The sequence below is a fragment of the Euphorbia lathyris genome, chromosome 7 (assembly GCF_963576675.1).
Source record: "Euphorbia lathyris chromosome 7, ddEupLath1.1, whole genome shotgun sequence".
NCBI lineage: Eukaryota > Viridiplantae > Streptophyta > Magnoliopsida > Malpighiales > Euphorbiaceae > Euphorbia > Euphorbia lathyris.
The window spans coordinates 29,646,674-29,718,762 of NC_088916.1; the positions used below are offsets into that span (position 1 = coordinate 29,646,674).

At 36.0% G+C, this 72,089-nt stretch overlaps 3 protein-coding genes, 1 long non-coding RNA gene and 1 other non-coding gene across 5 annotated transcripts; all 5 read right to left on the reverse strand.

The window, feature by feature from the left end:
- Nucleotides 1-8,183: 8,183 nt before the first annotated feature.
- LOC136200980 (protein SET DOMAIN GROUP 41) lies at nt 8,184-11,988 on the reverse strand. The gene is made up of 5 exons (XM_065991492.1): nt 11,163-11,988; nt 11,030-11,069; nt 10,800-10,900; nt 9,930-10,028; nt 8,184-9,578 (listed from the first exon to the last, which is right to left on the reverse strand). Exons 1-5 carry the CDS (start codon nt 11,892-11,894, stop codon nt 8,658-8,660), a joined length of 1,893 nt encoding a protein of 630 aa, XP_065847564.1. The 5' UTR covers nt 11,895-11,988; the 3' UTR covers nt 8,184-8,657.
- A 14,211-nt stretch (nt 11,989-26,199) lies between these two features.
- LOC136201249 (thioredoxin Y2, chloroplastic) lies at nt 26,200-29,087 on the reverse strand. The gene is made up of 4 exons (XM_065991876.1): nt 28,711-29,087; nt 27,380-27,468; nt 26,853-27,030; nt 26,200-26,657 (listed from the first exon to the last, which is right to left on the reverse strand). Exons 1-4 carry the CDS (start codon nt 28,894-28,896, stop codon nt 26,592-26,594), a joined length of 519 nt encoding a protein of 172 aa, XP_065847948.1. The 5' UTR covers nt 28,897-29,087; the 3' UTR covers nt 26,200-26,591.
- An 8,210-nt stretch (nt 29,088-37,297) lies between these two features.
- On the reverse strand, nt 37,298-41,429 carry LOC136200508 (protein PHLOEM UNLOADING MODULATOR). The gene is made up of 4 exons (XM_065990883.1): nt 41,023-41,429; nt 38,699-39,093; nt 38,135-38,322; nt 37,298-38,038 (listed from the first exon to the last, which is right to left on the reverse strand). The coding sequence occupies exons 1-4, from the start codon at nt 41,310-41,312 to the stop codon at nt 37,643-37,645; spliced, it is 1,269 nt and encodes a 422-aa protein (XP_065846955.1). The 5' UTR covers nt 41,313-41,429; the 3' UTR covers nt 37,298-37,642.
- A 10,014-nt stretch (nt 41,430-51,443) lies between these two features.
- LOC136201679 (small nucleolar RNA R71) lies at nt 51,444-51,550 on the reverse strand. Its single transcript, XR_010674022.1, has one exon. It is a non-coding gene; the product is annotated as a small nucleolar RNA R71 (small nucleolar RNA).
- Nucleotides 51,551-61,440: 9,890 nt separating this feature from the next.
- LOC136201487 (uncharacterized) lies at nt 61,441-63,809 on the reverse strand. Its single transcript, XR_010673856.1, has 2 exons — nt 63,394-63,809; nt 61,441-63,156 (listed from the first exon to the last, which is right to left on the reverse strand). It is a non-coding gene; the product is annotated as an uncharacterized lncRNA (long non-coding RNA).
- Between the last annotated feature and the right edge of the window lie 8,280 nt (nt 63,810-72,089).

A 72,089-nucleotide genomic window follows, 5' to 3' on the forward strand; every position in this document is an offset into this window, starting at 1 on the left:
GTTGTTCGCTCGTGAATAATTGGTAACAATATGGGATTGTTTAGGCGATTATGAAGGCATTCGAGGTGCTCGATAAGCCTTTGGATAACATTTTGATGTTTTCACAACGGAGAACGCATCGTGGTATCCGCTTGCAAATAATCGATAACAATATGGGATTGTTAGCACGTTTTAAGGGGCGTTTCGTGATGAACGAGAAGCCTGGGGAATAACGTATGGAGTTATTCTTTGCGAGGACCGTATCGGGTAGCTCGCTTTTAATCGGCAACAACATGGGGTTGTTTGTGCGATTTAATGGGCGTTTTGAGATGATTGAGAGGCCAGGTGAATAACGTATGGAGTTATTCATTGCGAGGACCGGATCGGGTAGCTCGCTTCTTGTTTAATTGGCAACAACATGGGGTTGTTTGTGCAATTTAGTGGGCGTTTCGAGATGAACGAGAAGCCTGGGGAATAACGTATGGAGTTATTCATTGTGAGGACCGGATCGGGTAGCTCGCTTCTTGTTTAATCGGCAACAACATGGGATTGTTTGTGCGATTTAGTGGGCGTTTCGAGATGATCGAGAGGCCAGGTGAATAACGTATGGAGTTATTCATTGCGAGGACCGGATCGGGTAGCTCGCTTCTTGTTTAATCGGCAACAACATGAGGTTGTTTGAAAACAAAAAACAAATTCTTTATTCATGATTTTCATTACAGGAGGCTATTGATAATACTTCTTCAATGTTTGGATGTTCCAGCTATTGTCATAGACCAAGCCGTCTAAAGAGGCGATTTTGTAAGCTCCGTTGTGGAGGACAGTGTCGATCTTGTACGGCCCCTCCTATGATTGGCCGAGCTTGCCGTGAGCTAGCGGGGACTGGGCAGCGGCAGCGTCTCTGAGCACAAGATCGCCGACTTGAAAAGTGCGGGGATGAACCCTCCTATCGTGGTAACGCGTTATATTCTGCTTATGGGCCGTGATGTGTAATAAAGCATCAAGGCGTTCTTCCTCTAGCCGTTCACTTGCTTCCGCAAGTTTCGCGTTGTTGTCGATCTCTTCGAAGGTGGTCTATCGAGGAGAACGAAGGATGACCTCAGATGGTGCCATTGCTTCTGCCCCATAGGTGAGGAAAAAAGGAGTGCGCCCTGTACCCGAATGAGGGGTTGTGCGGTATGACCACAATATTGCCGTGATGTGGTCAGGCCATGCTCGGCCTTGGTCGGATAGGCGCGTTTTAATTCCTCGCAGGATTGTTCGGTTGCTTACCTCCGTGAGGCCGTTGCTCTGAGGGTGTGCCACCGAGGTGTATCGCCCTTTGATACACCACTCTGCGCAAAATTCGCGGAATTGACTGCAGTCGAACTGCCTCCCGTTATCGGTGATGAAGGAGTGAGGGACCCCGAATCGGTATATGATTATTCATTTGAGGAAACCGATTACGTTGTCGGCGATTATCTTGGCGATTTCCTCAGCCTCGATCCATTTGGTAAAGTGATCGACTGCCACTACTACAAAGCGCTTCTGTGCTAACGCCATCGGAAACGGGCCGAGCACGTCAATGCCCCATACTGCAAATGGCCAAGGCGTGATAATGCCTTTGAATGGAGCCGCCGGGGCGTGATGAGTATTGGCGTGTAGTTGACATGCCTGACAACTGCGAACTAGACGCACCACATCGGAATCCATGGTCTGCCAATAAAGCCCCTGGAGCCGGGCTTTCTTCGCAATTGTCTGGGCGCCCTGATGCGAGCTACAGACGCCCTGATGTATCTCCTTTAGACAGTGATCCCCCTCATCTTCGGATATACAATGCAACCAAAGATGTGTGGCGGACTTCCAATAGAGTAAGCCATCGTGCATTGCGTATCGCCAGGAACGCCAAACCACGAGGGATGCATGCGTTCGATCTACGGGCAGTGTGCCATCTTGAAGATACCTGATTATCGGACTTCTCCACCCGCTAGCCGCATCGTCCACCGTGTCGATCTGTAGCGAGCACTCTACGTGAATGGCCGGGGCCACAGCAGTTTCGATGAGGGTATGCGGATCACTGGATTGCTCGCCTGCTGCGAGAGCGGCAATAGCATCCACCTCTTCGTTCTCCACTCGTGGCACTAGTATGAGGTCAATGGTTACTCATTTTTCCTTGAGATCATTGAGCAAGGAAGTGGCGAGGGCCAAATATTGGCACATTGTCGGATCTTTTGCCTTGTATGTACCGCTGACATGGCTAACGACGAGCTTTGAGTCCGAGTATATCGTCAGATGTCCGTTCACTATTGTTTTGGATAATCGAAGAGCTGCGATCAAGGCCTCATATTCTGGCTGATTATTCATGGTCGGGAAATCAAGTCGGACGGCGTACCGTATTCGGAGATTATTGGGTCCCTGAATGGCTACGCCTGTGCCTGCCCGCCCTGGACCGCATGACCCATCTACACTCATGGTCCAGACATCGCTGTTGTAAGCTTTTGTTGTCGTGGGGTTGCCAGTAGACAATCCGGTGAATTCGACGATGAAGTCGGACAGTACCTGAGCTTTGATCGTCGTGCGGGGCTCAAATCGTACGTCAAACTAGGATAGTCGAACTGACCAGTTGGTGATCCGATCGGAGACCTCTGGTTTCTGGACGACCTTCTTTAGAGGGTAATTGGTCCTGACCACAACCTTATGTGCTTGGAAGTACGGTCTAAGACGCTCGGATGCTTGAGTTATGGTGAACAGAGCCTTCTCAACCTCGGAGTATGGGATTTCGGCTCCCTTTAGAACCTTGCTCAGAAAGTAAATCGGGTAAAGCTCCGTCCCCTCTTCTTGAGTTAAAACGACTCCTACCGTTTCATCGGCGATGGTGAAGTACAAGTGAATGTCCCGTCCTGGCCTTGGCACCGACAGCAGTGGGGGTGTGGCGAGGAAGATTTTGATGGCGTTATGCAGCCTGGCAGTCCGTAGACCACTTGAAGGGATGCTCCTTCTTGATTGCTTTGTAAAAAGGCAAACACCGCTGTGCCGAGCAAGAAATGAACCGTCCCAAGGCGATGATCCTTCCATTGAGCCTTTGAACCCCCTGCAAGTCGCGCGGTGGCTCCATTGCCAAGATTGCCTCGATCTTCGCGGGGTTGGGCTCGATGCCTTTCTCTGACACCACGCACCCTAGGAATTTGCCGCTGCGAATCCCAAAGAAACATTTCTCCGGATTTAGCTTGAGGTTGTAGGTTCTGAAAATCTTGAACACTTCCGCCAAGTCTCGCGGGTGGTCGCTCTCTTCAGTGCTTAGGACAACCATGTCATCGATGTATACCTGTACTGTCTTGCCGATGAGATGGGCGAACATCTTGTCTATTAACCGCTGGTATGTGGCCCCCGCATTCTTTAACCCAAAAGGCATGACATTGTAGCAATAAGTGCCTTCATGCGTAATGAAGGAGGTCTTCTCGGCATCGGTTGGGTCCAGAGGGATTTGCTGAAAACCAGCGATGGCATCAAACTGAGACAGGATTTTACGACCAGCTGTTTGGTCGAGGAGCTGATCTATATTAGGCAGCGGGTAAGAATCCTTGGGGCATGCTTTATTAACATTTGTAAAATCTACACACATGCGGTACTTTCCGCTGGCTTTCTTTACAAGTACAACGTTATAAAGCCAGTCCGGATAGTGGACCTCGCGAATAAATTTTACAGCTAGAAGCTTGTCGACCTCTGCCCTTACTGCGGCTTGCTTGTCCTTCGCCTGCACTCGCATCTTCTGCTTCAAGGGCTCCATGGAGGGGTCGATGCTCAATCTGTGCACTGCTTGATCGGGTGAGACCCCCGTGATATCTTCGGTGCACCAAGCGAACACATCCGAATGCTTTGACAGGACGATTTTGATCTCGTCGGCCAAAGGGGACGTGAGCCTGGTCCCAATTTTTACTGTCTTGGTGTCCCCGATAACACAGTCACTGACCGGCTCGATTGGTATGGGATTGTAACCCCTCATATCCATCAGACCATCCTCCAGGTAAAGTGCTGTCCGAGGCTGAGTCGCCTCCCACTGCAATCTTTTGGCCAGGATGCGATCTCCTTGGACGATGATCCTTCCGTGTTGAAGCGGCAAAGTTAAGCATAATCCGGAGATATCGACCGTGGCCTTCAAGCTAGCCAGCAGAGGTCTTCCGATGATGGCATTGTAGGCCAGGGGGATATCAACTACCACCCATTCTGCGGTATCCTCGATCTCCTTGACACCTTCGGCGAAGATAGTCGACAATGAGATGACTCCCTTTACTGGGACTTCAATTTTCGACAGGCCAACCAGGGGGAAAGTCCCAGCTCGGAGGGCAGTGTGAGTATTCTTCATTGCGCGGAGCGCCGTCCAGGTGAGCAAGTTCACCGAACTTCCTGTGTCTACCAGCACTCGGTGCATTTTAAAGCCGACGATGTTGATGGTGACAACTAGAGCCTCTGAATGGCTGGTCCAGAGCGGTGGTTGCACCGTCAGGGTCTGACCGACTGCCTTCCTTTTTTGGGAGCTCTCCGAAGGCGTGCAGAGCGCTGGTGCTCCCTCCCTTATGACGTGGATTTCCCCGTGGTACTTTGGTCGCTTTGGCTCATCTGCTCGGCCGGCGTCCCGCTGCTTCAGGCTCTGTTCCCTTTGCCTAATTGCCTTTGGTGGGGCGCCCTGCTCCGTGATCTGCTCAATCTCTTTCTGCAGCTGATAGCAGTTCTCCGTGGAGTGTCCGGAGGATTTGTGATATTTGCAGTATTCTTTCTCGGTACGGGTCTTGCTCTTGTCGACCGATGGAGTCTGATGTGTGAATCGGCGAGGCTGGCTCTGAGCAGCATAATGCATTTCCTTTCCGCGGGATCGGTCTCCCCTACGCTCCAGGTTTGCTCGCTCGGCCCGAGCTGGAAAAGGCATTGGGGCCTCCTTGCGTGCTCGGCCTTCCTCACGCGCTTCTGCGACCGGTCTGCCTTTCTCCTGCTTGTGCGTGTCTCCTCTAGCCTTGTCCCTGTCTGACTTTTCGTATCCTACGGGCCGGTCGCAGTCGTCGTACCTGACGAAGGTTTGTGCCATGGTCATGAGCTCCTCGAAAGATCTTGGCATCTTTCGGAAACATTTCTACTTTAGAGGCTCGCACGAGGTTCCTTTCGCCAAAGCGTCACGAGCCGCCTCGAGGTTGAGGCCTTTAACCTGTGAGGCCATTTGGTGAAACCTAGAAAGAAAGTTGCACAGCGGTTCAGTTGCTCGCTGCTTGAGCCCGTTGAGGTCCGAGCTGATCTTCCTTACTTTTACTGCTGCGGCGAAACGGGAGAGGAAAAGATCCTTTAGGAGATCGAACGAGTCGATCGACTTTGGAGCAAGTCCTCGATACCATTCTTGCGCACTAGACGAGAGTGTGGTCGAAAAAACCTTGCACATGATGTCATCGTCTTTTGAATACAGGTCGATGGTGCTCATGAAAGATGCCACATGGTCGTTCGGGTCTTCGGTCCCCGAATACTGGGATAGTCGAGGAGCTTTCCAGTCCCGTGGGAACCTCGTCTCGATGATCCTTTGTACTAGTGGTGTTTTACTAGAGGTAACGCTTCCTCCCATGACGCCCCCGAGGGCCCTCTTGTCAAGAAAACGCTGGATCTTTAGTTCCAACATGTCTTCACTACTCGTGGCCGCTGCCTCATCGCGCCGCGCACCGCTCTCTCCGGTCGTGGCAGCTCCAGCGCCCCTTCCTGCGTGGATCCCGGGTCCTGCGGGCTCTCCTGGCAGCGCCCCCTCTCTTTGTATTTCTGCTGCTTCTTTAAGATATTGCCAGATTTTGGCGTTCTCCTCCTGCAAGCTTCTCTGTTGGTCTATGATCTTCATCTGAGCCGCCGTATGAATAGCCTGAGTTGTTTGAAAACCTTGTATCGCACTGAGGAGCTGAGTGGTATTGTAAGTCTCTTCTTCTTCAGGGCTCACCTCCTCCATCAGTGGCCCCAGGTTTCTGGGGGAATTGGAATGGTCGGAATGGAACGCTCGATGTTAGTCATGGAGCTGGTTGCTCCTACTTCCGGCGCTAGCGTCGGAACAGAGTCAGTTGGGGTTTGCATTTCGCTTGAAGCTCCGAGGTCACTTGTATTCCACCTTCACCGCACCAAATAATCAGGGAATGCAGAACAGTGATCTGGGTCTTCGTCGGGAAGGCCTGGCTTCTTCGGGGGTCGTCTCTGCGCGGGGAACGGTCCCTGCGGAAACTCCGAAGATTAAGACAGTTAGTGGTTCAAGAGAGTATTCTAATCAAATGAGAGTGAGGTAGGAGATTAGTTACCCGATCCCCTTTTCTTCCTTCATTGGTATATTTATAGTGGATTGTCTTGGGCCTGTGGGCCTTCTGTTATCCTGGCCCTTTCGCTGGTCGGGCATCGTTGGGCCTCTTGGAGCTAAGTGATATTTCGAATCATAAAATAAATAACCACTAAATATAAAAAACATTCAATATAATATTAGAACAGAAATAAAAAAATATTCAAAATATCGTTTGTTATATAAAATTAATCTGATAATACACTAATAAAAGCGTAAAAAAAACTGTTAAAATTATAAATATTAATTTATTTAAGTTGAATTGCAATTTTTGAGTAATTTAAGGGGGCGGTGAATATATTGGGGGCTTACTAGAGTATTATTTTGAGTTTGAAGATATGACAATTGTATAGGATTTAGGGCCTGCAAGTGCAGGTGACTAGTGAGACAGCTTGGATGGTTGTTTTTGATATTCATAGCTTTATTTATTTTTGTATTTATTGTTAAAACGAAACGTATCTCACTTTTGAATTCTAAAAGATCACATCATTATTGTTGTTCAGTATTTAATACTTCTGAAAAGAGTTAATTCACATCCCAAGTGACAAGACAACACCTGATCTACTTTTATTTAATTATATTTCAATTTAATGTTTTTTACTAATCCAAAATAATGCCTTTTTTTTCTTCTAATAATTATATACTGTATTACAAAAGTTAACCTCTTGATTCACAAAAAAAATTAACCTCTTTTGCAACAGTTTAGAATTCCTGTAAAAAGGCTAATATATTATCAGTTTATCTGCAGGACAATTAAATAGCACATACGTTTCTAATGTATAAAATAAATAATTTTATTAGGAAAAATAACAAAGCATTATTTTGGATTACAATTTTATAAAATGTTAGATTGGATGTAGTTAGATAAGAAACAATATATTAATCTTTGATTTTCTAGTTTCCCTTCACAAAATGCACGGACACAGATTTCTTAGCATTTTGGACATGCAATTAGAATACGAGTTTTACATGTTATTAAAAAAAAACGTCTTTGTTGTTGAGAATGATGTATAGAAGTGGAAGAGTCTAGTGTCTTATCAAGTATCTAAATCAGTTTAAATTTCATTTGACCAGTTTTGTAAATTTCTCTTTCAATTTATATAAAACTAATCTTGTTTCCACACACGGAGTTAAAAAATTAGTCATGTTATTTTAAACAAATTTGAGAGAGGACGAAGACCAATCAACTTTTTTTTTTCTTTTGACAAAGTTAAGAAAACTCCTAAAATAAAGGAAAATTTATACAGAAATTCAGATTTGAAAAATTATTTACAACTATATCAAGTAATGATTTTGAATTATGTCAAACTAGTAAAATCAGTATTTTTAATATATTTAAAGAATTAGAATTTATAAATTAGGTGTTTAGAGTATATTTTCTAGGATTTAGAATTTATGAATTAGGTCTAGAATTTTTAAATTAAGATGTAAAATCATACTTTATGTGTAATATATAGAAAATAATAATATATTATGAATTAAGTTTCATCGGACAGGCCAATTTTAATGTGGTCCAATTAGACCAATTCTTCACGAACAGGTTCCAAAAGCAACTGAAATGGTCGTTGATCCCATCCCAAAATCTGATTCGCGAGACCATGAAATGTTCACTGATCCATCCCAAGATCTCGTAGAAGATCTGAGACCATGACTAGACCGGCTCAAAACAGTAGATTGCAAATTTTCACTGCATTTCCATGGGAATACTTAAACAGATGAAGTACACAATTTCAATTTCAATTTCAAGGGGAAAATAAATACCAATGCTTTAATTTAAAAGTATGAAATTCGTGTTCTCCAAGTTTCTGTTCTCAGTGTTGAATTTGATCATCAAAATTTCAAGAACAAACTTATAACTAGGCTGTGATCGAGCCAATCATCAGAAAATTGACGAGCCCAAACTCGAGCTCAACATCCTACTTCATTTCAAATTTCTTTTAACACAAAAGTACATAGTTTTGAAACCTACAAAACTAAAGTTTATACAAAACTAAAGTTTATACAAAACTATGGTGTTTTACATTTTCCCTTCTATAAAAATACTATTATTAAAAAAATCGAACTAAGCTTGCTCACGAACGTATTCATGAACATTATAATCGAGCTTGTTTATGAACCTATAACCGAAACTGCTCGCGAGCTTTCAATCCGAGTTTCACCGTGCTCAAGCTTGGCCCGTTCATAAATCGAGCCGAACACAGGTTGAACTTTTATGGAGCGGCTCGGGTCATTTACAACCATACTTATAACAATGATGTCAATCTAAAAAAACGGAGTGCAGAACAGACAATACAATGAAGAAACTTCTACCATTTGTCTTGAAAATATGAGATTTCAGATCTGTATAGTCCAATTAATATTCATGTTTGTTATAGCACATACCTGCTAAAAGTTTACCATAGAGTAAGCAATGAACACCGAGTTGAAAAATATTCATCCTCGCATGATTGGTGAACTTCTGTTCAGTCCAACAATCCGAATTCGCCTCAAACTGTGATGCATTGGTTAATATCCCCAGTGAAACAAAATCTGTAGGATTGCTGAACATTTTTAAGTAATGGCAACCCTGACTCAGTGAACTCCAAATTTCAGTTGAAAAACTACTCATACAATCAAGAAATTCACTTGATATGCTCTTAATATCTTCATACTGGCCTTGGCTGACAGATTGATTGGCCTCATATCTATCAATCATTGAGCATTTTGAGCATTTATGTTCACCAAGGGAAAGAAGTTGTGAATCAGGCAACTCCCGATTCCCAAATGAATTCCACGCTGAGCTTCTAGCAAGAGTTAATAAAGATTCCCCTGCACTTGTACAGAAATTTCCAACTGAGACAATCAGCGAAGCTTCAAAGCATAGCAGGTGGCAAGTGGAAGCAGCAAGCAAAAAGGAGTACGCTGCAGCCTTCCTCATCATGTTAAAACTTTTCAACTGATTCTTATCCATTTCAGAATTTACTTCCTGTAAATCACTTGCTCGGACACTGTATGCAGAAGCCAGAGTCATATATACATTCAGGGAAAGATGGTTGAGAGGATGCAACCTAACACTCAACTGTGGTTTTATTTCCTTGTTCTCTGATGTCTCATCAAGGAGACCAACAATAAGCAGACTCTCAAGCTTCTCACAGCAAGATTCCGCATCATCAACAGATAGATACTCAGTTATAACTTCATCTACCAAATCTGTCAACTTTCTCATTGCTTTATCCCTACAAAAGCTGTGATCAGAACTTAAGCTTGAAGAGGCCAGATTTGAAGTTGTAATTTCCTATAAGTTCAGGGTAAATATATCTTCAGAAGAGTCATCTATATAAGATAGAAAGCCACAACACTTTAACATTAATTTTCTACTGTCAATCACACAAGTTTAGAAATGTTAAATGGGAAAAAAAAAAGAAACGTGTTCACTGTTTGGCAGACAGTTCAAAGAGTTGATTAATCTGACTCTTACCTAAGTGTAAATTCCTTAGGCTATCGAATAGGCTATCGAATAAAAGTAAAATTGACCTATGAGCAGAAACTAGGGTACTTCCAGCTCTATAAGATTTGTTTCTATTTCTAACAACATTATGATGTTGGCAAGTAAGGCGTTAAATTGTACAAGGAATATGACTGTTACCTGCAATATATGATCTACATAAGAAGGAGGCGAGGCACTACAGCGTGAACAGCAACACACAAAACGGTACTTCGACCACAACTCAGACTGCCTTATTGCCTGCAAAAAAAACATTGGTCCATAGAGATATAAATAATACAAGCAGCTTCTTTTGATTCAAGAAAAATATCCCAAAACAAAAGAATACAGCAAAAGTGGAAACGAAAGTTCAATCCTAACACATTGACTTCTGTGCTTTCATAAATCCAACATTTAAATGTACCACAATAATATGCCATACCTAGGAATACATCCACAGAGAATAGTGAAAAACCTAATTTTTGTTCTATTCCCAAAAGTAACTCCTAATCCCACCACAAAATTCAGACATCCGCCAATGGAAAATAACCAAACTCGGAATCTAATAGGATGAGCGATATAACAGTAAAAATGTACAGTAAAACATCTATATAGGAATACACTTGGGACCGGGCTATTTGTATAACAATCGGGAGGTTGTTACTAAATAGAGTTTGGTCATAGAGGTTATTACCAAGTTGGGATCGAGTTTCTTTATAACAAAATAAAGGTTATTCCTATATAGAGACTTTATAGTAACATATTTCAGCGAGGTGACAATTTTTCTTTCTAAGACTGTCATTTCCCTGCCAACATCAATTGCATTATACACAACACATGCATACAATTCAAGAGCAATAACAATCAATGATCAACAATCCTTCAATATTAAAATTAATTGTTAAAAGCACATGTTATACAAAGTCTATGGTAATTAGATGAGTTAATCTAGAAAAAATTGATAAGCAATCATTCCAAGGATTGCTACTAAAATGGAGAGGGGGCAAAAGACAAACTAAATTACCTCCTCACCTTAGGTTGCAGCAAATCAGTGTATGCCACAGTTACCTCCTCATTCTTCCCAATCCTCTTAATACTCCTAACAATTAACCTTGGACCATATTCAGCATAATCTGGGCCATCAGAAAAACAGCAAACATTAAAAAAAAAAAAAATCAAAACGATATTATTTTAAACCATTAAGTAGTTTGATAAACCGTAATGAAAATTAAAAGATAATACTCTTAACGATAAGTGCAAACCTTTTCTGGATTCAAAATTGATATATACATTCTTCTCTCCCTGCAATCACTAATAACCGCTCAGCGTCAATTTCTCAAATAAAGATACATAAAATGAATATTATTTTTCAGCTACAAAGCAATATGAATTTACGTTGATGCCGGAAGGAACAATTCGTGGCTTGGTGTCCACCGGAAATGACGGTGTACCAGGAGGAGAAATAGAGAACCGGTAACAAGCATTGGCAGAACAACTGTGATTAATCCAGGAGAAAGTTGTATCATAAACAGCAACCCCTAGAGCGCGTCCTTCATTATCCTGCACCTCCACGGCATTGGTTAGTATCAAGCAGAGCGCCGCCTCCTCTTCTTCGAACAACACAATATGATTTTCGTTCCCCGGAATCAACACATCTTTCCCGTCTCTCAATCTCCTGGCAGAAGACATCGCCCTAGCTCCATCTCGAACATGGAAGAGTAACTCGTCATCGGCAATTAATTTATCGCGATTGGTCAACAATCCGGAAATCCTCCCGTGTCTGTAAGAATGGGAGGGAAGAGAATGGAGGAGGCGGAGAGCGGCGCGGAGGTCGGAGGTCAGAGGAGTATGAGAAGAGAGGTGGCGGAAGAGGTGGAATTCAGCGGAGTAAAAGTGAAGAGGAGAGTCAGAAGAGGAGCAGAGAGCAGAACAGTAGAAAAGAGAAGGGGAGGAGGAGGAAGAGGAAGAGGGAGGAATGGTGGGATGGAAAGGAGTATGAGGAAGAGGAGAGAAACAAGAAGAACAGTGAGAGTGCAGAAAGGAGTGATGAAGAGAGAAAGAGAGAGGAAAGAGCGGAGGGGTTACGTCCTGCCCTATTCTTATGTCTTCACCGCTTCTCATCTCCATTCTCAACTCTTCACCTCAACACTAAATTTCTTCAATGATCAAATATCTTAATCGATTATAAATAGAATTAAGGTTCAAAATGGCAGCTCAAGTTGACAGGTATGGTAATTGAGATTTTAATATCTAAAAGTTTGGGAAATTGGGACTAATTTATCCAGTTTTGCCCACTTAAATACCTAAATTTCAATTTCCACTAAACTGACTCATAAAATTTTATATAGAGTTGACACGTAAGCTGAAACATCTAGGTAGAGCTATCAATATGGAAAATCGATTATACGATTTGTGTAACTCGCAAATTAAACCAATAAGGGTTGAGATTTAATGGGTTAGGGTTATAATGGATCGATACAATTAACCTGTAACATAAACGGATCGGATAGTGGACTAACTCATCAGCTTATCAATAACCCGTTTAACTTAACTCTAATAATACAATTCTATTGTACTTAGACTTAGAGAAGTTTAATGAATCAATTTTTCTTATATTTGGATTACAATTCAACCAAATCCATTAAAAGAATAATTTACAGGTTGGTTGTTAAAACCAATCCAACCTATTAAATATTAAACTTAAATAGATTGGATTGGATTGATTATTAATTTAAATAATTTCAAATATAAATTTATAGCTATAAAACATTCTACTAAATTTACTTTTTTTAAGTAAAAAAAATTCATTAATAAAGTGAGAATACAATATAGAAAAAATAAAATGAGAAGGATTTAAGGATCATTCTATAAGTCCCGACATAGAGTAGACAGCTTGAGCAAGCTCATGGGCTATACTATTCACAAAACGGTTAACGAAATTGACACTAACGTCATTTAAAGAACTTAAACAAAGATTTGCACTCTTCTAATATAAAACCATAACCAGACCTAAAAGGTCCCCCCTAAGATGATTAACTACTGTAGCAGCATCCGATTCAATCTCACATTTTTCCAAACCTTTATTTTATAACCAACTCAGCGCTTCCCTTTTATCCACTGCTTCTCCATCTCTGACTTGATAGTTGCTTAGGAGAAGCTTAGAAAACACACCACAGAACTAGCCTTCATTATTGCAGCCCCAACCCCTAACAAATCAGAACCCGGAATCAGAGAAGCATCAATATTTAACTTGTGAACCTGGGAAGGAGGTCTACATCATCTATATGCTAATGAATTTAGTGTCGAACCATTTCTGTCGTGATGCAAGGTTTGTGCATCCCGCCACTCCTTCAAACCTAGACAAGTCATTTGGAAAACCACTATTGGAGACATCTTAACATTGTTCCAAATGTAATTATTTCTACATGTCCAAATACCCCAGATGACCATGACCCACACACAAATAGAGTCAACAGACAGTATATTAAAAATAAAGCTCACCCACTCCTTGAATAAGTGACCTCTCCAGTTTAGAATTCTTTCCATTCCTGCAATCTGCCAAACTCGAATGGAAATATTGCATCCACATAAAACATGCATAAAACTCTCATCAATCAAACAACATAATGAGCATATGAGACTTAAATCTACATGTCTCTTAATTAAATTATCAGCAAATGGGATAACATTATGACAAGCTCTCCAAATAAGATTTCTCACCTTCAAGGGAACTTTGAGCTGCCAAATTTTCTTCCACAAACTACTCACAATATCAACTGGAATATTGCAAAGCCTCTTATAAGCAATTTAGACAAAATAATTTCCATCATGTTTGAAACACCAGAACCAATCATCATGCGACGGATTTTGAGAAATAGGAATGCTAAATATATAATTTTGATCATCTGAATTGAAAAAATCACGTACAATATCTATATCTCATTGTCTCTCACCCAAAACAAAGAGAGAACTTACATGAGCAGCAACAATAGGATCTTGCAACACAGAAGTTGGGACTCCAAGAGGAGCTCCTAACAGCCAAGGATCATATCTGATACGCAAGTTATTACCATTACCAATTCTTATGCGACAACCTTGAAGAAGGATGTCTTTTACCTCAATAATAGTGCTCCAAACAAAACTTGCATTATGACCTCTAGTGACTTCCAAGAAAGACCCATACTTAAAGTACATAGCTTTAAATATGCAAGAATGTAGAGAATTTGATGCGGTGATAAACTGCCAACCCTGTTTCCCGAGCATAGTCAAGTTAAACTCTCTGAGTTTTTTGAACCCCAAACTGCCAGCAAATTTAGGCATGCTTAAACAATCCTAACGCAACCAACGAATACCCCGACCCCTATTACACCACCAAAAAGCATTGAACATACATTCAAGATCTTGACACAAACTCAATGGTAGTAAGAAAACATTCATCGCATAAATTATTGGAATCGACTGGACAATAGTTTTCAACAATATTTACTTACCTGCACGAGATAGGATTTTGGAATGCCAAGACTGAAGACGATTCCAAGTTCCGTCCTTAATAAAATTTAAGATCTCTCGTTTATTCCGACCAACCATTGATGGCAACTCTAAATAACTTCCTTGATTTTAAGTTTCCCCAATCCCCAACCCGTGACAAATCTGATGTCGAGTATCAGTCCCTACCTTCTGGCTGGAAAACACCGCTGATTTCTATAGATTTACCACTTGACTGGACACTAATTCATATTCTTGAAGTACTTGTTGAACCACCTCACTTTCGCCTACCTTAGCTTGAAAAAAGAGGTAGTAATCATCGGTTCATATTTTTAGAACACATGTCACACCCAACCCTAAATGACCTCAATCGGCATGCTATAGTTTCAATTTCAAGTGATTCGGACGGTCGAATCTCCATAAATCAAAGAAACGGTGGAGAAACGATTCAGGAACGACGAAGAAGACGAAGAGGCGAGGAAGATAAGAAAAAGAAAAAAAATAAAACTTTGATGATGATCATCATCTCGCAGATATTTGGAATATATATCCATATCTGAAAAAAATCCAGTTTGATCCTCCATCTTTATATAATTTTTTAATAATTACCCTAAACTTTTAATTTATACCTAAACCCATCGAATTAACTCCAAATTTTTCCTATAACACCAAATAAAAATCACATACCCAATAATTATAATATATACTAATATCAATATATCAATTCTAGAAATGTAGACACGGACGTGGCAACACATCATCCTAGATTTATGGACATTAAGCTTCTGACCAGAGGCCGAACAGAAACAGTCAAGGATATCCATAATAATACTCAACTGCTCCTCATTACCTTCTAGAAAGATCAGAACATCATCTGCAAAGAATAAGTGAGTAACCTGGGGGCAGAAGCTATTGATAGCCACTGGGTGGAAACTCCCATTATCAACAGCATCCTGGATCAGATGCGACAACCTCTCCATTGCAATAACGAAAAGGAATGGGCTCATAGGGTCCCCTTGACGGATACCCCGGCCTGGAGAGAATTCCTCCAACATATCCCCATTAATCATAACTTGAAAAACAGGAGAAGAGATGCAAACCTTAATTAACCTTCTCCAATTATCAGGGATCCTCGCTCTCTCCAGACTCTCCATCAGGAAACTCTAGTTAATGCGATCATAGGCTTTCTCCAAGTCTAACTTAAGAGCCACGATGCCTTTCTTCCCCTTCCTGATCTTCATAGTGTGGACCAACTCTTGGGCAATCACCACATTATCCATCATTTGTCTACCAGGCACAAAACTACCCTGATTCTGACAGATGATCCCAGGAAGAATACATCGGATTCTATTAGCCACAATCTTTGTAACAGTCTTATAAAGAACATTACAAAGACTGATAGGCCTCATATGCAAAAAGGAAGAAGGCTTCTCAATTTTAGGAATCAGAACCAGAAGGGTTCTATTCACCAGCTCTATATCCTGAGAACCATTAAAGACGCCTAAGATAAAGTTATAGATACCTTCCTTCACAACCTCCTAGTGCTTATGGTAAAAACCAGCAGACAGACCATCAATCCCAGGGGCTTTAGAAGCCCCAATACTAAAAATGGCTTGGTCAATATCCTTTAGGGAAACAGGGTGGAAGGCATCCCGAATGCTATCCTCTCCAACCATAGGAAAGGAAGCAACAGAGTGAGCCCTCTCCAGATGGACAGGCTCCTCTTTAAACAGATCCTTATAGAACTCCAGGGCCAATCTCCGAATATCCTCGTCCTCATACACCCAATCACCATTAGAGTTCTTAATCGCATCAATTCTATTCCTCTGCCTTCTTATAATGGTAGAGAGATGAAAATACCTGGTATTCCGATCCCCATCTCTGATCCAGGACTTTCTAGACTTTTGAAACCAAAGAAGCTCCTCCTGCCTGAGCACAGCTTCCAGCTCCTTCTGAAGAGTTCTGAGAAGGCCATTCAAAGCGTGATCAAACCTAACCTCCAACCTCCGCTGAATGCCCTCCATTCTATTCAATAATTTCTTCTTCCTCCTAATAATATGCCCAAAGACATTTTTATTCCACCCCAGCACATTATTCCTGAATCCTTCCGCAGCTTGAAGGACATTCGAGTGAGGAGTCCAATTATCATGAACGAATTCCTTAAACTTAGGATGAGATTCCCAAGCCAACTGATAACGGAACGGTCTCTCACCCCTAGGACGATTGCCCCTCATTAGCCTAAACAAAATCGGACAAGTGATCCGAATGACGGAACGGGAGATTAAGAACAGACACCTCAAGGAAAGTAGTCTGAGCTAAAACATTAGCATAAACCTTATCCAAACGAACAAAAGTACTGTTGCGCTTCCAAGTGAACTTATGACCAGAGGCCCCAAGGTCAGAAAGCCCACATAAATCCATACTACTCTTGTTTTGAAGGCACCGATTCACATAATGATGCGAACCCCCTCTCTGGTCACTCATAAACGCAATATCGTTAAAGTCACCAGCCACAGACCAAGGCTCAGAAATGTTGACACTCATAGAGTGGAGAACCTCCCAAAGCCGTTTCCGATTGGCCAAAACAGGATCAGCATACACCAGGGTAATAAGAAAAGGTTTATTGTCACGTCCGGGTCTAAATTTTTAGAATTTATATCTTGATAGTAATATATATTATAATTATTAAGTGTATGATTTTTATTTAGTAATATAGGGAAAGTTTGGAGTTAAATTGATAGTTTTATGTGTAAATTAAAAGTTTAGAATAATTTTTAAAAGATTATATAAGATGAAGGACCAAAATGGATATTTTCCATATTTGAGATATATATCTCAAATGTCATCAGCATCCACCGATTCATGTTCTGCTTCTTTTTCTTTTTCTTTTTTCTTTTTATATTTATCATCAGTTTCTCTGAACCGTTCTTCACCGTTTCTTCGATTTACGGAGATTCGACCGTCCGAATCACTTGAAATTGGAACCATAGCATCCTTATGTATAGATCTAAGTCCGAACCGAAGAGTTTTTGAGTTTCGACAATATTTGGAGCGAAACGTCTTAGACAGAATTTAGCGGTGAATCGATCAAGTGTATTTTGTTCAATTAGTAGCCAAGGTAAGTAACTATCAACTATATTTTGAGTTTTATGTATATAGATATATATAATCAATAAATTTCCAGAAATGGATATTTCAGGGTTTATACGGGTATTTTATAAAATTGGGGTTTTCCACGATTTTGCTTTTTATTGTGAAATTACGGTTCAAATGAAGCTATTGACTATGCTTCTATGTGAATTTCAGATTTTACTTGATTATGTTGATTTAAGGCTTAATTTGGTTGATTTACATATATACTGTACATATATGTTTTTGGTTTCAATATATATTTGATGATTTCTTACGAATTGTTTTTGGATTGAGAAATCTGTTGCGGTTATTGTTGTTATTATTTTGGGTTGAAGTCCAAATATGATTTTTATGATACAAAAGGGCTAATTGAAGCCAAATGATTTTTGGTTATCAAATAGTTTGGAATTTGATTGTGAAAGGATATTTGAGCACGTTATGATTTTATGATTTTATATCCATCGAGAGTTATCCGGATCGGTGGTTTTATATTTGAAGACCATGTTCAGTGAGGGACATGGCATGTGTACACAGTCTGAAAGACCTATTAGGTATGGCAAAGAAGTGTCGGATAAGACCATATGGGATAGGCAATGTTAAGAGATGTCTCGACTATATATGTGGTTATCGATTGATACTTAAGGGGAGAAACTCGAGGATGGATACAATGTTTTAAGTTCATTTGGATAGTTTCTTACTGAGATTTTTGTCTCACGTTTTTAAATGTTTTAATGGTTTTAGGTAAGAAAATACATGATCGAGAGAAGGTTACCGACCGATTAGGCAAGGATCGGAAGTTGTTGCTTATTAGAATTATGGTTAGAACTTTGGTAATGCAATTGTAATATAATGATATTTGGATAAATTGGAGACTTCTAAGTATTGATTATGATCTTTCTATTTCACGTCCGATGCCGATTGAGGTTAGAACTTTGGTAATGCAATTGTAATATAATGATATTTGGATAAATTGGAGACTTCTAAGTATTGATTATGATCTTTCTATTTCACGTCCGATGTCGATTGAGGTCGTTTAGGGTTGGGTGTGACAGTTTGGTATCAGAGCTCTAGGTTAAATTCTTCGGACCTAAGGTTGATAATAATTGAGGAATATCGATATTTGATGATATCTAAGAAATAATCGATAGTAATTGAGGAATATGAATATTTGGTGATAGCTAAAAACATAATTTGAAATTTTTCGAGGATTTAGTGACTAGCGAATGAGGGCTAGACATGAGATTTGATGGTTAGTAACATATTGAGTGTATGAACAATAGTAAATTATTTGATATTTGGTGATATGGGTTATGAGTAAGTCATAACTTTGAGCTAGAGATATAGAGAATTGTCTATATAGGTGCTGCTGAAAAATCAGATTCGTACCCAAATCTTGTGATGCATTTTTAGACCAGATATAGGCCGAATCTGTCATGGAGTCATACATGAAAGTTCTTTATTATTATCTTACGTTTCCAATGGTTTTTGAATCGCCTTAATCGGACTCCGTATGAAAAAGTGATGCTGAAAACGGCATATGTTGGTCATTTTCGCGTTAAACCAGAATTTGGTTTTTGCTTTGATTTTTCTCCTTATTTGAGAGACATTGCTACTGGTTTACATGATAAGTTGGTCTTCTTAGGATTATAGGAGATTGAGGAAATGATAAAGTGATAAATTGAAGATAATAGATATGACATTGAGAAAGATAAAATATGGAGATTTCATTTAATGGGTTTGGAAGTTGATGAGATCTGAAATTTAAATTACTGTTTTATTGGTGAACTTCAGTGAGTTGAGGTTTAGAATTATTGGGAGTTATATAAATGATGTTTAGAGAGATACCGATGTTAGTGATTAATGAGAAGTAAAGTGAGAGAATATATTTGATGTTTGAGGACATAATTAAGATATGAATTTTGAGGACAAATTTTGCTGATCTTAAGCACAGTTTGAGGTAGGAAATTAAGAGATAAATATGATATAAGAGGATATGTGAAGTGTGTGATTATGGTTTAAGTTTATATAAGGATCAAATTGAGTGTTTATAGGTTAAATAAGAAAATCGAATGATATTATAGATTTATTGACTTTTATGAGTGTAAAGATATTATTTGGAGTTTGGAGAAAAAAAAAACATTGATTATCGTAATTTAGGTACTCTATCTTTCTTGGGTATATGGTTTTTTATGGTTTGGAGAAGAGATTGAAGTTTCGAGGATTATAGTCTAAATTTACATAAAGATCAAATTGAGTAGTTATAGATCAAATAAAGAAATTGAATGACATTCTAAAATTTAGGCTTTTCACATTGCGATTTAAGTAAATCGTATTTGTTATCCATATAGTTTGATGAGAAACTTAAATTTATCTGAAGTTATTAATGGGATGTAGGATGATGGGTATAAGAATGATCTATATTGATTTTTCTTATTATAAGGATTTGATTATAGAGATTTTACGAAAATAAATAAGTCAAGGTGATATTCATAGAGGAAATATGTTATCGATATCAGGTTTATATTTGATTGATAATGATGATTTGGAGTTCATATTCATTATGATGGGAGTGAAAAATTATAGATACACATATTGTTATTATGATGAAATAAGATTATATGCTGAAGCAAATCATTATTCGAATTATTTGAAGTTTAAGAAAAATATAATATCATACATATTAGCGGTTCAAAAGTGATATTTTTGAAGTCTGTAGAACTTGGAGATAGGTAAAATATAATTGATACAATCAATTGTGATTTAGATCTATTGAAGTGAGATTTGGTGTGTGTTAGGAAGATATGAAGATAAAGTGTATCATATCATATAAAATTGAATATATGATATTTAAAGTTTTATTGTGGATTTATTGGTGAGGGAATTGACTGGGTTGAAGTTTAGAGTTACTAAGAGTATATTAAGATGTCGATATTGGTAAATGATGAAGTTAATGGAAGGAAACATTAGAATTTGTGGTCTTATGATGATTATGAGGAATCTTGATAATTTGAAATAATTTTGTGATCTTGAAGATTATTTGAGGAAGAAAATTTAGATTAGAGAATGTGAATTTCGAGGACGAAATTTCTTAAGGTGGGGAGAATTGTCACGTCCGGATCTAAATTTTTAGAATTTATATCTTGATAGTAATATATATTATAATTATTAAGTGTATGATTTTTATTTAATAATATAGAGAAAGTTTGGAGTTAAATTGATAGTTTTATGTGTAAATTAAAAGTTTAGAATAATTTTTAAAAGATTATATAAGATGAAGGACTAAAATGGATATTTTCCATATTTGAGATATATATCTCAAATGTCATCAGCATCCACCGATTCATGTTCTGCTTCTTTTTCTTTTTCTTTTTTCTTTTTATATTTATCATCAGTTTCTCTGAACCGTTCTTCACCGTTTCTTCGATTTACGGAGATTCGACCGTCCGAATCACTTGAAATTGGAACCATAGCATCCTTATGTATAGATCTAAGTCCGAACCGAAGAGTTTTTGAGTTTTGACAATATTTGGAGCGAAACGTCTTAGACAGAATTTAGCGGTGAATCGATCAGGTGTATTTTGTTCAATTAGTAGCCAAGGTAAGTAACTATCAACTATATTTTGAGTTTTATGTATATAGATATATATAATCAATAAATTTCCAGAAATGGATATTTCAGGGTTTATACGGGTATTTTATAAAATTGGGGTTTTCCACGATTTTGCTTTTTATTGTGAAATTACGGTTCAAATGAAGCTATTGACTATGCTTCTATGTGAATTTCAGATTTTACTTGATTATGTTGATTTAAGGCTTAATTTGGTTGATTTACATATATACTGTACATATATGTTTTTGGTTTCAATATATATTTGATGATTTCTTACGAATTGTTTTTGGATTGAGAAATCTGTTGCGGTTATTGTTGTTATTATTTTGGGTTGAAGTCCAAATATGATTTTTATGATACAAAAGGGCTAATTGAAGCCAAATGATTTTTGGTTATCAAATAGTTTGGAATTTGATTGTGAAAGGATATTTGAGCACGTTATGATTTTATGATTTTATATCCATCGAGAGTTATCCGGATCGGTGGTTTTATATTTGAAGACCATGTTCAGTGAGGGACATGGCATGTGTACACAGTCTGAAAGACCTATTAGGTATGGCAAAGAAGTGTCGGATAAGACCATATGGGATAGGCAATGTTAAGAGACGTCTCGACTATATATGTGGTTATCGATTGATACTTAAGGGGAGAAACTCGAGGATGGATACAATGTTTTAAGTTCATTTGGATTACGTTTTCGGTTATAATTGATTTTGATATAAGATTTTACGTTTGATTAAATACGAGTTGGTTTGATAAAACACTTATTTGATTACAATGTTTTATAAGGTTTTGAACTCAAGAATGGATACAAGATTATATATTTTTATGGTTTTGGTTTACGACTTTGACTATATTATGAACTTACTTTTTGAGTATATTTTATAAGGTTTGGATTAAATCCCTTTATAAATGTATATATGTAGCTATGTTAAGTAAAGTTGGTTTTTATAACTGATAGTTTCTTACTGAGATTTTTGTCTCACGTTTTTAAATGTTTTAATGGTTTTAGGTAAGAAAATACATGATCGAGAGAAGGTTACCGACCGATTAGGCAAGGATCGGAAGTTGTTGCTTATTGTTAGAATTATGGTTAGAACTTTGGTAATGCAATTGTAATATAATGATATTTGGATAAATTGGAGACTTCTAAGTATTGATTATGATCTTTCTATTTCACGTCCGATGCTGATTGAGGTTAGAACTTTGGTAATGCAATTGTAATATAATGATATTTGGATAAATTGTAGACTTCTAAGTATTGATTATGATCTTTCTATTTCACGTCCGATGTCGATTGAGGTCGTTTAGGGTTGGGTGTGACATTTATTACCAGAAACACTCACTTTGCAATGAATAAACTGCTTATCCATGCTAATAATATTGAAATGAACCCGATCAGGTTTCCAGAAAAGCCAAATCCCACCAGCCCGGCCAGTAGCCTCCGATCTAACACAGTTCCAGCTCCTAAACTTTTTAACCACCTCATCTGCTTTATCTCCACTAATCTTAGTTTCCATTAAAGCAAAACAAGAAGGATTAAACTGTTTAATAAGATCATTAACATGGATAGCCTTGCTAGCCGCACCTCTAACATTCCAACACAACAAATCCATAGAAAGGAGGAAAACTGACCGCACCCACAAACCTAAGATAGGTATTTATTAGGGGCTCCTGAGAGCCTTGCCGAGGTACCCGCAGGCCCTCTCTTATCAGGTAAAAACAAAGAATTATGGCCACTTTTCTGCTTGCCTTTTAGCTTTTTCATACTAGTTTTATTAACTCCCATACTTTTCCCAATCCCCGGATCCCCACCCTGATTAGGAAAACTAACCTCATTCATATTTTTCTTCCTTTGATAAGCTAAAGTCTGGGAACCCACCTGGGATTCGCCTTTGGAGACAAAAAGGGGGTTAACAGTTTCAGTCACCTTAGTTGATGGCTCTATAGGTTCTAATCCTGGCATGCTTTGATCAATCTGTTCGTCAACCTGGCCAGAATCCTGTACTTCCTCAATAGCCAGGGCCCCAAACCTGGAACCTGAATTGATCATTGCCACAGCCCTGGAATCCTCAATAACTTTGGGGTTAGGTTTCTCTTTGATACTAGGCTTATCAGTAGGATTTTGAATGATAGCCTTTATCTTGGGGTTAATATCAGGGGGACGATTCTGAGCAACTGAAGGCCGAGTCCTTCGTCTAGCAGGCCTCTTCGCGACCATCCAGGGGCCAAAATTCCCCCCATCACCTTGGATCCCTTCAGTTCTACCGGTATTACCCTCAGCTTCCATTTCCACCACCCTCTCCCTCTTCGGGCATCCCTCCCTAGTATGTCCATACATACCACAATCATAACAAATGTTATGTAACCCTTCATATTCAATAAGGAACATCTTGTTCTGAACACAGAATTTTGATAACAGGGGTTTTGCAAGATCAACATCAATACAAACCCTAGAAAATTTACCTCTAATCGCTCCAACCGTAGTTTTATCCACATGATGCACCTTCCCAACCAGACCTCCTATTTTATTGAGAAAACTTTCACTATAATACTCAATAGGCAGGCCCAGAAACCTAACCCAAGTCAAAATTCTGCTCACCGAGCAATCATGAGGGTTAAAATTAGGAACCCAAGGCCTCAAAGCCAGAACCTGGTTGGAAATAATATACGGACCTCCATTGATCACAGCATTATAATCTTCCACACGAGTAAATTTAATGACATAGTAGTCATTCTCTAAGTCAGTAATACTAACTTTACCTTTCTTAGCCCACTGTGCTTGTATCCTCTGGGCGAACTAGTTAAAGCTAATTCTCTTCCCAAGCAACGTAACTATTAAAGAGAGCTTCCATTTTTTCCTGAGCTCTCGCTTCTCTGCTGACGAAAGCCTAATCATCGGACAAAGCGGATCATCATGTTCACCATCTTCTTCATCCGAGTCAGAGAACACATCTTCATAATCCCCTTCCATCATAACCTCCTCCATACAAGGCTCCTCCTCCACCACCCCCATAACCGTATCTTTCCACGAAATTTGCCCTAGGCCATTCGTCACCACCCTCGATTTGGGAGAAACAGAGTTTCCCTGAATCTGAACCCCGCACTCATCACCAAACCTGTCCGACATCCCATTTATTTCCTTGATATGTCCCAAGGCAACCTGCACCAATGCCGCCGCCCCATTCTGAACAACCCCCACCCTGCTCGGCACCGTACTGGCAGTGCCAGGAATCGCGCCGGCACCCACCATGGATTGCCCAGCAGAACTGCCGGCATCCCCTGCGCACAGCCCAGCAAAAGCGTCGGCGCTCCCTGCGCAGCCCCTAGCAGCTCCGCCGGCATCCCCTGCGCACAGCCCAGCAAGAGCGTCGACGCTCCCTGCGCATGCCCTATTATCACTGCCGGCAACACTACCGGCACTCAAACAAACCCGCCTCGCCCCTTCCGCAGCAGATCCAGCCTGCCCAGGAGGCGCCTTCCCCCCCGCGTCGGAGATCACCCCTGCCCCAGCCGCCCGCCCGCGCACGCTCCCCTGCCCATCGATCCCCAACGAGCCTACCGCGCCGCCCAACCCTTCCCCCGATCCCCTTGCACCCTCTCGGCCCCGCTCTTCCCTACCCCCATCCTTCCCAACGCCCCAACCCTCCAACCCGCAAACCCTATCACAAGCGCCCTCCTCCTCCCGATCTGCCCAATCCGTAGCCGGCACCACCCCTACTCCTCCACCCGCCTCCCCCCTCTCCCTAGATCTATCCCTAACCCTTTTCACCATAAAACCCTTGTATTTCTGAATGAAGCCTAAAATGCGAGTCGAGGAGGCTGCAATTCCAGAATTAGAAGAGATTCGAAGAGCACCAACCAGCAAGCAAAACCCTAACCACAGTGAAGGCAGGTAAGCAGTGAGAATAGCAAGTCGTGTTTTTTACACTTAAATTAGTTAATTAAGTGAAAAATCATTTATTTTGATAAGTCAAAATATTTAACTTAATAATTTAAATTAAACATTATCAACTGATATTTTTATAAAAGTTACATCATTCAATACGTTCAGTACTTATAATATTCAACACTTAAAATTCAGTATTTATTTTTTCAGCACTCAAACATCCTAGAAGAATAAAGAAAACAACAGTTACTTCCCCTGCATCCTCCTTTTCTCACATCATGAGTGTTACAATGATTACTCGACTTTGGTAATGAATTTTTTTATTAATATATTAATTTGAAATATTCTACAATTTTTCTTTTTGCTTTTTTTTTTTTCGAACAATGCTATTTTATTTAATATAATATTTGGATTTTGATTTTTCTGAAGTTTTTTTGTTCTCATCTCTTAATTATGCATTTTAATTGTATATAACTTGTCGGGTTTGCTTATGTTTTTTATGCGTTCAATTTCACTGTCATATGTTGAAACTTCCAGAATGATTTTTCTCATTCATCTATGAAGTGGAAAAGACAAAGTAATTGCTCCAAATGATAAATGGTTGGATGTTCCCAATAGAAAACATCTCCAGGTGCTTGGATGCTCCAAATTAAAAGTGGCTTCAGATGGTTCTTGGCCGGAGAACAACAACAATGAGATGGGAAAAAGTAGATTCAATTCCTTTTCCGGATAATATCAACGGAACAAACTCATGTGATCAAAACCGATTATTATTGATATTAGTTACAATTTCATTTATAATATTATGATTTCAGATTTCTTGAATGTAGAACCTCAAAACCAGTCAAAAGCAAGAAGTAGCAAAACAATGTAATTGCATAGTTGCTGATGTTGAGAGACTGCTTTACATGGGATTGGCCAACAAAATACAAATGAAGCTACAGAAGTTCAAGGAAGGGGAAAACCTACACTCGGATAATTGAAATGAGAGAGAAATGAATCTTATTGATACTATATTATTAACAATAAAGATGTACAATCTGCTTTTCTATATTACAGCAAAAGCAATACAAGAGAGTAATATTGAATAAAACGTTGTAATAGTTGATTATCTTAGGATTTATATTGGTAGTAACTAGTTGCTAGCCATCTTGCAGATACAGTGAATTCTAAAACTTGGTTCGCATGCATCCGGTCCCAAAGAATTGCCCCATAATAATCCAATACAATAATGTAGAGCATATGTAAACTAATTAAAGGTAAAATCAAAATTTAGGCAAGTATAGAAGCCCAAAATATGAATTTTGATCATCACATGAAAATCTAAATGGCACACATTCATTTCACTTCAATTTTTGTTAAAAGTTTCAATGTTGTACATCACAACCCTACTGTATAAACCACATTAAGTTGAGTTTATAAGTTTTCATTAAAAATAAGAACGCACAGCCACTGAGAATATATCAGGGTAGCTAATCCTACGGGGTAAAACTTGTGAAACAAAAATAAAACAACATTTTGCAAAATTTCCTGGACTTTAGAATATATGCACGCCATTATAATTTGTCCTCTGTCACTTTCCTTGCTATAATTATAAATAACAGCATTACAGAATTCATCCTATAACAATACAAATGTAACGGCTTCACGTTTTCTTCATCAACAAACCTGAGGGTCACCAAACATGAGAAAGAAAAGTTTACCACAATTATTGCTCCACTTGCAGTGAACTTTGAATTCGCTCAATGAATCGATCTTTAGTCAAAGCACCCTCCTATAAAATAATCAAACCATGGATTGGTCACTAAAAGCTCAAATGACAGTAGATGGATAATGATACATAATGCAGAGAGATTTTTCCTAACTGGAACACAGTTTACAATCAAATTATTCATTCCTCAGTGTGATCTTATTAAGTTCGAAGGTATCACTCTGGAGATATATAAGAAAGTGATAGTAATTAACTTACGAAGCGATCAGACGGCTTCCCATCCTTAAATAAGATAAAGGTAGGCAATGCCTCAATTTTGTACTTGTCAGCAATGCTAGGGTACTTCTCGGTGTCAATTTTTACCACCTGGATTGTCTCCTTTAGGATACTACTCACTTCATTCAGAATTGGAGTCATAAGTTGACAAGGACCACACCTGCAAACCACACCGAAATTTTAACATATTTCAATGTGCTCAAGATTTGCCATCTTACAGATCCTTCTTCACACCATACTAGTCTCTTGAACCCAAAATAATCAGTCCTGCCTTACTTCCAGTTTCAAAATATATTTGGAAAGATTTCCTTTTAACACCTACATACAAATTTCTATTGTCATTTTATTCTTTAAAAAAGGGAGTTAATTCCACGCATTAAAACATTAAGGTTTCCAGTTATTTAAAGATAGTTAGGGACAATCTAAGGGAGAATCTCTTTCTTAGAAAATCGAAACTAATAAATGTTAGCAAAATATGTATTTTGGAAAATAAAGTAAAAGGAAATTACCAGGTTGCATAAAAGTCAACCAACACTGGTTTGTCTGCATTTTCCAACAACTCATCCAAGGATGAGAAAGTTTGCTTGGTTGCTGCGACCTGCAATCATTAAGCAAAAAGATACAGTATCATTTATACTATATGAAGATAGAATAAATATTGTTTACATGCAAAACAAAGTTATAAGGTTTTGAGACTGTTCAGTTCAATCCTATCTAGTCGGATTGAGAAATTTATCATTATTGCATTTAAGCAGATGCATTCATACACATAAATACATTGTTAGAGCATTTCTAAAGAAAATCCTAGTTCTAGAAACAATTCCTTTAAAGAAAAATGGTATTAACAAATTTTATCCATCAGAAAAATGAAAAATTATTGCCAGGGAGATACTTTAGAAGATGAATAGATAGTTATACATCTACATTGCATAAAACAACTATCTTTTTTCAGCTATAGAAAAAAAAAAGGAAATTTGCTTCACCCTTTACATCTTCCTAGGAAAAATGTCACTCAAATTTTAAGCCCATGACATGATTGTAATTAAATACAGGAAGAATATGGGCTGGAAGAACAATAAAATTGGCATTCAAATGAAACAGTGCAACAGCTAGCAAAAGATTCACAATTTGAGAGTGAATTTCAATAATTCTTTTAGTGAAGCATAAAGTTTCTAAGGTGCCCTAATTCCCTAGTTGTTGTCTTCTCACCTTCGTCCTTGCTATCTTCCATGAAATGCAATCTTACTTATTCTCATGTTTAGCATGCTATATTTCAAAATGAAACAAGAGAAACGTGAATTTACAGAGAAACATTCGGCAAATGATTATGATCCTAATATTATAAAGTTATACCTGGATGTATATTATTCCAATCTGTTAATACAACAATTTATTCTTATTTCTAATTTTATTTCTTCGAATTTCGTATGTTTCACTATGTGAATTTACAGAACAGTTCCTAGATGTTAACACTGCCAGTTCTGATGTAAATGTCAGTTATGTGCATATGTTCCTCAATCCCAATACCCAGAAATGATTGATGGCTCTAGGTTCTACTAGGTTTCCTGTGGAAGTAAATTCCCTAGTTCAGCCATTTTATGATAATGGTATTTGGCAGTAAGCTTTTAAAGAACCTAGAGATTCATCGGTACAAATTAAAATCTTGAGGATATGCTTATGGAGAAGAAGAGACGAAAGTAGCAACTTCAATTTGAAGAGCTCTGCCAACATCAGTATTACCTAACTACATCATCCATTCAAGACATAGAAGCTTCGAGAAAGCCAATCGAAGAAAACAAAAGGAAAACATAATGTGAGGAATTAAGGGTAAGAACATTACCACAAGCAAATTACGAGACCTAGAAGAAGAAGAAGAAATCCCTCTCATCCCGAATTGGAGCCGATGAAGGTTAGGTGGACATCGAAGAGAAGAGAAGGAAGTTAATTTGGCAGGCAAGTGGGAGTGGCGGTTTGGGTTTGGGTTCAAAGAAGGAAGTATTGATGCAGAAAGGGAAGAAATCGCCATATCTTTCCAGATAAATAATCTTCTGGTAGTACAAGTAGAGCAAGAGAAGAGATGGATAGAAATGGAATCGACAGAAACGGCTCAGAATCAATCGGAAAGATCAAAGAAATTGTGAAATACGACGCGAATGTGTGTGCAAGGAATTTTGTGGTGCTAGGTCGGTGTATTACGAGTCTGTGATACTAAAAGATTGGTTGATTCTGAGCCGCTTGATGCTCACAATTCTAATCTGCTTCGTAGGTCAAATATCTAAAGACAAGTTGGAGTGTATTCCCGTTATTTTGGAGACCTTTTGCACACAATAATCCGGAAAACCGAAAAACCGAAAAACCAAATCGAAACTGAACCGAAAATAAGGTTAACCGAAACCGATGGATTAGTGTACGGTTTTTAATTTTAAAAATAGTAGTTAATGGTTACGGTTACGGTTTTTATGTTCCAAAAACCGCGGTTAACCGAAACCGACCGAATTCAATTAAATATATAAAAAAATATAATATATAGTTTCATCAATTATATTAATAATATTAATCAACTCCACTTCACCAATTATATTATGCAATTCCTCAATTATCAATTTATTATTATGTTATTTTAGTTATACTAACTAAGTTACACAATTTTATATAAAAAAAACTAAGTTACAAATTATCAATGGTAAGCTTTTTATAGCTAATCATTGATCTTTTATTATTTGAAGTTTACTGTTTTGAAATAGAAAATTCTACTTGTGTCTCTACTCTTTTTATTATAACTCACTCTTGAAGTATCAAAAATATCTTTTTTTATTCCAACCCGAGAGACAACTTCCTCATATTAATTGGGGTAAATAATTTCAATAACAATAACCCAAATATATGAATACTAATATATAATTTTAGCAAAGTCTCTTCTAAGTTCCATTAAATTAATCATTGTCATACTTACTAAAAAAATCACTATCATATTCTTTGTATTAACTAATTATATTTATTTGCATTTCTTATCTTCAAATGTCTAAGTATTTAAATTAATGAAAATTTATGAGCTATTTTGAAACATTAAACTTTGATTTGATTAGTAGTGAATGTTACAAACTTTATAATACTTTAGTTAATTTTATTTGGCATTAAACTTTCATTTCAATTCTTTTATTATATTTTTTTATGTTTATTTACTAATGGTTAGAAACCGAAATAAAAGGTTAGCCGACCGAATAATTGGTTAACCGATTAGTGGTTAACCTAATTTAATGGACTAGTGTATGGTTATTATATTTAAAAAACCGATGAAATGGTTAACCGACCGAATTAACCTTAATGGACTGGTTAACCGACCACGTGCACCCCTACTACTTTCTAGTATGGATTTTTTTTTTTAATAATGCATCTGGGGTAGGGATGGCAACGGTAGGGTACCCGCGGGTAGTGGCAATCCCAAACCCTTACCCGTTTATTTTTTAATTACCCGTACCGTCCCATTACCCTAACGGATATATTTTTGCATCTCATACCATTCCCATTTAATTCGCGGGTACCCTTACCCGTTAAAAATTAATAAATAAAATATAAAATATTACAAATTTAACAAATATAAATTTAATAAATCATTTATCTAAAAATTGAACAAATTGAACCTTAATCAATAAGAATAAGTAGCTTAGTGGTATCACTCAATGGTTGAAAAATAAAATGTTAGAGTTTAAAATCTCAAATATTACATCTAAAAAATAATAATCTTTTTGATATATAAAAAAATTATGACGGGTAACGGGTACCGGGTACCCAGGGGGTATTTTCATACCCGTCCCATTACCTTAACGGGTAGTTATTTTGATCCCATACCCTTCCCATACCCTTTTATACAGGGTACGGGTAGTCCCATTAGGGTCGGGTAGTGTCGGGTACCCGCGGGTACACTTCCCGTTGCCATCCCTAATCTGGGGCTGTAATCGAGCCGAGCCGAGCCGAGCTTTGGTCTGTTCAAGCTCGACTCGCTATAAAATTAACGAGCTCGAGCCCGAGCCGAGCCTGAGTCGAGCTTTGGCTTGCTCAACGAGCTTGACCCGAGCTTCGAGCTTGTTTCGAGCCCAAAATCCTCTTTTGGACTTGGTTCATTAAGAAAATTATTTAACCATGAATTGTTTGTGGGTAAATTGTTAATTATATTTGTGAAGTTTGCTCGCAAATAACTCTTTAATTGTATACATAAACAAGCTCTCAAGCAGAGTTCGTGAATAAATAAACAAGATGCTTACAAATAGTTCGTCTATTACTCATTTATTATGTTTGTGAACGAACTCATGTAATAGCAAATGAAATAATATTAAGTTTAGATATTTGTGAACTAACACAAAACTAAAATTTGTTCATAAATGTTCTAATCGAGCCTGCTCGCGAGCTTTCGAGCCGAGCTTTGGCCTGCTCAAGCTTTGCTCATTTACAAACCGAGTCAGTAAATCGTGTTCACAAGCGGCTCGTTTACAAATCGAGCCGAGTTGAGCCGAGCTTTTATCGAGCCGATCACCGAGCCGCTCATGAGCGGCTCTGTTCATTTACAGCCCTAATATGCATCACCAGGTTCTTGTCTATAATAATAGATTGACTCTTTGAACTTTGTAAGTGTTTCACCAGCTCCCTAAACTTGCTTATTTCGTATCACCAACTTCCTAAACTTGTCCATAAAAATTGATTAGCTCCTTGAACTTTGCAAGTGTCTCACTAGCTCTTTAAACTTGCTTATTCCGTAACAACTAAATACAAAAATCATAATACTAACTCGGATTAAGGTGCAAAAATACTCCTAACGTTTTGGGTCAGAAGTATTTTTACTCCTAACATCTAAAATGGTGCAATTTTACCCCTAACATTAGCAAGAGCAAATTTATAAATTTGGTGAATTTTTTAAATTTTTTTGTCCAATTCGTACAAAAGTCACTATATTTTTTTTATTTTTTTTCACATTCCAATATATGTTTGTGATTTGTGACTGATAAAATGACGCATGCGTGATGTGTAGATGACAAGATTCATGACCAAGAAGACAGTTTGATGGATTATTTCTCAAATTAACTCAATTTATCAATGTTTGGGGATTACTCTTGCCTTCCAACACAACATTAGGGGTAAAATTGCACAATTTTAGAAATTATGGGTAAAATTACTCCTGATCCAAAACGTTAGAGGTATTTTTGCACCTTAATCCAAGTTAGTATTATGGTTTTTATATTTAGTTGTTACAGAATAAGCAAGTTTAGGGAGCTGGTGAGACACTTGCAAAGTTCAGAGAGCCAATCTACTATTATGGACAAGTTTAAAGAGTTTGTGATATATTAAGCCTTTTTTTTTTGAGAAAAAGTACAAAAATAAACCTTGTGGTTACACCTGTTTTGGAACAACACCCACGTGATTTAAAAGTTTACAAAATGGTACATTGTGGTTCATTCCGTTAGCAAACACATACCAAATTGACTAACGGTATTAAAAGTCAAAGGAAAAAGAGTTAATTTGGTCATTATATTTATTTATTTTATAAATTAACTTCCATATTATCTAATTATTATAAACAAATTCCAAAATAAAAAATAAAAATCAATTATACATTCTTCATCTCTTTAATTTCTTATTTTTTTCTTTTTTCTTTCTCTTCTTTTTTAATTTTTCTAAACCTCTAAAATAAATTAAACCACCAAACAAACACCTCGTTATTCCATTGTTTTGAAGCATGAAAATGAAGGCTTTTGCTCTAACTTTTATTTATTTATTTCTTCGATTCGTTGATCTAACTTTTGCTCTCTCGATCTTTCCCTTATCAACTGATTACTCAAGAGTTTAACTTTGAAATTCCCTTTTCATTTTTGTATTTTCTTTTTATTTCCCCGAATTTTTCTTGGGTTTTGAGTGCTGTAATCTAGGGGTGCACATGGTCGGTTAACCAGTCCATTAACAAAAACCATTAACCAGTCCATTTAATTCGGTTAACCATATTTCGGTTAATATAAATTTCGGTCGGTTAATCTATATTTCGGTCGGTTAACCATTAGTGACTTTTCGTAGCAAAAATCACTTTACATCTATAATTGTTCACTTTAAAATAATATATAATTATTTAAATATTAAATAAATATATGTAACTTCAAACTTAATTAACAAAATTGCCAAAATAAATAAGTTTTATGTTATTTTGATATTTTTCATTTCAAAATAAAATATAAATATGTCTATTTATAGATTGATAATTAAATTTCTACATATATTTATACTAGTTTTATATGTATTAATACACAATCGGTTTATTTTTCGGTTTCGGTTAACCATCGGTTTTTAAATAAAAAACCGTAAACTAGTCCATCGGTTACGGTTAACCTATTTTTCGGTTTGGTTTCGGTTTCGGAAACCGATTTTTCGGTTTTCCGGTTAGTTTTGTGCAGCCCTACTGTAATCTATTCTGAGATTTGTGGGTGGGGTTTGATTTGTTCGGATTTGATATGGGTGGGTGTTTTCCTTGTTTTGGATCATCAAACAAGGAGGGCAATGGTGTTGGTGCCGTCAAAGAAACGGCTAAGAAGGATTCGGTCAAAGAAGGCTCAGTTCCTCAGTCTCACCATGTTAGTAGAGTTAGCTCAGGTGAAGTTTCTGTTCTTCGGTGAATATGTTTTGATTTTAATTTTGTGGTATTGATCAAGATTGTTGAATCTACACATTAGAATTCTAATAAGCCTAGATTTAACGGTGAATGAGTAAATTCTACATGCTCATTAAGGTGCATGTGAAGCGTACATTAATTTTGACAAACATGACGGTTTAAGAATTCACAACATTTGAGTCTTTAGATATCCAACTTCAAACTATTCAAGTGCTCATAAAACAAATATGTAGGACAATAGCAGAAATGTGCATAAGGAGTTCTCCCGCACAGGATCCCAAATTTAAAGAGTCTAATTTTTTTTATTATACAAATCTAAATAAATTATTGTTTATCAATTACTATGTGAAAAATTCACTAAATTATTATGTGTAAAATTAAGTGAATGTTAACTTATCCAGAAAGTTAACGATCTAAGGCTCTGTGCTTTATCGCTGAAAAAATAAACTGAACTGAATTGAACTGAATGCTACTGAACTGAACTAAATGCTACTAAATATTGAACTGAACTGAACTGAATTTAACTGAATGCTTCTGAACTTAACTGAATGCTACCGGACTTAACAATAATGATGATATTGGACTTTAAAATAATTTTAAGGATAATATTGGACATTAATAAACTTATAATAATAATAATAATAATAATAATAATAATAATAATAATGGTGATGGTTCTAATAATAATAATATCAATAATAAATAAATATATTATTAAAGATAAAACTAAATTGAATATCAAATTCATTCAAAAAAAATTAAATATCAAATAAAATCCCGGCTCGGTAAAAGTCTATGAAATTAAATAAAAATGAATCTAATTTAAATTAAAAATACAAATTACATACAAACACAAATTTACATATAATTTAAAACCTATGAAATTAAATACAAATTTTCATATGAATACAAACTCTTAACTTTTTATTACAATTAAGGGTTAATATGCAAAAATACCCCTAATGTTTTGGGTCAGGAGTAATTTTACCCCCTAACGTCTAAAATGATGCAATTTTATCACTAACATTGATAAATTGGGTAAATTTGAGAAGTAATCAAACTGTCTTCTCGGTCATGAATCTTGTTATCTACACATCACACGTGCATCATTTTATCAGTAACAAATCATAAACATATGTTGGGATGTGAAAAAAAAATTGTCTCTTGTACGAATTGGAAGAAAAAATTCAAAAAAATCACCAAATTTATAAATATTAATCTTCAATTCTATTATTAAATTATAAACTAAATCTTTTTTTAAGAACAAATGGATATGCAATTGATGCAGAATAGAAAACAAAATATATCTGTATTTTATAATAGTATCTGAAATTGACCTAAATTATCAACATTAAAGAGTAAAATTGCTATTGGCTACCAACGTTAGAGGTAAAATTAAACGATATATACTTTAATAGACTACCATTTCTTGACTTTTATCTAATTTATAAATAATGATAAATTATAGATAAATAATAGGGTTAAGGTGCAAAAATACCCCTAACATTTTGTTCCAGGAGCAATTTTACCTCTAACGTCTAAAATTGTGCAATTTTACCTCTAACGTCTAAAATTGTGCAATTTTACCCCTAACGTTGGAAGCCAAGAGCAATTTTACCCACAACGTTGATAAATTGGGTCAATTTGAGAAATAATCCATCAAACTGTCTTTTCAGTCATGAATCTTGTTATCTACACTTCATACGTATGTCATTTTATCAGTAACAAATCACAAACATTCGTTGGGATGTGAAATAATAATAATAATAAAAAAATATACTGTCTTTTTGTACGGATTAGACAAAAAAAATTCAAAAAATCCACCGAATTTATAAATATTAATCTCAAATTCTATTATTAAATTATAAAAAACATGAAATCTTTTTTTAGAACGAATTATTATGCAATTAGTGCAGAATAATGTACAAAAATATCTGTGTTTTATAATAATGTCTGAAATTGACCCAATTTATCAACGTTAGGGGTAAAATTGCATCATTTTAAACGTTAAGAATAAAATTGCTCCTGGCCCAAAACGCTAGGGATATTTTTGCACCTTAACCCTAAATAATAATAATAATAAATAGTGATAAATTATATATAAATAATTATAATTATAATAAATGATGATAAATTACTGAATGCTGAAACTAAGTTGATTTTTTTTTTTTTTTGATAAATTTGCGCACAATGCGCTTACATCAAAGAAGAAAGAAAAATCCCCACCAGACCCGGATGTGATTCAAACCCATGACCTCCCAAGTCATAGGTAAGCTCTCAACCACTAGGCTAAGAGTAATAAAGAACATGGCCTAAGAGTATTAAAAGGATCCATTTTTTTTAATTATTATTATGTAATATCTAATTTAATCATTTTTATTGCGTTAAAAATCAAGTTAAAAGTACTTTGATGTTTAATTTTGTTGAAACATTATTATTATATGAAAGTATTAATTTTTTAATGAATACGATCCAATTTTTGTTCATTTAGCACATGACCTTACAAATGTTTAAGACATCCCGACAAATAGGGTAAATAATTTATTAGTCTCCACATTTTTACATAACACATGATTTAATTTCTCTATTTTGAAAAACAATTATAAGATTCCTATCATTTGTCCATTGGTCATTTTATCTAATTTTTTTTTTAGATTTTTAATAGAACATATCTTAGGGTTCAGGACAGTCATAGTACGATTACAGAATGGTCATGTGACTCTATTATTTTTTGACTGTCCGTTTATGCCAAATATAATAATTAAAATTTTAAAAAAATAGACACAAGTGTTGATAGAAGCAGAACAGTGAGAGATAGAGAAAGAGAGAGGAATGTCGACTAGAGAGAGAGAGAGAGAGAGAGATTGAGTAAAGTCCACTGATAAGTTTGTATATATATAACAGGTAGTGTAAACCTAATAGACTACTGAATAGAACAGTATAATCCTACTATACTTCTAAGAGTGTGATACAAGTATAACTCTATAAGTATTAGGAGGATAATTATCCCGAAGATAATTAGTAGAGATAATACTGAATATTATCTCTAACACCCCCCGCAAGCCGATGCCGATCTTGAACTAATAGTCTGGAGCGAAGTCGCTCAAACCGTATAGTAGGCAGTGGCTTGGTAAGAATGTCAACCACCTTATCATCAGTTGGAATGAAGCGAACACTGAAAAAACCATTGGAGACTTGTTCACGCACAAAATGATAGTCAAGCTCAATGTGTTTCGTACGAGCATGAAACACTGGATTTGATGTGAGATAGATAACACCAACATTGTCGCACCATAGTTGCGCTGGTTTTGGCATCGGAAAACCTAAGTCATCATGCAAAAGTAATCGAATCCACAAAAGTTCGGCCGTGGCATTCGCGACTGCTTTGTATTCACTTTCAGTGGACGATCTTGCTATCGTCGGTTGCTTGCGAGTTTGCCATGAGATGATACTCTTGCCAAGATAAATGCAGAAGGCACCTGTTAATCATCTATCATCATGACATCCACCCCAATCGCTATCAGAATAGCAGTGAACATTGTCAATAGGTTTTGATGACATCGTGATGCCATAATTCAAGGTGCCTTGAAGATAACGAAGAACAATTGTTATAGATAAAGGTGGGGGTTATAGATGCCATATTGAATATTATCTCTGCCAACAAGGACCAAAGGTTTATCAGTGACAAAGGATATGACCCTTATAATGTGTTTTTCAAAATAGGATGACTAAACATTGTGTTAAGTAAAAAAAAGGACGGATAAATTACCCAAACAAATATAAAATTCTTTTAAAATCTAAAAAAAAAAATCAAACTATTGAAGTGGTAAGTGTTTCAACACATACAATACAAGCAGCGACTGATCAAGGGGGTTGAGAGTCTAGAAGAGTTGCCGGAAAACTCAATTGAACCTGCCTACACGGGGGTTGAGAGTCTAGAAGAGTTGCCAGAAATCTCAATTGAACCTGCCTACGGAGCTCTAATTTTCTAGGGTAAAGGCACCAAAAAAGTTTCAATTAAGCACCCATAAGCATTGGAACGCACCTGCATCCCTCCGCTGCATACAAGTACAATGTAAAAAAAAGTCTGAGCTCACTTGCAAGACTAATCGTGTCAGAAAGATCATCCGTCGCTTGTCAATGTGAAGGCTAGAAGGGCAATAATAAGAGTTGAGAATATGATTACACATGGAAACAACATAGACCTGCTTTGGTCTTTCATCTGCCTCTCCTGCTTCTTCAATTCTACCTCATTGAGAAGCTCCCTCACTTGTTCCATGTCCGAGTCTTTTGCAGCTTGTATTAATCTACTCTGAATTTTCTCAAGCTTCAACAGATTTCTATTTCTCATGGCATCTTTCTTTGGCCAGATAAAACCTGTCATTTTCCATAGTAAAATGCCTACATATATGGCCACAATACAGTCTACACTATAATGGTGGCGTTCCCGAATTTCTCTCTGTGCGCTGTGCACTACAAGTAGCCATATCAGAGCTGAGCTAAAGCCTCCATAAGCTTCCTGCAGCAATGATTCAAAAGAAACCATTAAAGTGAAGCAAACTTTGTGCAATAGCCATTAGCGGATTGGACAAAGCAATCTTGCTATGATATTTACCGTCCAAGCCATAGCTGTTAATACAGCAACAAGCATGTGGCCACTGTATATCAGATCATTGCAGCCGCCTCCAGCTTTCTTTAACAGACTAAACCATGATCTTTCTGTAGTTGGCCGTAAGAAATCTATCAAGAAACTCATGCGACCCCAATCTGGACGGTAATCAACCAAGTATTCCCCAGTGTCGGCTGGATATATTGAAAACGACAAGCCATAAAGATAGGTTCCAGCTTAATATAAATATATCTACAGTATTTCTAAGATAGCTTAAAAGCAGAGCTCAAAAACTAGTTAGAACCTAAAAGGAGCTTGATTGTTTAACCTAAAAATTTAAAACGTCCAGCATAAGAAACCCTTCTACATCTTCCTGGATGGTGTAAAATAAAATCAAATAAAAGTCTGGTAGAATGTTAGCTACTAAAATAAATACATAAAAACTATGAAGCTTCAAGGGGAATGAGCATTGAAAGTATTTAATTTAGGCTTGAAACACAGAAAATATCGAAGTACAAGACTAAGAAGATAAAACGGATATAGTGATACATATATACACAAAGAACATACCATAAGCTATGTCCTGCTGTATGATTCGATGAATAGCACTAGCAGATGAAGCATAAGGTACATAATACTTTTGGGCCCATAGATGAGGGTATGCCGGGACTGAAAACCGAGTTCTAGCACACCAAGGTCGGGCTGATGGAAGAATTGTAGATATAAAAGTTATAGCACGAAGAAGACGGCCAATTCCCATAGTGAACATGTAACGTGCTCCTAGTCCGAGTCCAGGGGCTTCTACAGAGCCAAATAGCACAGAGAATGCCAATATCACAAACAGCATGAGGTAGTGATGCAGTCCAATAATCCGAGCTCTGAGTATCTCAACCAATGGCTCAGGAAGTTTTTCATTAAGCGAAAGCAGCAGCCACTGGCCAGTATCAGGGAGAGGAGGCGTATCTCTGTTCAATATTTATATCACCAAGCCAATCAATAGTCCTCTTAAAAATATTTGCCAATCTTCAAAAAATAGTTTAGGAGATGGAATGCACATTTTTCAAAAGAAAGTTCCTGAAAAGTGTTGAAAAAATGACCCATGATTATATCAACTTAAATGCAAGCCATCAGAAAATTCATCTATTTTTTCAGGAATTAAAATCATGATTTGTCATGAAAACCCATTCTGCATCTACTCTAATATTGAGTCAGAAAGATTGAAATAAGCGATAATTTATCTTCAGAATTTCAGACTTGGACCTTCATACCCACCAAGGTTTTAATTTAGACATCTATCAAGTATTGTCAGCACAAATGCATGAAGAATAAAACTATAAATATACCTTGTTCCATATGGAAACTTAAGGTGTATGGAAAATTCTACACATTAAATGCACAAATTTTGTATGATCAGTGATCACAAATGGAGAAGCTAGGAATTAAACTATTTCAGTAAAACAAACTATCCAAAAATAAAACTATCAAAAGATTCTCCCAAGATACACAAAATAGAGCGAACGTATCTATTTGAAAAGGCTGAAAGATAATTAACTACATTCTGACAAAAAAATTGATTCTCCAACCAATCATTAAACTCCATGCTTAATTTGAGTAATATTCTGCAGATTGACCTATTTAAGGTAAAGATTTAGAAAACCCTAGCCCAGAAACACTCAGAGGAAACCACATCTGAATTTATAATACTCGTAATCTTATGCTTTTGTTACTAAATCTAGATCATAAATCGTTGAAGTCAAATACCATTTTCAGATCCCACTTCAACTCAGTATCATTCCCAATCGAACAAGGCAGAAAAAGCAGATCGAACATAAAATGGGGGTCTAAATAGGCTTAAATACAAATTCAGTAAAAAATTACAGAAATCTGAATCCTTAAAACAAATCAAACTTGACCTACTTCAAACACTCACATCATATTACTCTGGAGAGAAAACCAAAGAAAGATAAATTATTATGCAAATAAAAAAAATAGAAATGATAGTTACCGGTGCCAATTCAGGCCAAGCACGGAGGTGGCGGACCCAATACATAGAGACTCTAAGAGGAGACAAGCGAGCATAAAGAACATAGAGGCAACAAATGGAATGGCAGCGCGAAGCTCAGAGGACCAGTGCTTGTAAAAAGGGATGCGAGAAATGGCGATTAGAGCGAGCACAGACCACAGTGCTGGCTTTAGTCGACGGTGCCAAGTGCGGGAGACATGAGGGAGGTAATCCACCGCCACATAAGAAATCGCCGCCAAACCTACGCCGCCGGTGATTCTCGAGCGCCTCATGGTCGCGATATGGTGTCGCCGGATAATCAGAGAAGATCCCGGAGTGTAAGTGGAGAGTTTTAGTGCGGAATTCTGGTAGTGGTTTGTTAGTAGTTATTTTGATTTGTTTTTATTTTTTAGCTATATTACTTTTACAAATGAAGACCACAAACAAGACTAGGGATGGTACGAATTTCACGGCTACTCAACACTAATGAATTACCCGAAACCTTTATAAAACCCTAGCCAAGAAACACTCAGAGGAAACCACATTCTGAATTTACAATACTCGTAACCTTGTGCTTTTTGAGATTTAGTCACTAAATCTAGATCATTAAAGTCAAATACCATTTTCAGATCCCACTTCAACTCAAATATCATTCCCAATCGGTAACTAAAAACTAGGCAGAAAAAGCAGATCGATGTAGCTCTATGTATACAGAAGCAAAAAAATGGGGTCTAAACAAGCTTAAATGCAAATTCAGTAAAAAATATAGAAATCTGAATCCTTAAAACAAATCAAACTTGACCTGCTTCAAACACTCAGATCATATCACTCGGCGAGAAAAGCAAAGAAATATCAATTATTAAGCACATAAAAAAATAGAAATGGTAGTTACCGGTGCCAATCCAGGCCAAGCACGGCGGTGGCGGAGCGAACGCATAGAGCCTCGAAGAGGAGACAAGCGAGCATAAAGAACATGGAAGCAAAAAATGGAATGGCAGCGCGAAGCTCAGAGGACCAGTGCTTGTAAAAAGGGATGCGAGAAATGGCGATTAGAGCGAGCACAGACCACAGTGCTGGCTGTAGTCGCTCGTGCCAAGTGGGGGATATATGACGGAGGTAATCCACCGCCACATAAGAAATCGCCGCCAAACCTACGCCGCCGGTGTTTCTCAAGCGCCTCATGGTCGCGATTTGGCGGCGCCGGATAATCAGACAAGATCCCGGAGTGTAAGAGGAGAGTTTTAGTGCGGAATTCTGGTAGTGGATGTTAGTAGTTATTTTGATTTTTGGTTTTTTTTTTTTCTTTCCTCCAAGGCTAATACATCACTTGCTCTAGCTTGTTTTGGCTCCCTAAACTTTGTTAGTATATCAGCAGCTCTCTAAACTTAGTTATTTCGTATCACCAGCTTTTTAAATATGTCTATAAAAATATATTAACTCTTTAAATTGTAAGTGTCTCACCAGCTTCCTAAACTTGCTTATTTCGTAATAACTAAATACAAAAACTTATTAAATCTAAACTCTAAAAATACATCTTCATCTATTTAAGGGGTAATTTTTTTCTCTTTTCATACCTTTCAACCTATTACCAGTGTTAGTGTTGCAGGTTTAAGAGATTGAATAAATGGAGATCGAGAATTAGTATTATGGTTTTTGTATTTAGTTGTTACGGAGTAAACAAGTTTATAGAGCTGGTGAAACACTTGTAAAGTTCAGAGAACTAATCTATTTGATGGACAAGTATAAGGAGTTGGTGATAGGAGTGTCCAAACTTAGATTGTATGAGTTATAATTGGATTTTTACCCAATCCATGTAAGGAAACTACTTGATGAGTTAGATGGATTATGGTGGGTTGGAATAATTTTTTTTAGATGAATTGTGTGGGTTGGGTTATATGGATTGGATGAGTTATAGTGAGTTAAAACTTATTTTGTTTCCTTTACTATTTTTCTTCTATTTTTTTTTTATCTCAAATTGTGTAGGTTAAATAATAAAAAAGTTAAATTGACATTATGTGGTTTAAAATATATTTTTGTTCTTTTTACTTTTATCGAACCAGAATCTCAAATAATAATAATAATAAAATATAGAGATAGATTAAATTTGACCCCAACATTTATAGAAAAGTGTAGATTTGAGTCTAATATACGAAATAATACATATTTATCTCTAACGATTCTAAGCAATATCAATTTTACTATTACATTACTGAAAATTTGAACATCCTGGTTTGACTGTTATTTAAATGTTACATTGAACCTTCTAAACTTTAATTATGTCTATGATATATAATGCATTACAAACATAACTACAAAAAAACTTGTTAAAGTTTTAATAACTAAGTTTGTTACATATAATCAAATTAAAGTTGACTTGAGCGGTTAGAGAAAGAAATATATAAAAAAAGTTAGGAATTGAAAGTAATAAAATATATAGTCTTTAATTGCAACGTAATAGAAAGAGCCTCCTAGTTTTTTTTTTAAAAAAAACTCTTTTTAATTTAAGCCAATATTGTTTTTTTATCCATTTAAAATTTTAAATAATTTTTTTTTAATTGAGTACATGAATCGGCAGAATCGGTGGACTCGTCCGATTCACCACCAATTCAGGTGCCATGTCCGATTCAGGTATGTTTTTTTTCCGCTTTAGATTTTTTTTAATTGTTTTCTTAATTCTCCGGGCTTACAATTTTCATTTTTTCAGTTAAAAAATATCAAATTATGAATAACCACATTTTTTTTTAAATTTAAATGAGATAAATAAAAAACAAAGTGAAAATATAGAGAATTATACAAATTGAGTGGGTTAGACGGGTTAAACGAGTTGTTAAGACGGGTTATGATAAACCATCAAATATAAGATATATAACTCATTCAACCCATCTAACCCATTGTAACCCACTTAACACTACCTTTCATGGGTTGGATGGGTTGAAATTTGATGGGTTATAATAACCCAACCAATTTTGAACACCCCTAGTTGGTGATATGAAATAAGCAAGTTTAGGGAGCTGGTGAGACACTAACAAAATTCAAGGAGACAATCTACTTTTATGGACAAGTTCGGTGAGCTGATGATGTATTAAGTCTTTTCTCTATATTTACTTTTGCAAAATGAAGACTACCAGACTAGGAATGACAACCGATACAAAGTCCCGTGGGTACTCAACACTATTAGATCATAATGAAATTCCTCGAATCCGATAATAGATGAGTATGAAAAACTACGTAACTGATATATGATAGACATTACTTTTACTATCATCTGAATATTCTTAATGACGGTTTTTAAACTTCTATCGTATGAAATCACCATTACAAAAAAAACTTCAATTTATGTGTCTATTTAAAATAACACACCTCTGTTATCTCTTAAACATGTAATTTCAAGCTAAAATTTATATCATATTTAAATGACATATTGTTTTAACGGAAAAAAAAAATTGAAGTTAACATGGGCGAAGCAAAAAAATAAGCACAATTTAACAATTGTACACTAAACCCAAATATTGGGCAGGAATAGAATTTAAATGTCCCTGCTTTTCTCTTTTCTCCTTTTTCTAGAAACTCTTAATTTTCCTTTTACCCCATTCTCTTTCGATTGTCATGTCCCTCATACCAAAATCGATCCATTTCTCTAAAATCTTCCCCCTTCACCTTTATTTTTAAGGCACCTCAATGTAATTTCTTTGGTCTGGGTTAGGGTTCCAAACATTCCATATCCCCTAGCTAAATAAACTTGACGGATTTGAAGCATAGAAACAAGGGTAGAAAAACTATTCTACGGAAATATAAACACCAAGATCATGCATATTTCTGAGGGAATCAAATTTCTTTACCGTTCTTCAAGCTCGATACAATTTAATCGTTATAACGAGACAATGAGTTGAAATGTGAACTCCCTCCATGTTCTCACACATGTAGCAAGAATCAAACGAGTCAGTCATTTGTCAGTCGTTCGAATCTTCAAATTAGTTCTTAGATTTTTATGTAGAGAGTTTTCTAGTTAATATGCTTAGAAACTTTTTGACTAAAAACACACTTAGTACACTTAGTGATGCTTTTATATTGACAACTATGGAGAGAGAGAGAGAGTTTGTGGCATAAGTCATTAGGAGTTGATTTCCAATTCTAATTCTGCAGGGACCAAATTGAAAGTTTATCTAACTCAAATCCAATTTGAATCTTAGTTAGTTCATTAAATCCAATTCAAAAATTATTTATAATCCATAGTAAATTATATATATATATATATATATATATATATATATATATATATATATTTATTTAAAATTTTGATTAAATATTAATCCAATTAATAGTTCTTGCTTACATCCTGAGTCTGATTTAATCCAATCAAATCATCTCGAAACACATAACTCAATGCAAATAACTTATCCAAGTTATACGTAATTGGACTATCGTTGATTATCATAAGTGAGCGATCTCGTAGGCCCATTTTAATCTGGTAGTGGATCCCAATCTGTCATTTGGTCCATATTTCATATATCGACTCTAATAGTAACCTTTTGTGATCCATGCTAATCGGATATCAATGCTCATCTGAGGCATGGACAAGTCACCCTTGAAAGCTTATTGAGCATGTCTTGATTCCCTGATGAACTTATAAGAATCAAATAAGATGCAACACTATAGCCTCACTTGGATACAATTGTACCTTTCTTAGTCTCACTAATCGAGTGCACGAGGATATCCTCTCTCTAATAGGAGAGAAGCAATCCATTGTTTCACTCGTGGTTTCTAAGCATGAGATACAACACACCTGACTAAACCCATACTTGGCACCCTGTTATAGGCCATTTAACCAATTAATGAAAGTGAACTGTAAATCATCTAGGCCCCACAGTGAACGTCGGTTTAATGATTCCACATTAAGTGTTACAATGAGACACACTTATGACTAGGTTTCATGTGGTGTTCTCATTTGGTGGATCTGTACAAGGCTTACCATTTCATAAGCTTTTATGCCTCTAGCTTGACATCCAATGTCCGTAGGGGTGAGCAAAATATCCGGTAACCGATTACCAAACTGATAACCGAACCGAAGATTTCATTTAGTTCGGTTATTTTAACATTCTGGTTTGGTTCGGTTTTAATTTTGGCTTAGTTTGGTAATCGGTTATCGTTTTGGTTATTGAAAAAAATATCGGTATAATCGATGACCGAACCGAACTTATTATATAAATATAAAAAATATAATTTTATTTTTTTATATATAAATAACTTATAAAATACAAAGTCCAACCCCTAAAAAATATACTTTTATCTTTATATATATAAATTTGGTTCATTAGTCTTTAATTTCTTCAATTGTAACTTTTATACAAGAGCATTATTTGAAAACCAATTAAACAAAATTATACAAAAATTAACTATTATGAGTTTTCGGTTATTTGGTCGATAACCGAACCGAAAATTTTCAGTTAAATAACATTCGGTTATCAATCTTATTCGGTTCAGTTCTGTTATAAAAATAGCACAAAATTCAGTTCGGTTAGTAACCGAACCGAACCGATGCTCACCTTTAAATGTCCATGACCGGTGAAACACCATCACAACCCAAACATATACTAGTCTATAGTTGAATACAGTTCCCACTATAAACAACAGACTATGGATGATTTAGTATAGTATCTTATTGCTACATGGTTTCACTTGTCTTGGTCATCAACCCTCCAAATATGCACAAATCACTATACTCTGGGTACTTTATCAGATAATTTAACATTGATAAATAAACTGAAAGATTAATGCCTTAATTTATTAAAACCATCAAAGTACAATGTCTTGGGGCTTGAACATACACTAACAATCTCCCACTTGTCCTAGACCCAATCGGGCATAGTCCTAAGTCCGATGGATCTAATATGTCCCTCATGTTGTTGCTAATGTAACTATTTCGTAAGCGAATCTATGACATTCTCTTCTGACGCGACCCATGTAAATCTGATATCTCATCTCTTGATGATCTTTTGAATGAGGTGATACTTTTTGTGTATGTGTTTGGCCCTCTTGTGTGACCACAACTCTTCTTCTTATGCGATAACCAATGTGCTATCACAAAATGAGTCTAATGGCTCTAGGATCGATGGAACAACTCATAGCTTAGTCACAAACTTCTTAATCCAAATATCCTCATTCGCAACATTTGATGCCATGATGTACTTAGCCTCTACTGAAGAATCTGCAGTGGTTCTTTGCCCATTCAATATAAACACATCCTATCTAGGATTTTAGCTTGTCGTTGTTAGATTGGAAGCTTGCATCATAGTAAACACTAAAAGCAAGGTCTTCCTTGCCTCTACACACTAAGAAGTTATTCTTGGTCCTTTTGAGGTACTTCAAGATTCCTTTGATGGTGGTCCAATGGGCCTCTCTAAAGTCCTTCTAGAACTGACTTGACATACTCAATGCATATGCGACATCTGACCTGGTACAATGCATGACGTATTTGATAGATCATATTGCTAAAGCATACATAACCTAGTTCATATATTTGTTGGTCCCGTGTAATGTAATAGGATTAGTTCCAGGAGGGTTAGGAACTAATGTAACTTTTTCGCTTAATTATGCTGACTTAATTTAATTCTTTTAAATAACTTCACTCAGTTTTAGTCAGCAAGGCTGAGCGCGATGCAAGACATCTTTAGTCAGAAGCTGACTAGAAATGTTTCACTTGTGAGTTGGGAAATAACACTTAGGTCAGCTTCCAACTCAGCACTCTGATTACTCAGCGTCGGTTTATACAAATTATATACTGAGTAATTTAAGCAAGCAACACATACATATATATACAGTAAAACCTCTATATAGGAATACTCTATATAAGAATAACCTCCAATTTGTTATAAAAAATTTCGGTCCCAACTTGGGCCGGTTATAAATAAGAATAACCTCCCAAATGTTAATTGTTATACATAATCCAAGTCCCACCTTTAGAAATTATACCTCTATATAGGAATAATTATGTAAATAATGTATATATGTATTAAGGATTTAAACAAAATTTATTAAAAAATTTAAAAATTATTGAGATTAAATATGAGTTGGCACACAAATTCCAACTTTAACTATAAATTCTTACCATTTTCCCATAAAACTCTTTTCTTTATGTATTGGAAACTAAACTCAAAACTCTTCCAATTCTTTAGGTATTGGAAATAAAACTCGTAGACTTGATATGCTAAACATTTATTTGTTTTATTAAACTAAACTCAAAACTCTTCCAATTAGAGAGTTCTTATTGTTGTTAAATTTATAAACTTTAAGTGTTGATTTTTTTTTTGGCTACCAAACTCTATATAAGAATAACCTCCCAATTGTTATACAAATTGTCCGGTCCCAAACGTATTCCTATATAGAGGTTTTACTGTATCAAGAGAAGGGTTAGAGATTACTCAGCAGTCTTATCCTGGTTCGGCCTCACCGCCTACATCAGTCCCCAGAATCCTTCCGGACTTTTTCAACCCACTACTGAGCTCTTTAAGGTAGAGCACAAACCGTTTACAAAGCAATTGAGTATGCAAGAGTACCGTCCTCTATTCGTCTACTTAATCCTACTGAGCGCTATAACCGAACACTCAGATTTTCTCTACCGCTGAGTACTAAAACCGAGTACTCAGCACCACTCTCTCAATCTTTACAATTGATACAAATTTGTTCTTTCTATATGAAGAACACTTTAGATGAATACAAATTCACTCTAGACTTTTACATAGAGATTGGATTTGGGTGTAAGAAATTGCTTTTTCTAATCAGACAGCTTCTCTTTTGGATTTTTACTCTTGTGATGATTTTCTTTTCTGTTTGTACTTGCTTTTTCTTTTTGTAAATCGGCAAAGGATCCAAGTGATGAACTTGTCCTTTTATAGTAAAATCTGATGCTTCAATCATTTGAATTCAGATATATCCGTTGAATTCAAACGGTCTTCTTGCGTCATTCATTGGTCAGCATACAGATTTGCAGGCCAATTTTGTCGTCTGAAATTAGCATGCGTTAGGCTTGTCGGTTTCATCTTCTAGCGTCAGGTTTCATCTTCTAGCGCTAGGTTTGTCTTCTTGCCAAACGCCAGGTGATCCATACGTCTTGAAAAGGTCTCTCGGCACAATTCCGAGGCCTCTGAATTGGTGCAGACCTTTGTCGGGCTTTGTCTTCTAGTTAACGGATCATTGGTGCTGTCCTGTTGAACACTCAGCTTGACTTAATTGACGTTGCCTTCGATTTTTATCTTTGACGAGGCTGAGTTACGTTCTACCTAGCTTCTTCGGTCAGCTTCGTCTGCAAGCGTTTGTTCTGAAGAAGACTTTTCTTCTATGATGCTGAGTTGTGTTCTACTCAGCTTCTGTGGCTCATGCTGACTTCGTTCTGTCTTACTTTTTATTCCTGTTCTCATTTATTAATATACTTAACATTGAACAAACACATTAGTACAATTAAATCAAAGCACTTAAATTTAATTGTCTTAATCATGGGATTAACTTAAATAATTTTGTAAAATGAAAATCATGTGGAAAGGTGTTTCAACAAACTCCCCCATTTTGATGTTGGCAAAAATATTTAATTATGGAAAACAGCATTGAGGTTCCCCATGATTGATTTACCTTTTATTCTTCTGAAGTTACTCCCCCGTAAGGGTTGCATCTATTGACTTAAATTAACTCTAAACTTTCTAAGATTTAATCGAGTGAAATTAAGACATGCCTTTACTGACTTAGTTCAATTCTAGACATTCCAAGATCTAATTCAGATGAGCCTAGGTCAGCTTTCAGAAGTTGGTTAATTCATGGAACATAGTTATTACTCAGTGTCGAATATAGGTATCACAGTTGTGTGCTGAGTATATTTTACTTGTATATTCTTTATGTTCACAAGATTTAATTTGTTGTTCAATGAGTAGTTAAGTATAACAGATCAGCATATAAGCATAACAAGTAAGCATCACATATATAAGTCAGTTTGAATAAAAGATGCTTATAAATCATATTACTCAGCTTAATAAGAACATACCATAAAATATAAGTTACAAGCATTATAGACTATTGTTAGCACTATTTCCTAATATTCTTTTGAGTGTGGGTGCGCGGGTCAGCAAAAGTTGAACCAGGCTTCTGCTGAGTTCCGGTAGCTGGCTTAGATGTTGTTAAGCCCAAAATATACCTAAAATATCATATATAAATACGTTAAATGTACATTGAAATCGTGCTAATTATATTAATTTAGAATACTTTTACGTCTTTATTTACTTCTTTGATGCAAGGTACTTAATTATTTGGTTAAATCCAAATAGGAGCTAAAACGGAGCAAAAATGAAGGAAAAACCTAAGTTACGTGCCAAAAATACGTATTAATCAGGAGACCGACTCAAGGAGACGAGAAGCAGCCGAAAGACGGGGAAGAAAGCCCCTGTCGCGACTGAGATTTTCAGAATCTCAGTCGCGACATACGAACACCAGTCGCCGGAAATTTGAAGTCTTCAGCTCGCCCATTCACCCCTTATCGCGTCTGTTCGTTTGGATAAAAGCGACCCTTCACCAGCGGACATGACCCATCAATTACAACCCTTCACCAACTATAAATAAGTGATCCATTTTAGAAATCAATGTTGTTGGCTAAGTTAGAAAAGTTAGAGAAATCAGAGAGTTATTATGTTGAGTTTCTGATTCAGAAAGAGTCAGAAAGTTAGATTTCATTTCTGTATAAACAAACTTGATGTACACAAGTTGTTATTAGATTAGTTATAAACACAGTAATATTAGTTTAGTTTCAAAGGTTGATCAGAGACAAGTTTTCATTCTGGTAGTGGACTGACCAGTCTCTATTCCGAAGATTCAACGAGAAGAATTAACGGCTGAAGCGCAAAGAGGTCTGACAAGCCTACGAAGTTTGAGGGAAAGATTGACAATCCGGATCTCAAAATTTTCGTTAAAATGCTATCCATGTTTCTTCTTCTCTGTTAACTTGTGAAGATTCACAATTCACTAATAATATATTTATTTTATTCAATACATTCTTCCTGTTGTTATTTTGATATTGTTCTGACAAAATGATTTTCAAAATGATAAATTGGTGTTTTTATTAAAACGTTTTATACAATCATATTTATATAGAAACTTTGTTGAACACTTGAAAGAATTAGATTTTACGGATGATATGATCGTGACCGCGGCTTATCGGATATAAAATACTAATTTGATTAAGGTAGAAATCTGCTCCGATCCAGAGAGATTTCTACGGTTCAAAGCCACTTAATTGCATAAATTCTTATATTATTACATGTTCATAATCTTACCAAAGTTATAGTTGCTTTCTTTGCTTAATGAAAATAAGTTTTATACCTTCTATTTATGCCAAATACGAAAGCGTCTGTCTTGTAATCAAAATCTCAAGACAGAATTGTCCTCTAAGTTCAATATAATATTCTTATCTAATCCTAATTTATCCGAACCAATACAATCAATTAAACGATTTTATTTAGTTAAACCTAAAGATGTGAATAAAACTGAATTAAATAAGTTTTTAGTTAAAAAGCGTTCCCTGTGGGTTCGATATCTTTTATTACTACAAGCGTATACCGTGCACTTGCAGAAATCGCTCAATAAGTTTTTGGCGCCGTGCCGGGGAACGCCAAAATTTTTAACAAAATTTTAGATTTTTTGTGTTTTATTTCGAATCTAGGTTTAAACATACTTATTTTAACTTTTGCAATTTATTAATTTTAATTTACTAATTTATTTATTTTTCAAATTCTGTTTTGTATGTAGTTTTGGTTCGTGCAAGATTTCAGGTTCATGCGCAGTTCTCGAAGTTCAGGCATTGTACCAGACCCTATAGACCCATGAATTGAAAAAACCATTAGAAAGAACAAGAAAAACAAAAATAAGACTCCAGTAAAAAAACATACCGAGCCGGAAAAAATGGCAAACCCACCAACACTTATCGATTACGCTAGGCCAGGCGTGGCCGGTGTAACCAATAGTATAGTTAGACCCAGAATCACCGCAAACCAATTTGAAATTAAGCCAGCTTTGCTTAATATGTTGCAAAATAATGTAACATTTTACGGGTTACCTAACAAAAATCCTAACACCCATTTAACAAATTTCCTTGAAATTTGTGACAATTTTAAAATCCCAGATGTGATTGTCGAAGCAATCAAACTTCGACTTTTTCCTTTCACTTTGAAGAATAGAGCCAAAGAGTGGTTAACTTCAATGCCAGCCGCAACTTTTGAAACTTGGGAACAATTAGCCCAAGCCTTTTTATCAAAATATTTTCCTTTAGCAAAAACCGCAAGAGTCATAAAAGAGTTAACATCTTTTTCTCAAAATGATAATGAGACTCTTTATGAGACTTGGGAACGTTTTAAAGAACTTCAACGTTTATGCCCACACCACCAATTACCCACTGAACTTTTAATGCGAACATTTTACAATGGACTAAATCCTACAACTAGAGGTTCATTAGATGCTATATCGGGAGGGCTATTTATGAAGAAAACATCAGCCCAAGCAAGAGAACTTTTGGAGGAAATGGCAATCAACAACAGTATGTGGCCCGCGGAACGTGGACATATACCGATGGCGAAACCATCATCCTCAACCACATCATCAGTTAAAGGTATAGTGGAACTTGATCCAGTCGCGATGTTACAAGCCCAATTTTCTGCCTTATCACACAAAATTGATAGGTTTATGGCACCGCGCGATATCAATGGTAATCCAATCCAAACGGACGTGGATTATGAAAATATGAGTGAGATCGAACAGGTAAATTTTGTCCAAGGGCAAAACCAAACTAATAATCCTTATTCTACTAGTTATAATTCTGGATGGAGGAATCATCCTAACTTTAACTGGAAAGATAATAATAATGCAAGTGCTAATCAAAATCGTACAAGTAATTATCAAAATCAGTCAAGAGATACGATTAGCACTTTATCTTCTAAAATCGACAAATTCATAAATGCTATCAGTGGAAAAATAAGTAATCACGACGATGGTTTTAAACGGATCGAAAATAAATTCGATCAGCTTATTAAAAACCACTCATCTAGCATCCATAATTTGGAGGTCCAAATTGGTCAACTTGCTAAATCAATTCCATCCCGAAAAGAGGGAAGTCTTCCCAGCCATACGGAAGAAAATCCAAAAGAGCAGGTAAAGGCTATCACTCTTCGTTCAGGGAAAAATTATCTAGGTCCAGAAATGCCCGGAGATGCAACATTACCAGGAACTGATTTACCAAAGTCCAAAGAACATATATCAAACACAAAAAGTTCACCAATTGACTCAAGTACAAAAACTTTTGTACCCAAACCACCTTTTCCGCACAAAGTCCGAAATAAGGACTATGACAAACAACTTTTAACGTTTTTGGATAAACTTAAAAATTTGCACATTAATTTGACGTTCATGGATGCAATCACGCAAATTCCTAACTATGGTAAGTTTTTAAAGGATTTGATTTCAAAGAAAATCAGTTGGGAAGGAATTTCATCCATTTCGTTAACTGAAGATTGTAGTTCAATTGTGTCAAGTAATTTGCCCACTAAACTCAAAGATCCCGGATGTTTTACTATTCCGTGTAAGTTGGGAGATATTGAATTCCCAAGTTGTCTTTGTGATTTAGGAGCAAGTATAAACTTAATGTCGTTGTCTATTTTTAACAAGTTAGGTTTAGAAGAAGATATCAAACGTACCAATATGGTTTTGCAATTAGCGGATCAAACCACTAAGAGACCATATGGTATAATTGAAGATGTTTTAGTCAAAGTCGATAAATTTATTTTTCCTACCGATTTTGTTATATTAGATTTTGCATATGACGTTAATTGTCCACTAATTTTTGGTAGACCGTTTATGAACACAGGACGTGCTCTAGTTGATGTGTCGGAAGGGAAAGTAGTTTTGAGGATAGGAGAAGATAAAATCGAGTTTAATATGAACAAATTGATGAAATATCCTATGGAGGAATTCACTTGTATGAAACTTGATTTAGTTGAAGAATGTGTCAATGACGTTATTCAAAGAGAAGAAATAATAGAACCTATAATGGGTGAAGAATTAGAAGATAAGGATCCAGAGCCTTTGATTCGAGAAGATGGACCAGTTCCGCCTTCGATTGTAATACCCCCTAAATTAGAACTTAAAGAATTACCCAGTCATTTGAGGTACGCTTTCTTAGGCGAAGGCGATTCTCTACCTATAATTATCTCTAACAAATTAACAAATGATCAAGAAGAAAAATTGAAAGAAGTTGTTAGAAATAGGATAGGAAGTATGGGATGGCAAATTTCAGACTTAAAAGGAATTAATCCTAGTATCGTAATGCATAGAATTCACTTAGAAGAAGATAAGCCACCTAAAGCGGATAGGCAAAGACGCTTAAATCCGAACATGAAAGAAGTAGTCAAAAATGAGATTACTAAACTTTTAGATAATGGAATCATTTATCCGATCTCGGATAGTGAATGGGTTAGTCCAATCCATTGTGTACCTAAAAAGGGAGGCATAACTGTTGTAAGGAATGACGAAGGTGAATTAATACCTACGCGAACCACCACCGGTTGGAGGGTTTGTATAGACTATAGGAACCTAAACAAAGCAACTAGGAAAGATCATTTTCCTCTACCTTTCATTGATCAAATGATCGAAAGGATAGCAGGTCATGCATTTTATTGTTTCCTAGATGGATATTCCAGATTCTTTCAAATTTACATTTACCCGGATGACCAAGACAAAACAACCTTCACATGTCCTTATGGAATATTTGCATATAGGAGAATGCCCTTTGGTCTATGTAATGCACCAGCAACATTTCAACGATGTATGACAGCAATATTTAATGATTTCATTGAAGATATAATGGAAGTTTTCATGGATGATTTTTCAGTTTATGGAGATTCTTTCGATGCATGTTTACAGAACTTAGATAAAGTGTTGTCTAGATGTGAAGAAACGAATTTAGTGTTAAATTGGGAAAAATGTCACTTCATGGTAGACGAAGGAATTGTTTTAGGTCATAAGATATCTAAAAAAGGTTTAGAAGTGGATAGAGCAAAGACTTCAGTTATAGAAAAATTACCCCCACCAACTACTGTTAAGGGAGTAAGATCATTTTTAGGTCATGCAGGTTTTTACAGAAGGTTTATAAAGAACTTTTCTGTAATCTCCAAACCACTTACTAATTTGCTTATGAAAGATTCAACTTTTGATTTTAATGAGGATTGTTTACAAGCTTTCAATACATTGAAAACAGCTTTAGTCAGTACACCTATAATATCGAAACCCGATTGGAATTTACCTTTCGAAATTATGTGCGATGCAAGTGATTTAGTTGTAGGATGTGTATTAGGTCAAAGGAAGGATAAGAAACTTCATGTTATATATTATGCGAGTCACACATTGTCCGGTGCACAGTTAAATTACACCACAACTGAAAAAGAAATGCTAGCAGTAGTTTTTGCATGTGATAAGTTTAGATCATACCTGTTAGGATCTAAAGTCATCATTTATACCGATCATGCAGCTTTAAGATATTTATTTGCCAAGAAAGATGCAAAACCGCGTCTTATTAGATGGGTCTTATTATTGCAAGAATTTGACATAGAGATTAAAGATAAAAAGGGAGTTGAAAACCTTGTCGCCGATCATCTATCAAGACTTGAAGATGAAAACGGTCCCATCGGTGAAACATTAGGCATTCGAGATGATTTCCCCGATGAATATCTCATGCAAGTACAAAGTGTCATAGCACCATGGTATGCGGATATAGCCAATTACTTAGCTGCACATGTTGTGCCAGATGGATTAAATTCTCAGCAAAAGAAGAAATTCTTTTCGGAAGTTAAGAAATATTTTTGGGAAGATCCATTTTTGTTCAAAACATGCGGCGATGGAATGCTTAGGAGATGTGTTAGTGAGTTTGAATATGACTCTATAATGTTGGAATGTCATGCAAGCGCTTATGGAGGTCATAACAGCGTAAGCAAAACATTAGCTAGAATATTAGAATGCGGTTTCTTTTGGCCTACCCTGTTTAAAGACGTCCGTTCATTTATTATCCGTTGTGATAAGTGTCAAACAACCGGGAATTTAGGAAAGAAAGATGAGATGCCTCTCACAAATATGTTGGAAGTTGAAATCTTCGACGTGTGGGGAATCGATTTCATGGGTCCTTTTCCTACTTCTTTTGGCAAAAATTATATATTAGTAGTCGTAGACTATGTTTCAAAGTGGGTTGAAGCAATTGCAACCCCGACAAATGATTCTAAGGTAGTTGTTAAGTTTTTAAATGCAATATTCTGTCGATTTGGAGTCCCTAGAGTTATGGTAAGCAATGGAGGTACTCATTTCATAAATAGAAGCTTTGAATCGCGTATGAGGAAATACGGAGTACACCACCGTGTATCTACGCCATACCATCCTCAAACGAATGGTCAAGCGGAAATATCAAATAGAGAACTCAAATGGATACTTGAGAAAACAGTTTCGTCTTCTAGAAGAGACTGGGCACATAAACTTAACGTTGCGTTATGGGCATACCGTACTGCATTTAAAACACCTATAGGAATGACACCTTATAGATTAGTCTATGGTAAAGCTTGTCATTTGCCAGTAGAGTTAGAACATAAAGCATATTGGGCTATAAAAACCCTTAATTATGATTTGCAAAGCGCAGGAAAGAAGCGTTTGTTCGACTTAAACGAGTTGGATGAATTACGCTACTTATCCTACGAAAATGAAAGAGTTTATAAGGAAAAAGTTAAAAAGTGGCATGATGCCAGAATCAAAATTAAAAACTTTAATATTGGGGATAAAGTTTTACTTTTTAATTCCAGATTAAAGTTATTTCCAGGTAAGCTCAAGTCTAGATGGAGTGGACCATTTTTGGTTGTTAAAACATTTGATTATGGAGCTTTAGAGCTAGAAAAGTCCAATGGCGATCGATTTAAGGTTAATGGTAATCGATGCAAAATTTATTACGAATGAGCTCCAATTCAAGCAATTGAATTCGTGGACGAATTCTATGAAAATTAATTTATTTAGTTTTCATATTTTTAAATTTTTAGTTTTTCTTATTATATGTTCATAATTTTTATTTTTCTTTCTTTTTAGTTTAATTTATTTTTATTTTAATTTTTAGGTTAATTTATTTTTGTTTTTATTTTTTTATTATTTTTATTTACTTTTATTTTTGAATTTGTGTACAAATAATGTTTGTAAAATTAAAATTCTAATCTAGTCATGTTTTGAAAATTTTCATTAAGTGTTAAGTGTTTTTGAAAATATATATCCAGAAATCTCAGTTGAGATTCTCCGGGTAAACTATACCAATGGTACCTGAACTTTATATAGTTTACACTTTGGTACCTAGATTACATTTTGTCCCAAAAATATACCTGAAGTAACGATGACCGGATAATTTAGTATATTTTTACCGGTTATGACCGGTCAATGTGAGTTTCATGAGTTAATTACATTAATGGTACCTGAACTTTACCATAATTCACACTTCGGTACCTGGATTTTATTTTATCCTACAAACATAACATAAGTAAAGGTGACTGAAAGGTTTAGTTCATTTGATCAGTTAGTGACCGGGTAACATGAACTAAACATTGGGACTCACCATACACTCAATTAACATAAAATTATAATATTGTCATTTATGAGCTAAATGACAGTATTATAATTTTATGTTAATTGAGTGTATGATTGGTCTCAATTTTTAATTTAAAATGGTCAAACTTGGGTTGATCAATCACTGATCAGTCAAATATACTAAAATATTGAGTCATCTTTACTTGAAGTGTATTTTTTGGACAAAATGAAATCTAGGTACCAAAATGTGAATTCGGGTAAAGTTCAGGTACCATCAATGTAATTTACTCGTCAAAATCACATTGACCGGCCATTAACCGGTAAAATATACTTAATTGTCCGGTCATCGTTACTTCGAGTATATTTTTGAGACAAAATGTAATCTGAATTAGGGTAAAGTTCAGGTACCATTGGTGTAATTTACTCGAGATTCTCCATGTTTCAGGATTTGGTAAATCTCAGTTGAGATTCCGAAAATCTCAGTTGAGATTTTTAGTATTTTAAACATTTTGATGTAACTGTAAGAGATTACAGACATCACATTTCAAAACTTCAGTCAGTTAAATCCAAGAGGTATCACTTTGACATCTTTTATTTTTAAACACACACAACCTTTCACTTATGTATCTTATATATTCCTATAGGCTCAGAATTATTCCATTTCATTTCATCTTTCAGAATTCTGAATTTCTTTCTTCAATTCTTAAATCCTACAAACACCATCTTATCTCACAAACATGACCAAATCTCTGAAAAATGTTAGGAAGAACACTTCTGCTCGAAGCAAGAGAGTTGATATCTCTTCTCGATATGGAGCATGGTTTCCAATCTACAATCATGATGAAGGGAAACGTTATTTGCAGTTTAGATATGCACAATTCTGTGGCATGCTGTATCTGGATGAGTTCCTGAACGAAGAACTCGGGATAAGCGATGACATGAATCGCTATCTGACAAATTTGGAATGGACCAAGTTTGCTTCCATAAAGTTTCCTATAATTGGGAATTGGGTTCTAGAGTTTCTATCTACCGTTCGGTTCGTCAATAAGAGGCGTGTTCATCTCAATTTTCGTTGTGAAGGGAAGATGTTCACTTTTGGATATCCTGAACTTCATAATTGGTTTGGTTTTCCACCACGGGACACCACTCCGCATCATCCTGGCAGAGATATGACTTCTACAGATATCTGGAGAATGTTGATGGGATTTTGGAGATTCAATCCACGTCTTGCCTACAACAAATCAATAAATTCTAACTCCATGCTGTTTCTCCACAAATTTCTTTGTCATAGCCTATTTGGTCGAGTCAGAAGCAGTGTTGTCCAGGATACCGATTTGTATGTGCTTGGTGATATTTTCCAAGGTAACACAGTTAATTCCTCAAAGATTTTGATGGAGGGATTAGTTGCCGCTTCCCGTTCGAAGAATCAGACAATAGGGTTTGGGAATATTATATGTGGAATAATCCTAGGAACCAAAGGATCAGTTTTTGTTCCTTGGACTGATAAGGAACCATTTCCCATAATGAATTACGAGTTTCTGGAAAATGAGGGACTTGTAAAGAGAGAGTTTCGTTCTAGTCCAAAATTTCTTTCTTCTACAGAAAGGGAAATCTTCATTCAAGCGAAGATTGACCGGGCCACTGTTCGTCGTATTCCAATTCATAGGGATACTATTTGAGTTGTTTGTTTGTAAATAGTGTATATATGTTTGTTGTTTTTATGCATAGTTGTTTTTATATATATATGTACTAAGGTATTTTATTGTATTTCCTTTGATTATGATTAATAAAGTGCATTAATTCTTTAATTCATTTCTTTTATTTAAGGAACAACCTTTGGTTTTCCTTTAATTTAATGTTTCAGTTTTGTTTATCTTAGTTTCAGGAATTAAAATTTGCATTAATATCACTTAATTACAAGAGGAATTGAATTAGTCATGTTCAAATTGTCAAAAACAGTCCAATTTTTACCCAGAAATTCCAGAATCTCAGTTGAGATTCTGAAATCTCAGTTGAGACAGCAAAAGAGAAATTTTCAAGAAAAATCCGCCCCCTTGCAAGCTTGCTGCCGCGACTGCTATGACGGGAATGGGGCTGATTTTTGCATTTAATCCTATTCCTACTCTAATTCACTACCTATTACTCTATCCTAATCAATACCTATTACTTAAACCTATTTATATCACCTCTATTTACACCAATCACTCATCTTTTACTCTTCCCAACACAAAGATTCACTCACCTTCCCCATAAATCTTTACCCTATTCATCTTCTTCTTCCCTAAATCACCACCATTATCTTTTACTCTTCCTTTCATTCTTTCAAATTTCTTCATCTCTTTCACCAAATTTCACAAACAAAAATGCCTAGACAAAAGACCGTTGCTAACAAAACCAAAGCCTCCGAGATCACTAGATTACGTGTTCAATATGGAGCACCGTTCGATATTGCGACGGAGGCCGAATGACGAAAATTTCGCCGTTTTTCTAATAGCGAAGTGGTGTTCATCGACATGCATTTCCTTGACATCGAAACGGTAAACATATTTTCTTTTACCGACCGTATTGATGAATATCTATACGTTCTTGGTTGGACAAGATTTGCTAGTATGCGTTTTCCTAGTAATAAATCACATATTTTGGAATTTTTGGTAACTCTCACTTATGATAAGAAGAAAGGTATTATCTCTTTTCGAAACAATGGGATTCGTTTTGAAGTCGGGTATGCGGCAATGAACTAATGGTTTGGTTTTCCTACTCGGAATTTTTATTCCAAACCAAAGACTTTTAATGCACACACGGTTTGGCACACTTTAACCGGCTTAGATGTTTTTCATCCGAAGAACACTTCTAGTAAGTTACTTAAGGATAATTGTATCTTTTTCTTTCACAAGTTTTTATCCTTTTCTTTATTTGGTCGGGTTGAAAGTTCAAAGGTGCAAGTCCGTGATTTGTTTATGTTGGATAGTATTTTTAAGAATTTGACCGTTGATAGTATTGAGATGATATTTACTAATTTAGTTCGAGCTTCCAAGTCCCGTAATAAGCAAGTGCCAATGGGTAATTTAATTACCGGCATTGTTTTGGGTGCTCGGGGTGCATTAGCGGATTATCAAAATATGCCTCATGTTGGTTTACCTTCCTTGGATATCACGGCACTTCAAAGAGCCAATTTATTGAAGAAATTGGGACTACCCGCCTTTATCTCCTATGAAGATCGTACAAGACGTGTTTTTACTACCTTGGGTGGTGAAGCTTCAAGTTCTCAAGGTTTAGGTGCCCAAGATGATGATGAAGAAGATAATGAGGAATTTGATGAAGAAGAGGAGGAGAATGTTGATGCCAATGTACAAGAGCACGCAAATGTGGAACCAAATGTTGAAGAACAAGTTGGATGGCAACGTGTTTTGACACAAATGAACGAGCATACCCGTCACATGAATTTGCGGTTAGATGAAGTCGTTGCCAACAATACCGAAATGCGTTCGAGGATAAACACGGTGGACACCAATATCACTACATTGAGACATGAGCACAAATCTACTTGTCGCCCGTTGCTATCTTTCTTTCGACGCCAAGGAGTTGAGACTACGCCTTCTCCACCGAGTTCACCTTGATAGGTTTTATCCTTTCTATCTTTTACCTCATTTTCGTTATTATGTTTTGTTCAAGTTTGGTACAATATTTCTCTTTATGTTTGGTACAATATTTCTCTTTATGTTTGGTACAATTATCTTTATTATTATGTTTGAATGTTATGGTACTACATTTTTCAATTCTAATTCGTATGATTTAATTTCGTACTATTTTTCGTGTTTTATCGCTTTTTGCACCTATGAGGACATAGTCCAAATTAAGTGTGGGAGGAGATATTTCATATTCATTTTAACTTTAAGTACGAATGAATGCAAAGAATGAGATTGAATGTTATTTATTTAAAGTATACATGCATATTGTTATTCAATTTTAAGTAAAGTATATAATGCAACATTTTCAAACAAAAATATGCAACATTTTCAAACAAAAATAATGACAATTTTTCATAAACATTTTTTTTGTTAAGTATATATATTTCATATGTTTCAAACACTTTAACTTTCAAAATAATGTTAAACATATTTTAAGGTTATCATTATTGTTAGAAATAATATTTCTATACGGGCAATATTCTTACAAATATTTTTTTACAAATCTCCGATACGATTTTCTCAAAAACGTCTCGAGTAAATGTACATAAGTAAAATTTCTTTAGTTTCAAATCTCTATTTTATATCATGAATTCATGATAAATATAAATCCTATTTTCAATTTTCAATTAGGTTTATAGGCATAAATCAAACTAACAACTTTAGCTTTTTAGCTCGGTATGATTTTCGTCTTACATTAAAAACCAATTAAAGTTTTTAAGGAAACTTTAGCCATAATACATGTTGAATTTCAAGTCAATATAGGATGAATGTGATATTTTTCTTTTCCCAATTTATAATTTTCATTTTTATAACTCGTGTTAATTAAATCAAGTAGTCGTATTCTTAACTTTTGGCCACGATTGAGACCAACCTTATCACAACCGAGGTATGAAAGGGAAGAACATTAAGTACCATTTACTTTTGGCCACGATTGCGACCACCCTTATCACGGTCGAGGTATGAAAGGGACGTTAGAAATTAAAGTAAAATTAAACGTGTTTAAAGTTTTAAGTAACGATTGTGTCCACTCATGACATAGTCGGTACCTCTTAAACGAACACAAAAGCAAATTAATTCATATTAAGTCACGGACGAGACCACCCTTATCACGGGCGTGACTAAGTAAATATATTAAACCTAAGTCCTTAATAAATCTATATTTGTAATAGTTTAGGTTTGGGAAAGGAAATTTTGTGCTTTAAATGCCTTGAGACGAAAGATTCAAAAACATGCGTGCTTACACCGTCCCGAATACTTCAATATAAAAATCAGGTTTGTCTTCTTGCCAAACGCCAGGTGATCCATGCATCTCGAAAAGGTCTCTTGGCACAATTCCGAGGCCTCTGAATTGGTGCAGACCTTTGTCGGGCTTTGTCTTCTAGTTAACGGATCATTGGTGCTGTCCTGTCGAACACTCAGCTTGACTTAATTGACGTTTCCTTCGATTTTTTTTTATCTTTGACGAGGCTGAGTTACGTTCTACCCAGCTTCTTCGGTCAGCTTCGTCTTCAAGCGTTTGTTCTGAAGAACACTTTTCTTCTATGATGCTGAGTTGTGTTCTACTCAGCTTCTGTGGCTCATGCTGATTTCGTTCTGTCTTACTTTTTATTCCTGTTCTCATTTATTAATATACTTAACATTGAACAAACACATTAGTACAATTAAATCAAAGCACTTAAATTTAATTGTCTTAATCATGGGATTAACTTAAATAATTTTGTCAAATCAAAATCATGTGGAAATGTGTTTCAACAGTATTCCCTGTCCTACTTGGTAGAGGGCCCTATCTCATTCTTTAAGACAATACCTTAGCGTATGTGCTTAAACCTTTTCTTTATTCTGATCATTCTGAACCTAGCGAGAACTTTGTCTATATACCTTTCTTAACACATGCCTAGAAGTCGCATGGATCTATTCATGTAGATCATGTCACCTAGTATCATCTCAGCTTCGTCCAAGTCTTTCATTGTGAAACACTTCCCCAAGCACTCCCTGACTTTTGAGAGGGTAAGGATGTCATTTTCGATGAGCAGGATGTCATCAATGTAGAGAACTAAGAAAACAATGATGCCCCCACTAGCTTTCTTGTACACACAAGACTCAAAAACTCAAAAACACAATTCCAAGGCTACAAATCATTTAATATTCCAACACAATTAACTAAGGCTCCACTTGAAAGCTAAGGGAACAGAACACAAATCACTAGTTCTCCATTTTGGTCAAAGAGGCTCAAATGCTAACACCTACTCCATTTTTCATGGCGTTTTTTTTAGGGCTGATGCAAATAAGACAACACAGATGACAAGTTTTCCACTAGTGTAATAAATAGGACCAAGGGCCGGCTTAATTACAAAAGAAAAGTAGCACAATGATTGATGAACTCTAAGTCATGGGAGATATATTGCAGCGACAACAGACATATATGATTTGGCTTACTGTTATTAGTTTGTTTATTATAACTATAGTAAATCAAGATTTTCAGGTAGCACCAAATGGATGTAATCAATCTAAAACAGCTAAGCATCAAACTATAGAGCTAATGACAAACACAACATTTGATAAATAATTTTTCTCTTAACAACAAACCAATAAATACTGAAAAGCTAGGGAAAATTTAACACACCAAACAAGCTAGAAATAAGATAGTCATAAGAATGAACACTTATAGTACTCATGTTGAATGGTCAAAATGTCTCCTTCAAATTCTTTAAAATCTGCACAATAATGGTAACAATGTAATAGAAAAATTAAATAGGATAAATGTCAAAATTCTCAGACATAGAAATCAATTCAAGAACTCCCCATCCATCCAGTGATACTTTTCAGACTTAAACTAAACCAATAAAAATAACAATCATGTGCCTTACATCCTTATAAACCATAAATGGTGTAAATTAAATAATTAAAATTAGGGGAATGACTAAACAGAAAATCCAGTAAAGAAGAATTACCAATTGCCATTGGATGAGCTTCAACCCTAGAACTGGTCGAATAGATTTCAGACATAAAAAAACCCCTTCAGATCAACAAGATATACTTAGATGATTTAGAGGAGAAAGAAAAATACCTATTAGGGCAAGCAAGGATGAGAGCGAGAGAGAGCGAGAGATGAGGAAAGCGAAACTTCTAATTTTGAGGTGGACTCAGAGATTGAGAGGATTTGTGTTGAAAGGTATGTTATGGTAAGAAGAAGTCTAGTAAGCTAAGATTTCATTCACGATTGAGGAAGAAGGATGAAGATGGGTTGGAAGCTAGGTCAGGAGGGCTGGAAGAGAGGCGGAAACGCAAAGAGAAACAGAGGGAGAGAGAGAGTGCAAATTAGGGGAAATAGTGGGAAAGAGGGAAATTTTGATGAAATAAGCGGGAAATTTTGGTGAAATTTAGAAGTAGAAGCGGAAAAAATTTGGTGAATTAATATATATATATATAATATCTCTAATGCTGACATTTAGGGGTAATTTTATCCTAGAGTTGACCGTTAAGAGCAATTTTACTGCTAATCTTGTTGAATTACATATATCATTGTAAAATACAGATATTTTGTTCACGATTGTGTACTAGTTGGATATTAGTTGGTTCTAAAAATATAAATTTCACATTTTTGTGGTTTAATAATAGAATTAGAGATTAATATTTTTAAAATCGATGAAATATTTGAACTTTTTTCCAATTCGTACAAAATACAAGTTTTTTTTATTCTTTTCACGTCTATTCATATATTTTTATCCGTTATTAATGAGTGATAAAATGATGCATATGTAAAGGGTATATAGCAAAATTATTTCTGAGAACACAGTTTGTTGAATTATTTCTCAAATTGACCCAATTTGTCAATGTTAAGGGTAAATTTGTTTTTTCCCAAACAACGTTAGAAGTAAAATTACATAATTTTAGATGTGAAGAGTAAAATTTCTTTTGTTTGTCAACCTTTAAAAGTATTTTTGCACATTATATATATATATATATATATATATATATATATATACACATGATAGCTTTTAATAAATATTTTAAATATTTTGTAATTAATATTTTTTGTTTACAAGGTACGTATGTCGTTAGTATGTTGTCCCTAACTCCAACGACATGGTGATGACACGTATAGTCGTTATAATTACCAACGACATAAGTTGTTGGTAACTTCTGTCCTCGGTATGTCGTTCGCGATTTCTTGGTATTTTGGTTTACAATATTGGTTTAATAATTTTGCAAGTAAATCGTAGGTATATCATCGGTAATAACTACGACGTATGTGTCGTTGGTAAAATGTCATTGGTAAACTGTTATTTTCTTGTAGTGTTTCACTTTATCATGAAAATGAATGTTCCAGCTCCGAGATGCCTACTTCAGTCCATAGATAGACCTTTGAAGCTTGCATACCCATTAGGATATTTTGGATCGATAAAACCCTCCAACTAATTCACATAGACATCTTCCTAGAGATTTTCACTTAGGAAAGTAGTTTTGACATCCTTTTGCTATATCTCATAGTCATAGAATGCGACTATGGAAATTAATATCCTTAGGGATTTGAGCATGACAACTAGGGAGAAGTTTTTATCATAGTATATCCCATAGATTTGTTTGAAACCCTCTATCATCAAACGTCCCTTGAAGGTGTTATCGACCTTCAACTTGAAACACCATCTACTATCGATTACCCTAGCACCTTTCGGTGGATCAACCAAGCTCCAAACTTGGTTATCGTGCATCAATTGTATTTCATCCTTCATGGCTCCAAGCCGTTAAGTTGACTTGATGCTTTTAAATAGCCTCTTTATGGGTAGTTGGTTCATTTTGGTGACTTGCCAAAATTTCACGCTATTCCATTATAAGCATTCCATACCTTACAGGCTCTTGACGGATTCTATACGACCTTCTTGGGTCTTGTGCAACTAAAAATGGCACCACGTGACTATATGGTCCTGATATAATTTCCAACGTATCCTCCACATGAGTATGTGGGGTCTAAGCTTCTTGAAGTTCGACTATACGCCTACTATCTTTCTTGAGAAGAAATTCCTTTTCAAGAAATGTACCCTTCCGAGCAACAATTTTTTTTTCTCTTCTCGGTTATAGAAGTAATACCTATTTGTTTCTTTGGGGTAACCCACAAACATGCACTTATCTGTCTTAGACGATAGCTTGTCCCTCGTTAGTTTCTTGACGTGGGCTTCATAACCCCATATATGTAATAAAAAAATATTAGGTCCTCTGCTCGTCCACATCTCATTTGGTGTATTTTCAACTGCATTAGTTGGTATACAGTTCAACAGAAAAGCAGCAAGTCTCCTTTCAAACACACCATTCCGTTGTGGTGTTCCAAGAGGAGTGAGCTTTGATATAATTACTTATTATCTTAGGTAAGCATCAAAATCTTGGCTAAGATACTCGCCACCTCAATTCGATCAAATGGCCTTTATGCTTTTGCCAAGTTGTTTTTTTACCTCATTTTTATAATCTATAAACCTTTTGAAGGTTTCAAATTTATACTTTATTAAGTAGATGTATCCATATCTACTGAAGTCATGCGTAAAAATGACGAAATAGCAAACCATCTTTGGCAGGGGTACTCATAAGGTCACACATGTCTGTGTGTCCAATAATTCATTTGTCCTTTCAGCTTGCTTGTTGAAAGGACTCTTTGTCATCTTGCCTCTAAGGCAAAGCTCACATGTTTCATATGATTCCAAATAGAAAGACCCTAGGACTCCAAGTCTGTGGAGCTTGGAAATGCATTTTTCATTTGTGTGACCCAAATAACAATGCCAGAAATAAATGAGGTTGAGTTCATGAACTCTAAACCGTTTGGTGTTTATCTTATAGATTTGGTTGTTGAAACTTAGATCAAAGACATATAAGCCATTGTTTAGTGGTGCTACACCATAAACAATGCTTGTTTGGCATATTGTGATAGTGTTGTTCAAAATAGAAAAATCAAAACCTTCATTGTCTAAACAGGACAATGAAATTATGTTTATACTCATGGCAGGAACATAGAAACATCTCATCAGAATCAATATCGAACTAGTTAGCATTGAGAGGTGGAAATCTCCTTCCCCGAGGGCTACAACTCGTGCACCATATCTGACCCTAAGGTCTACCTCAACTTGTGCCAAGCGTCCCATGTTCATAAGTCCTCTTATATGACCCACATCCGGTATCCAATACCCATAATGTACGAACAAAGACATTTATCTCAATAACATGGCATTTCGATGTACGGGCCCGACTTGCACATTGCATTTGGAGCAACATGTTGTTTTTCTATTTGAAATCAATCTCATGGGCTCCAAGCCCATTTATTCAATGTTAAATGCGTTACAAATGTTTGCAGTCATTTTTTTTAAATCTACAATGGGGTTGATTAATAAATAAAGGTCTTTTAGTTTCTCCCACTAAACGTGCTAATATCCTATATTAAATAGCTTGTATTAGTATATGCTAAAATTAGTGGGTCGAGATCCGTATTTGGCCTCGACTTAGTCAAGCTAAGCTTGTACCTAAGTCTATCGATTGATTAGGTAAGAAAGACCATTCTGATTGTAACCTAATGCAACTTTCAGTTTGGAAGGATTACTCTTTAGGATTTTTGCACATCCCATCATATGCTTAGGGTTAGGGTTAGGGTCAGGGTTTGCCTGGGGTCCATGTTAAGTGATAAGCCCAAAATATACCTAAATTAGCATGCGTAGATGTACTCAATTTCATGTAAAATATATATTAATTATATTATTTTGTTAAGATTTTACGTTGGTATTTGTTATTTGTGTGCAAGGTGTTAATTATTTGGAAAAATCCAAATAGGAGCTAAAACGGAGCAAAAATGAGTAAGAATTCATGTTTTTAGTAAAAGACGCGTACGAGATTCAGAAGCCGCGCTGGAGATTTTAGAATCAAAATAAGGAAGAGACACAAAGTGTCTGTCGTGACCGAGATTCTCATTATCTCGGTCGCGACATGCGCCCTGCAGCTACAACAACGAGAATTCCAGCCACTCCTCCTTGGTCCCTATGTCGCGGTAGAGATTCCTGAAATCTCTACAGAGACAGAAACTTTGCAAGGCACATTTTACATGTGTTAATTTCCAAACGATGCATTCGTTCATCTGGATAGAGGCGACTCTTCACCAACGGACATGTCTCTTCAAACACACCTCTTGGAATATTATAAATAGATGAAGAAGTTCAGAATTCAGGTTGTTCAATGTTGATTATTTCAATATTGTTATGTTGGTTGTTCTAGTTCATAGTTTTGTTACACAAACTTGTTATAAAGTTACAATTTGTGTAAATAGTTTAAGATACGATATGTAGTTCTTATAGTTTAGAGTTCGAGTATTGTTCGAAGATGAGTTTACACTCTGATAGTGGATTCAGCGATCTCTATTTCAAGGATTCAGCGAGAAGAATTAGCGGCTGAAGCGCCCTAGGGTCTGACAAGCCTACGAAGTTTGAGGAAAGGATTGACAACCCGGAACTCAAATTAGTTAAAATGTTATCCATGTTTCTTTTTCTCTATTAACTTGTGACGATTCACAATTCATTAATAAATTATCTTTTCAATACAATATATATTTTACTGTTGTTATTTTGGAGTCTGATCAGCGATATTCTCTAAAGTAATAAACTTGGTGTTTTCAATAAAAACCTTTTTACACAAATTTCATTTCAATGGAAACTTTGTTGGACACTTAAAAGAATTAGGATTTATGTTCGGTATGATCGATAGCTCGGCTTATCAAACATAGAACACCAATTTGATTAAGGTAGAAATCTGCTCCGACCCAGAGAGATTTCTATGGTTCAAAGCCCAGTAATTGAATTATTAGATAAATTGTTACATCTTGATAATCTGATCAAAGTTATAAGTTGTTTTCTTGCTTTGTGTAAACAAGTCTCGAATTCTACTTTAACCTAAACTTAATTTCTATATATTGTAATCTTAACTATAACCAAAATTAGGATTAGAACCCAATTTAAACCATTTTAAACCATTAACTATTTTCTATAAACCTCAAGAAAACAAATGTAATCAAGACAATAATTTCTAATCAAATTATCATACCTTCCCTGTGGGATCGATATTTTATTACTACAAGCGAAACCGTGCACTTGCGGAATTCGCCTAACAAGTTTTTGGCGTCGTTGCTGGGGAACAGTGTTGATATTTGATTTTTATTGTTTTATTTTATTCCGAATCTTGGTTTATAGACTTACATAATTTATTTATTTATTTATTTTGTAGTTTTTTATTTATTTATTGAGGATGGTCACTAGAACTAAATCCTCATTGTTATTTAACGTTTGCATCCAGATTGTTTGCAGATAAACAGAAAAAAAATCCAAGTTTTCTCAAAGAATGAACTGGAGATTTGATCATCAGTACAAATGCACAAAAGGAGTCTACAGAAAAGAAATTCAGCATGCAGATACATCAGAAGGGAAAGATTTTTTTTTTGAAGCAGCATGTCAGACGTGACAGATGATTTTCCCAGAAAAATTTTACTCTTCACAAACACCTTTAACTCTTTTCTATAAACGTAACCCTTCACCAAAACATCATATCTCTTTGTAAAAAAATTATTCAATTCCTACATTACACCCAAATAATTTCTTCTTTTATCATATCATTTCCTTAAACACCTACATCCATCTCTCTAAGAAATAGCAAGATCATCACCATGATACTTTTCTTAGACAGATATATCTGAAAGTAGGAATGAGGAATACAGTCATTGAAATTATATTACCCGTCAGGAAGGGATTGTCTACTTTTAGCATAGTTTCGAAAGTTTCAGTTCATGTGCGTAGTTTCTGTTCGTGCACAGAACTAGAAGTTCGAGCATTCAACCGGAATCATTAGATCCTTAAAATTGAGAACAACAACAACAACAACAACAAAGCCTTAGCCCCGAAATGATTCGGGGTCGGCTAACATGAACCATCATATAAAACCGTGAAATCAAGTCGTGTCAGCGACACAAATTCGCTCCCTCCACTCCGTCCTATCCACTACCATATTTTCCTCAATTCCCAGTAAACTCATATCACTCTCGATCACCCTCCTCCAAGTTTGCTTAGGTCTTCCCCTACCCCTCACCACTACATCCCTTTTCCACTCTTCGGTTCTCCTAACCGGCGCATCAAGCGCTCTACGTCTCACATGGCCAAACCACCTTAGTCGGTTTTCTCTCATTTTATTCTCAATAAATATGACCCCTACTTTTGTCCTAATTATTTCATTACTCACCCGATCTTTTCTCGTATGACCATACATCCATCTCAACATACGCATCTCCGCCACCGACATCTTATGGATGTGGCAGTTAAAAAAAAATTAATTAAAAAAAAAGAAAATTTCGAAGTGAGGGATATTTAAATCTCATTTCCAGGTAAGTTAAATGGACGGGACCATATTTGAAACTGGTCCAGGTAATTGATTTTGTCCATGATTTAGATTCTCCTTTTTAGTTTTAAGGATTGTCACATTTTTAGTTTTTAGTTTTTCGTATTTTAATCTTTACATTTCATTTTAGTTTAGTTTATACATTAGTCTTTAGTTTAAAAAATAATAATTAGATTAGAAATAATTTTTTTTTTATCATTGAAAGATATCCAAAATATGTTATGTATCTTAAATGTTTGTAATTGATTAGGAAAGTGTCTTTAGATTTAAAAAAAATCTCAATTGAATAAAAATTGAGAGAAATTACATCAAACTTAAATTTCTGCTCATGTAGAGATTCTTAAAATCTCAACTGAGATTTTTGTTTTTAGAATTTGATGAATTTCTGCTCGTACAGAGATTATTAAAATCTCAACTGAGATTTTTGATTTTTCAGTCTTGTAAGCCTTGTAGGAGTTTCTGCTTGTGCAGAGATTTTGATAATCTCAACTGATATTTTTGATTTTTCAGCCTTGTAGGAGTTTCTGTTTGTGCAGAGATTTTGATAATCTCAATTGAGATTTTTGATTTTTTTTCAGCCTTGTAGGAGTTTCTGCTCATGTAGAGATTATGAAAATCTCAACTGAGATTTTTGATTTTCTAATTTTAATTCTCAGAATTTCTGAAATCCTTATTTTAATTCACCAGTTTTAAACTCCAAAAATTCTTTCAAGGTAATGTTGTGAATTCTTCACAAATATTTATGCCTCCCATTCAAAGAACAAGACAATTGGATATGAGAATATAACTAGTGAAAAATACAATTTTTTCGTTCCTTGGAGCGAGAATGAACCATTCTCTGTCCTTGATTTCGAGTTCTTAGAGAACGAAGGATTTGTCAAACATGAATATTAATTATTTCGAGTTCTTGGTCCTTGGTTTCTTTCTTCAAAAGAGAGACAGTACACAATTCATGTAAATAAACCGGGCTCAAGCACGAGGAATTGACATTTATAGACATGAAGATTGTTGGTCCCTTATAACGTGACAAGTTAGTTCCAAGGGGGGGGGGATAGGAACTATTTAAAATTTTGTCCGTTAAGGCGGACTTCTTTTCTTATGAAAAGGTTTACACAGCGTCACTAAGTAGATTCAAGACACAAGTTTAGTCAACTTGCGACTAAGTCTGCTTCTTTACTTGAGTCAGGAGATAGCACTTAGAGTCTATTCCTGAACTCAGCTTCTTAGTAAACTTAACTCAGCGTGAGTTCTTTACTTAGTCAGTTTTCATAGCAAGCAATATATATTAAAGGAGTTTAAGGGTTAGAAAGATGTTACTCAGCAGACTTATCCTGGTTCGGCCTCTCCGCCTACGTCCAGTCCCCAGAACTCGTTCCGAGCTTTTTGAATTCTCTACTAAGCTCTTTAAAGGTAGAGCACGAAACCTTTTACAGATAGAAGCTGAGTATTACAAGAGTACCTTCCTTTATACCTCTACTCACTCCTATATCTACGCTGAGTACTATAACCGAGTACTCAGCCTCTCCTTTCTATTCTTCTAGAAATGATAAAGTGTTTGTCCTAAACAACAATTGCTAAGACACTTTAGATGATTGGAAATCACTCTAGACTTTTACATAAAGATTAAGAATTGATGTAAGATATTTTCTTTGCTTTTCTCATAGAAACTTCAAGTATGAATTTGGTCAGCGTTTCGACTAGTTGAAGATCTGCATCGATTGAAGCAAGTGGATGGCCTTTATATAGTGACACTTGAGGCACCTGGTCATTTCGAATTTCGAAATAACCGTTGGAGGGAAACGGCTTCCTGTCGTTGTCACTCTGGGCGTGCTCAGCGTCGTTGGCCAATAGGATTCCCACATCTTCTGTCTTCGTCAATCTTCGGCAGAATATTTCGACATTTAAGGAAAAGTCCATGAGACAGCTTTCTGCACCTTCTGAACTTTTCCCAAAGTAGAAATACTTTGTCTAGAAGTAGAACATTGTCTGCCACTATCCAGACTGCTTTGTCGTCCAACTCAGCAGCTTCTACTTGAAGCTTTTGCCATGAATGCTTCTCGATCCTTCTCTTGCTGAGTCGTCGTTTTAGTTGATACGGCTTCGTTTTGAACTCTTGGGCCGAATGGTCTTGATGTGTTGATTTGGGCTTGACTTCCACTTTATGGGCCTTTGGGCTTTTTAATCTTAATGTCTTATAAACAATTAAACTCAACATTGAACAAACACATTAGTGTAATAA

Excerpts from the sequence above, each read along its gene's own strand:
- LOC136200980 (XM_065991492.1), bottom strand. The coding sequence starts at position 11,894 with ATGGAGATGAGAAGCGGTGAAGACATAAGAATAGGGCAGGACGTAACC. Across the intron at positions 11,070-11,162 it reads TTGTTCCTTCCGGCATCAAC|GGAGAGAAGAATGTATATAT; the intron begins GTAAATTCATAT and ends TAGTGATTGCAG. Across the intron at positions 9,579-9,929 it reads ATGTAGATCATATATTGCAG|GAAATTACAACTTCAAATCT; the intron begins GTAACAGTCATA and ends CTGAACTTATAG.
- LOC136201249 (XM_065991876.1), bottom strand. The coding sequence starts at position 28,896 with ATGGCGATTTCTTCCCTTTCTGCATCAATACTTCCTTCTTTGAACCCA. Across the intron at positions 27,469-28,710 it reads GGTCTCGTAATTTGCTTGTG|GTCGCAGCAACCAAGCAAAC; the intron begins GTAATGTTCTTA and ends TAATGATTGCAG. Across the intron at positions 27,031-27,379 it reads GTTGACTTTTATGCAACCTG|GTGTGGTCCTTGTCAACTTA; the intron begins GTAATTTCCTTT and ends TGTGGTTTGCAG.
- LOC136200508 (XM_065990883.1), bottom strand. The coding sequence starts at position 41,312 with ATGAGGCGCTTGAGAAACACCGGCGGCGTAGGTTTGGCGGCGATTTCT. Across the intron at positions 39,094-41,022 it reads CTTGGCCTGGATTGGCACCG|AGATACGCCTCCTCTCCCTG; the intron begins GTAACTACCATT and ends AATATTGAACAG. Across the intron at positions 38,323-38,698 it reads ACAGCAGGACATAGCTTATG|CCGACACTGGGGAATACTTG; the intron begins GTATGTTCTTTG and ends CAATATATCCAG.